The sequence below is a fragment of the Saccoglossus kowalevskii genome, chromosome 2 (genome assembly GCF_978046115.1).
Source record: "Saccoglossus kowalevskii chromosome 2, keSacKowa6.1, whole genome shotgun sequence".
Taxonomy (NCBI): Eukaryota; Metazoa; Hemichordata; class Enteropneusta; family Harrimaniidae; genus Saccoglossus; species Saccoglossus kowalevskii.
Window position 1 is genome coordinate 15,470,720 of NC_140642.1, and position 72,089 is coordinate 15,542,808.

The window sequence follows — 72,089 nt, forward strand, 5'->3', positions numbered from 1 at the left end:
CTGTTCAATTAAAATGTAATTAGTAGACACATTTGGCGTCATTCTTTTGTGTATTGTGTGAGTTGTTGACGCGTTTTCATCGTTTAGAATCCCCTCTATAAATCCGCGCCAGTAAAAAGGCCTGTATCGAAACCCAGGTTGAATCAAAAAGGTTTCCTTTTGGAGGCCATACAAGCGGAAAAATAACAACTTTGTTAAGTCACTTGGGGGCTGCAAAATGAATGGATACTATTTACAAAAAAGTCATCTACTATACGCATATAAATAAACAAATAATGAAACATTACACCTAGTAAAATCGACATTACGTCGGTTTCAAATGTCGATTTTTTACCTTAAAATGCGAAACAAAAAGTTCAGAGGTGATCGGATGGTACGTTAATAACTTTTGTTCATAATCGCTAACTTGGTTTTATTCAAAACTGAACAAATCCCACGTTTTCTGATGATATCCAACGATTTTATGAACGAAAATGGCCAGCAGCCAGAATCAATGGGGATTCGCACAGAATTCTTGGGTAAATCAAGGGAATACTCGCTGTTACGGCAGGACCGATTGTGATTGGCTGAACAAACAAGTGTTGTAAACACGGAAGTTACTCTCGTTTAGTGTGAGTGACGACCAAGGAAATTAATGCAGATCAAGAGACTGCCGTTTATTTAGCAGTATGTGGTAATAGCTTTTTATTAAACGGTGAAGCAGAGAAATTCTGAAAAGTTCAAATGTTCAATTTGCTGTCACTGCCACAACAGGCATCAGTAGCCTGCAATACAGTTTGGATGTCAAATAATCCACAGCTGGTCTGGCCTTGTTGCTGGACAATTCACTAAGGAAAGAGTAGTTAAATACATTGATAAAGATGAAAAATGTGACAGCTGCAGAAAGAGGATAAAATCATGCGAGTGTTTAATATCCAATGAGACGCTATTTGAAGATTTGGAATATGTATGTTGCAAAGTTAGAGATAATACTAGTGATCTGTACTTTGGGGGAAAACAAGTAATAGTAGTTGGTGACTTATTTCAGTTACCACAAGTCTCTGATTTATTAAATGGCGATCATGGCCATTATTACTTCGAAAGTAAAGTCTGGCAGTCTTTTGTTAAACACACAGTTATACAGCAAATTTCAGTTAGGCAAAGGGATGAACACATGGTAATATAAATGATAACATAGATGCTACTGCTCCACTTACACAAAGAGAAAACCTCAAAAGGAATGTGTGTACTAAGTTGGGGCCTTTTCTATTTAACAAGTTTGAGTCTGTTACAGGTCTGATATTAGCACAAAAAACAAGTGTCATTGCGTGTTGCATTTCCTATTACCGTTCACAGATCGTAAGGTTCAAGTTTGGACAATTTTGAAATTAACTATACTCACATGAATCACCCTGGGTAGTTGGCCGTTGTAGTCGGCAGGGCGACAACACTGGCTGGTTTTAGAATCATTGGATATAAACGATCCTTTTGCATTTCAGCACCAATCAGAGTAAAGGAGTTTTATGAGTCACCTGTCCAAAATGATGTATTATCAATACCTGTAAGATTCCAATAAGATCAGGATCTAAACCTGTAAAACCACCACAGCCTTCTGTTAAAAAAACTACACAGTATGAAGAAGTGTTACTTAGTGATCAGATTGATTATGAACCTACTACTCTTACTGAGACCGATGAATTTTATGATCAAGGTCTGATGTCTTTTGATGATGTTGAAGCCCTGGAATTACCATCATCACATGAGAATGTGCTGCCAGAGTACGTCAACACAAATGATATATTATTAAAACTTATTTCTGAAAATCCAATAAGAAAGGATCAAGAATTAGTTGAGTGTCACTAACTATCTACAACTGAATCAAGACCTCTTCCTAGAGTTTTTCACTGATGTTTGAAAATAAAATCACAGATATAAGCAATGCCAACTTGCCTACTCATGGACAAGCAGTACAAAACAGATATCTTGTGAATTTTCACCAATCTTTTTTTTACAAGGAGAGGATGTTTATAGAAATTAGTGCACAGCCCTGTATAAATCTGAAACTTTGTCACCTACATATCTGAGCGTGGCACGAGACATTGTAGCTGAAATAAGGAGGCTTTTGTTTTGCAGGAACACCCCAAACAAGACAAACAGGAAAAAACATTACCAATCACAACATTCCAATCATCAGCCGACCCAAGAGGTCACATTCGTTATGTTGGAGGATTGTGTGTGCAAAAACTAAATACCGATACATGAATCTTGTGAGAGCTCACATGCACAGCACAAAAGAAAACGTGAAGTTGGATTTTACCATAACAGTATCAATATAGTAGAACACCTTGAGAAATCATACACTTTTACAGTCATCTAAGTATAAAGAAACAAATAAAAAAAAAATTAAAGAAGTGGGCTTACCAATATATCAGATGAGTGGTTTTGTAAGCTGGAAAATCACAGATTGGCTTATTAATTTCTTTGAGTGTTTAGGTGTGGGATCAGATGTTAAGGGACACCAGTGATTATATAGCTAAAGCTGAGTCAATTTTAAAGGGCACCAATCCCAATCACTCACACCTAAACACTCAAAGAAAGTAATAAGCCAGCTTACTAAAATGTTATCTACACATTCAATTAGTAAAGACAATTTTGATTTCTTGAAACCAGAGAAACCCAGAACTCCTGTCTTTTATATTCTCCCTAAAATTCATAAAAAATATACCCCGGGAAGATCCATTGTTTCCTGTACCGAGAACATTTCCCATTTTGTTGATCACTACCTCCGAGAACTAGTCGAAGATTTACCATTACACTTGAAGGACACATTAGATTTCCTTGGAAAACTTGAAAAGATACCCCAACCCCTTAATGCTAATACTTTTCTAGTGACTTTAGATGTTTCATCCTTATATTCTAACATCCCCCATAACGAGGGACTACAGGCCATGCTATATTTTCTTAACACCAGAAAACAAAATACGCCACCTACTGAAGACTTAATGAAATTAGCTGAAATCATTTTAACATGTAATAATTTTTCATTCAATAATGTTAATTATCTACAAATCCAGGGGGTTTGCTAATTTGTTTATGTTACATTTAGAAAAGCAATTGTTAGAAAACAGCACGCTTACACCTATTAATTGGAAACGCTTCATAGATGATATTTTCATGATCTGAAAACACGGTGAACATGAATTGACCTAATTTCTTAACTACATCAATATCCATCATCCAACTATCAAATTTACCGCCGAATGGTCAAACAGCAAAGTGACATTTTTAGACACTACAGTTTGTATCAAACGGGGTTACTTGCAAACTGACCTATTTTCCGAACCTGCTGATTTGCATAACTACCTGGAGTATAGCTTTTGCCACCCCATCATATTAAACAGGCTATCCCTTTTAGCCAAACACTTATAGTACGTCGCATCTGCTCTGTTGAAATTTCCCCCATCAAGTTAATAAATGAATGACATTCCGCACAACTACTAAGTAAAGCTGCTACTCGAGCTAAATGTATTCCCAGACAATCCTTATAAGAAACCGACCCCAAATTGAAGAAAACTAGGCAATCTAGTCATAATACCAAACCACTTGTGATAACATATAATCCAGCACTCCCTAATATCTCCAACATACTTTGCAAATATTTCCCTCTGTTACACTCCAATGAGAGACTTAAAAACCTATTCCCCACCCCCTATGGTAGCTTACAGACGGTGCCCTGATTTGGGTGATATCCTTACCAGATCTAAATTCATAGACAAAAGACCCCCAGATTGCTATCCTTGTAATGCCAAACGATGCATTACATTCCACCACATTAAACAGGAGACTACGTTTTCTGGTAACAAGCCCACGACCATCTTTGGCATTAGAGAAAACATAACTTGCAATACTAGTAGTGTTGTTTATCTTATTTAATGTAATATCTGCCACATTAAATACGTTGGGGAAACTGGCAGCACGCTGAAGACCTGCATGTTACAACATTGATCATCTATGTTATGTTATAAATACTATCTACCCATTCCCAAGCACTTCCTGTCCAGTAACCACACCATTGAAAACCTTAAAGTTTCGGGTATCCAATTAGATTTTAGAAACGCACAACACCACAAGATTAGGGAAGCTTTCTGGATTAAACAACTTGGTACTCTCACCTCAAATGGCTTGAATTTAAAAAAATAAAGCTATATAGTTATCCACACCCCCTATGTTATTTGTTTTCTCCCATTTCCCATCATACTTTAGTCCATTGTTATGTTATTTTGAATGTTTTTGTAATTGAATTTTAACTGTCATTCTCTAGTGTACTCTTGTGCACCTACACTATTTCAGGTTAGTCATAGTTGCACATTTATTTGTCATGGTTGTTGTTTCTATTGTATTTCCAGTTTGACAAAGAGGTAATTTCATTACCCCGAAACGTTACTAGAATAAAATTGTTGGACTAAGCCTTTTTTGCTGTGGTGTACTTTTTTTTTTATCTACACACCAATATTATGTATTACACAGCAGTTTTTATATTTACTATCTAAAACTTTTATTTTAAACAGGTATGTGTTACCATAGTAATAAAAAATATCCACTGTTTGAATAACCCTAGCTGAACAAAAAAAATCTGAAATTGGTGTACTCAAAAAATTCCCAAAACCCATGACAATTTAATCATATTTCACATGTGGGGAGCTGGACATATGACAATTACATGCGGAAGAAAAAAATGGTGGTAACCTTACTCGTTTTCAAATTATAGGAGTGAATATTCCTCTTTGTGTGATGTTGAAATAACATACGGACGCCATTTTGTCAGTTTCTGTATAATAACCAGTGAGTTGGGGGGGGGGGTCCAAATTTTATTTAGTAAAAAGTTAATTATATTGTCCAAATACGGTACATCTTAAACGTACCAAATATTAGATTCATATAGACTAATCACCTGATCGAACTATGAGCTAGTGTGTTATGATAGTTAAAAAACTAGACCCCTTAGGTTACTCATTTTATATCTGTAATAAGAATAGGTGTATAGAGTTTGTGAATGGAGGATGACCACACAATGAAAACAATGACCACACCCATTTAGTGAACTTTTTTTAAATTGATACATTGTAATATAAACCATGGTTTATATTAGGATTTTAACGGTACATGTAATTTATCGATATGGGAAATATTAATTTCAATAAACAATATTCTATCCTTTGCAACACCAATAAGATCTAATGATAATGATTACTGGTAGTTGTCTTTGAAACTAGGGGCATAATCAGAGCATGGGTCTTATTTTGGAATTCCTGTCAGAGCAACTGGACAAATCAAGAGGGCAAATTAATAGCTTCTAGGGATAGTATTTCTAGAATAGCGCAAGTTGTTAAAGAAACATAAAACTTTAATTTAAGGACCACTTACTGCAACAAAGCCCTATTCCCCACGAAACCAACCTGATACGAAACCCACTTACTGCAAAGCTACTATTTCAAAATAATAAGAAAAAGTTAAACGGAGCAAGAATCTATGATATAGTTATACAACTTTGAATTAACATATTTCCATTACATTACTGTTTCTGCTTTTTTTCAGGTGCTTTATGAATAGTTGCTGACGAGGACACTAATTGTTACTCTGCCTTTGTTGGCACCTTTGAAATCCTATTATGCATTGCTCGGAGTACGTGAGTGATGTCATCCCCAAGTAATCCATATTGCGACAATTTTCAAAGAGATGTTCTGAATTTATTGTTTTCACCGGTGCTAAAATATTAACAACAAAACAACTAAAAAAATAATTATCAAAGAAAAGAAACCATTCGTTATGACTTGAACAAGAGAGTTCAATCAGCACGGATTTCCACAGCATGTATAACAATATCATGGGCATTAGGACATTAGCTATGTGATTATCATTGTGGAAAACTAAATGCCAAATAAAAAAAAACTCATGATTTGATGTTGGACATTGGGCAAAAAAACAACGCATTTTACGTGAACAAACTGTCTCGCTCAATAGTGATATTAACAATTTGCAGAACGACATTATATCTTCACAGTCTAAGCAAGAACAACTACGTGGACAAAGTTTATCAATTAAATCTTATATCAGCAATACTGAGAGAAATATTGGTATTTCAAGCCACACACTAGAACAGTTACAGCAGCAAAGGCTTGCACTAAGCACTGAAATTCAACATCTGCAGGTGAAATCAGCTAACAGTGAAAAAAAGAACCTAGAAATGACAATGTCAAATTTTCAGCGACAAATATGTAGATTTAGAACTACAGTTAACCATGCCCGTTTGTTAAAGAACAAACTGATCTTAAGGCAGAAACGACATAATGACAGAGTGAGTATTTCTCAAGTGTGCTTACCCCTGTTAATATAAGGTTATTGCGAAGATACCTCTAAGGGTGCACGAAGGATCCGTGGTACATCGTGGCCATTCCAGGATGTAAACTCGTTCTTACAAATAAATAAATACAACATTAGTATATTAGGCCCATTTTATATGATATTTCAATCGTGTGCATGCGACGCAAAACTTAATATATTGCCAAATATTGTGATTTTATATTTGTTTGCATGAGATAGCAAATTTAGTATTTTTTGGCAAATGTTTAATTCATTATCAGTATCAGTGTGTTTAAATTTACGCGAATTAACATTATGGCATTTTACGTCTGTCAAATAACGGCCAAATAAATACATGGAATCATTAATTACTAAGGACCTGGCGTAGAATTGGAAATTACTCCAAATAAACAAATGTCCAATTCGGGAACAGGATAATAGTATATTTGGTTGTTGATGAAATAGTAGGGCGCCACCAGACGGTCTGGCTTAGCAAGTGCGTCGTGTTTCTCTCATGAAGTTGACGCTGATTGTACACAAAGGAAGCCGCTCATCCCGCCATTGGATGGCGGCACATCGTGTATGAGGTGTTTACAAAGGACGTGCAGATGATCCGTGGTTCATCGTGATCAATAATAAAATGATTGGTTGTCCAACTATGGGCGTGTCTTTTATTTCTGTGCTAAATGTGCAACACCAAAGTCCCGCCATTTATTTCTCATGGTTGTTCAACCATAGTCGTCTGCACTAGTATCGCGAGTTCTAAGTTTGGTTTACTAAGTGTTTACTATGTTGGTAAAACCGCGCAAATTCATTTTACCGCCACTTTACAGCGGTTTTCACACAGACACCAGTTAATTCCGTTACCCAATGGCTGAAGCAATTTCACATCGACCAGACACGCCCCAAAACAGATGACGAAACTTGACAGGATCGGCCAACGCGCATGCGTATAAAACAGCTGGTACTAATATCCTAATAACTTAATTTGCACTCGTACAATGCAAAATACATATTTGATTAGGTTGGTTGGCCATCAAGTACCATCCTATGGCACCCAATTCATATATCAACAATACCATAGTTATGCTAACAGCGAGTCACAAATACGATTAATATACTAAATTTGCATTTAATTAATTGTAAGGATGAGATTACATTGTGAAATGGCCATGATGTACCACGGATCACGAAGACAGTATCGACTGACGCGCAGCATAGGTCGATGCGACTGCGTACTGTCTGAGTGCATACTTTGAGGTATTTTCGTAATAACCTTATTATCATCTTTCTCTTCCAAGGATACATCATGGCAATGCAGAAATACAAAAATTTTAGAACAGAATCAGCGAACTTCTTTGTATCGAGTCCGGCCAAACTCTGGTGGCAGCCATGTTTGTTTTTATTATTAGAGGACGCTTACGCGCGTAATCATTTCATATTTGGAATTTGCATTTTCTTATATGGTAGGATGAAAATACCCTATAAAATACCGCAAAATTACGGCACGCTGTAACGTTTGGCGTTACGGTGGCAGATGTATAATAATAAACCTTAATATGAATTAAATAAATAATTAGTCAGGTTCAGACAAATGTACATGTATGTTGTACATGTGATGGACATATGTCACCAATGGCCTTAAGTATGGATATTTTACAATGCTCACATAATTATTGGTTTCGCTGTTTTTTTTTTTTTAGTGTCATCAAATGAATATTTCTCCAACCCAATTATCCAAAAAGATATTAAAACCAAGTATATGTGATCCAGCAAACACCGATCGTTTACTGTTGTCGCGACAGCAAACTGCAAGGCGCCAAAATGTTACCTGTGCTGTCATGAAAAGTATACATGGAACTGATGATAGTTGTGATTCTACATTGCCAAAACCAGTTCGAGATGGTCTTTGGAATACATTTGTAAATAAGTGTTCAGTAAACATTATGAATGACTATTTTTCAAAATCTCACAAGTTATGAAAAAGGTAATCCCACAAATTAAAGCTACGACAAATGATGTTAAGGAAAGTGAGGTAATCACCTCTAGTACATTTGAAAACAATATTTCTATTGCTGGACAATTTACTACTGGGTCACATGTGACACGGCCTGTGTACAGTTTAAGTATAATGTACCAAGGAGGTCTATTGTCAAAGAGAAAATACTGTAGCATACGAAAAAGTGAGTTATTGTATATACGGTCACTAAGATCTGCAAACCCAAATTTAATTTTAGCAAGTGTGCCAATTTTGCCATATAGACAAGTAGTGTCATATATGAAGTCGTTGAAAAAACCATTGATCTCTGAGGTTGGTTTTGGCATTGTTGGTAGAAAACGATCATTAGAAGATCTCCTAGTCAGTCTTGCTGAGCTCTACTTTAATCTCGAGGTATATTCATGGATTCAAATTAAATTGGTTCAAACAAAGCGAGGGCTCTTTCCAAATAGCACTTGGTGCTGATGGTGCATCTTTCGGTAAATATGGGCAGTCCACGTCGTTTCTAGTTTCTGTTTTAAATGCTGGGCATAGAGTAGCAAGTTGTGATCACAACTTTTTACTGCTTGGAGCCGAATGTAAGGAGGATCATCCTCTAATACTAGATTACATGACAACTTTGGTCACAGAAATCGATAATGTTACCCAAAAAACATACAATGTCTCCAATATTCATTTAAATTTTCACTTTTGCCTGTAGATCAGAAATGGCATGCTACTACTACAGCAGGAGAATTAAACAATTCTGCTACCTATCCATCAAGCTATACAACTGTTAAAAAAGATGAATTGTCATTTATTGGTGGTTCTATTGGTACTGCAAATAACAAATGGCAACCGTGGAACTATGAAAACAGGCTCGTAGTTGCAAACAAAGTTAACAAATTTAAAGAAAAATGTAATGACCGTTCAAAAATTACAAAATATATATCTCAACAGCAGTCCAGACAAGAATTTCCTCCACGTTTAGGGAAACTGATACAAAAGGGTAGAGTAGATCCTTTACATATTAAAAACAACTCGTGGCAGCATTTTAATGCTGAACTCCTCAGGGAAGCAATGTTTAAAACTAATGGAAAGCTTTTAGATAAGGTTGCGTGTATTGACAATTTACCAGCTGATAGCATTTTTATGAAATACTACCAATGTTTAAAGAAAACTGCCAGAGCAGGCAAAGTTGCCATAAGAATAAAAAAATGGTTTAATGAGAAACGAAAAAAAACATTAGTCTGGACATGAGATTTACTGGTGAAGATTCACAGAAATTAATTAAAATTAATTTTATGCCTTTAATACTGTCGTTAAGATCAGATAATGATACTGTATTAAATACACTTAAACTTCATGTGCTTTCAGTATTGGATATGTACCTCAGAAACATAAGTGCATTGTCGTCAAAGTATGATATTACACCTGAAGAGTTGGACGATTTACAGAGATACTGTATGTTCTACTTTAATGGATGTGCGTTATTTCTTAGGGCAGGATTGTGCGAGCGGACTACTGGTTATGTTGTTCCTTATCATGCACAAAGTATTTATGAGGAATTTGGCGTGGGTCTTGATATAAATACAACGCAAGGACGGGAAGCTAAGCACCAGAAACTCCAAAATTATGCACAATTTGCAACAACTCAAAATAAATGGGAGAAAGTTTTTGATCATGAGTTTGTTGACACAAGTAACTTGTATTTGTATTGATATAGTATTGATATACACAAAATAACATGAAGTATATTTCAAGATATATTAGTTTGTTATACTTTCTCTATATACATATAAATAAATATTAAAGGTAAATTTCAATTAATGTGTGATTTATATTAGTGTGTTCTTCAGTTAGATGTTGCTTGATATAATAAACATTTTATATTTGCATGGCCAAAACAAATGTTTTTATATAAAAAATAACCATCCATATCCTGTACAATAATTACTCACTTTTTATTGAAATATTCATATATATTTACGATGATTGACTGTTTGACTTTGTAACTCTCACAGTACCATATATTTTTTCTGAAAGTATTCTGGTAAGTCCATCAATGTCACCTCTATCATAAGCCAGCTTCAAGTGAATGTGCCTCAGACCCGACCCTGCAATTTTCTGCGCCATTGACTTACTGATTATTTTGCTGTTGACAAATATAGACAATGTGTTATAGTTAGATGACTTTTTACTATTGTAATCGTGATAACTAAAAGCATATTCAAATGTATAGCTATGTTCTAACATTGTTGGCAAGTCAATTTTGCAACATTCAAGCAATTTCTGCAGTGCAAGTACATTCGCACTAGCATTATGTGCACTATAAACCTGACCAACAAATTCACCAACCAAACTTTTTTGTGCATATGAACCTTTACCAGGATACACATATTTAAACAATGGCACTAAAAACCACTAACAACTGCTGTCATATCAGTAACTGTATTATTAAAAGAACACGCTTGTTATTATGTAATTTTGTATTTATTAATTTATTGTTATAGTATAAATTGATAACAGCCCAGAGGTAGGTTTTATAGCCCAGTAGGTAGCCGCATTTGTCACTGCACGTACAGAAAGTACCTATTATGTGACCTCGAAGTCGCACTTGGACACTGCTGGACGAGTATCTATGTGATGATTGAACAGGTGTCGCGGATCAATTAGCGATTGACACAATTAGCCATGTAATACAGGGTATTTAAAGAATGAGACAGCGTGGTGCTGGGTTGTTGCTTGCTGCTGGAGATCTTGACCAACGATCTACGTTTATTACGACCCCGGAAGCGGCGAGCAGTACCACCACAATCTACCATAGTCGAACCCGGCGTTGAACATCAGTCTGAAGTCTAACCTGGAAGGAAGCCTTGGCGCCGTGGATGAGAAGGGAGAGTTCAAGTCGATAACTACCGTCGCTGGCTTCTTATAATTCACCGGACGACGCCGCCGACTGACACTGTTCGACGCACGTCGGGAAACGTCAGGTACCGAACATTCCTACACACACACTAGTTAGTCTTGGGCTTGAGTTATTATATTATCTTGTTAATTTCTAGAATTGTTATTTTCCTGGCCAGTTTATTTATGTAACATTTTTGGAGTGCTTGGCACTGATATACGTGACTAGTAGGGTACGCCGTTCCTCCCCTGGTCGTAGGGTCGTTGCCGACTTTGCTGTGGTGTCTACAGTGCGACATTTCGTAACGCCCACCTCTTTACCAATAACATAGTTACGTTGGTGCGTGGTGAGGGCCGCGTGTAGTGCTGAACCTCTGCAAGGGCGGGCGACACCGACGGGGAGAACTGTAGCAAGTATATGTTTTGTGTTGTTTTGTGTACCTAATAAACTATGGTTTCACGTAATTCATGTGTAGTGTTGTATGTGTAAGATTGGCCGGTGTGCATTATTGCTGCTTATATGTGCATATAGTCATATTGAACTCTATTGGAGCCCATCAGTCTAAATTATACTTGTGTTACACGAATTGTGTAACTTTATATTGGTTAAGAACTTGCACACGAGGTAGTAAACGTATTGCATACTATTTGGTTTTTTTGGTTAATACTTGACCCTGTGACCTCGTGACAACTGCCATAAACCTATCAGTCAGAGAACTCTCTTTGATTGCAGTTATTAGGTAACGACAATCAAATGCATGGATATTATGCCCAACTAAAATAGAATTCTTGACATCTAAAAGAAAATAAAGAAATTTTGTCAAGCATGTTTTTAAATCCATTGTTCTCACTGGTTGGCCCTGGTAGCACAATTCACCATTTTTTACAATCAGATGAGTTATTCTGGAAACAACTGGACTTATATGTTTTGGCAATATAAATCCTTCAGCAGATCTCTGCATCTGAATCTACAAGGAAAAACAGGAAATGAAACATTGGCTGTAATCTAGTAAACATCGAGTTTATACTGGGGGGAGGGGGACTTCTGAGTTTAATATGCAATAGTGCTTTCTATGGCCGGACTGTACTACCCCAAAGTGAGTTTGTTTGAGTCATTGCTTTTTTTTCTTTTAGCACATTGGGATGTAATTCATCTACCTAAACATCATGTAATTCTAGGGTAATTCATGTAATTGTGCCATAAAATTTGAACAAAAAATCCTCACATAGTGTTGCCCCAGATATGGGTTTTCCATAGGTGGCTGCAGGGAAGCTGGCTAGCTGGTTCCTTTGGTTTTTGGAAACACACTGCTTCTAGAAAACGCATATTATTTTCAAAATTTTGCCCTTTACTCAAAAAAAATTCAAGAAACTCCAGGTACTATGAAATGTATCTGACTGCAAAACTCAAATTTTGGACCCCTATCTTTTGAAAATGTAAAAATTTATCCCCTTCCCACCTTTTAGATTGAATGTTGTATTTTATGTCAAAATAAGAACCCCAGCAATACAATATCATTATTACTATTATTATAGTAAAGCAGCAGACTACCATGAATTTATGTAATAATACTTTATTGACATCATTCTGTTTGAAGAGAACATACAGTGCTAAACTAATAATTAAAAATAAAAAAAAGAAGGAAGAAATTAATATGTAGTTTAAATAAATACATTTTAAATTATGAAATATTGATATATATATTTAAAATGCACCACATTCTCTAATATAGTTCGCAAGTTCCTTATCTACATTGCTCATAATGTATATGAACTTGTCATCTGGTTTCATCAAATTAAAATATGGAGCATTTTTTCCAAACAGCTTACATCTTGCATTTTTATGACTTGGACAATCAATCAGGAAATGGAATTCATCCTCCACTGCATCAGTATCACACTTTTTGCATACCCTTTCTTCAAACTTTATTTTTGGTCTAACATGCCTACCCTTCTCTATCATTAGACCATAGTCACTTATCCTGAATTTACAGATACTTTTTCTATAGTGGGGGTCTTTAATTTGTGTTAAATACTGTTCCATTTTGAATTCATTTTTGAATTTACAATAAGTTCTTAATTTATTATTTTCACCTGATGATTTTTTATGTATGATCTGAAATATAGTTGCTGAGAACTAGTCACTTGATATATTAGAATAATACAGCGTTGTAAACAACGGGGACATCACTTTTGATTCACTGCTTGAGCAGCATTATGCTGAAAATGGTAATTGTGGAGATTTGAATGATTGGATCACTAATGATGAAATTATCAAAGCAGTGAAATCACTGAAAAATGGGAAAGCTACTGGTCCAGACGGAATTCCTGCCGAATTTTTTAAATGTTCTGTAAATCATTTATTACCACTCATGAGTGAATTATTTAACAATGTTTTTGAAACGGAGAAATTTCCTGAAGGGTGGTCACGTGGGGTAATTATTCCACTTTTGAAAAAAGGTTCAAAATCTGATCCCAATAACTATAGGGGAATCACATTATTGGATGTCTTCGGGAAAATATTCTGTAGCATACTAAACAGACTTTATGAATGGGTAGAGGATACTGGGGCCATCTCTGGAGTGCAGGCAGGATTTCGTAAAGGTTTTTGTACTGTTGACAACATATTGGTCTTGTATGCAATCGTTCAAAATTATCTTTAAAAAAAAGAGGAAAATTTTACTGTATATTTGTTGATTTTGCCAGAGCTTTTGACTCTGTTGATCATAGCCGACTTTTTATCAAATTACATAATATTGGTATATCAGGTGAAATGTTAACCATTGTCAAGTCAATGTACAGTGATGTCAAATCGTGCATCAGACTTGATGGTGGGATTTCTGATTACTTTCCTTGTACTATTGGTGTTAGACAGGGCAGTATATTGAGTCCTGTTCTTTTTTCTTTGTTTATAGATGAATTATATAATATGATTGGGAATGTGGGATACAGGGGGGTTCAGCTAACGCAAGAAAGGTTTGATTTATTTGCTTTATTGTATGCCGATGATGTAGTCATATTTGCTGATTCAATTGTGGGATTGCAGCGGCTGATTAATATTTTAGAACGCTTTTGTATTAAATGGAAAATAAAATTGTAGTGTTTCGGAAAGGTGGCCATAACTCAACTAAAGAAAGATGGTTTATGAATGATGAACCAATTGAAACTGTAAATTCCTACAAATATCTTGGGTTATTGCTGTCATGTAGAAACAGCTGGTCTAAAGCTGTTGCAAATTTGGCCGCACAAGCACGCAAAACAATGTTTTCTTTATTTAGTTTTGAGTATAAAGTTGGTATACTTAATTATGATGTTTATTTCAGACTATTCGATGCTTTAATTTTACCAATTCTTTTGTACGGGGCAGAAATTTGGGGGTTTAAGCAATATATTCAGGCTGAAAGAGTACAGTTGAAATTTTGTAAACATTTTCTTGGGATTGGTGACAAAACATGTACTGAAGCCGTACTTGGGGAATGTGGGCGGTTACCCATTTTTGTAAACTCCTTGTTAAAATGTATAAAATACTGGTTACGAGTCACAGAACTTCCTGAAGGGAGGGTTGTAAAGCATGCTTACAGACTAATGTATAAAATGGATGAAAATGGAAGGACATCATGGGCCACTGAAATTAAAAATATACTTCATATGTACGGCTTTGGTATGGTTTGAATATCCCAGGGCGTGGGGGATGTAAACCTGTTCTTGGTACAGTTCAAGCAGCGGGTAATTGATATTCATGGGCAGGATTGGTACAGTGAAATATGTTGCACTGCCAAACTAAGGCCATATTGTAATTTTAAAACCATGCTTGAACCAGAAAGATATCTTTTTGTAGTCACAGAGGCTAAACACAGACATGCTCTAGCACGTATTCGCTGTTCTAGTTATAGATTGCGCATTGAAGAGGGGCGCTATACAGGGTTGGAAATTGATGAAAGAATATGCGAGTTTTGTTTATCTAATGTAGAGGACGAATACCATTTTGTTCTTATTTGCCCATTATTTCATTCTATGCGAAAACAGTTAATTCCTGAGTATTGTTGGCATCTTCCCAATCCAGAAAAATATTACAGTCTAATGCGCTCAAAATCAGCAAAGGTACTACGTAATTTTGGTAAATTTCTACATAAAGCATTCAACCTTAGAAGGGAGTTTTCGTTACTATCGGTATAATAATTTTGTTATATATATATGTATTTTACAATTTCTGTACATTCTCCAGTGCTTGTGTATTCTTTTGTTTTTTTGTTGTGTATAGTCATATGGGCCTGTGGCCTAAAAGACAATAAACAAATTAATTATTTAAAAATAATACATACGTTCAGATGTAGTTTCTATGTCAAAAACCCAAGGCGTGTATACTTCCGAAGCAAGTAAAGAAATTGGAGGTGGTAATACTGGTGTTGGAATCTCTTCTGTCATACCATGGGATACACACAAACCAATTTCTTTCTGATAAGTTACCCCTTCACGCATTTCAGTGGCAGCAGTTTTGTTACATCTCTGCTCTTTCCGTTTCAGTCGTTGTAGTTTTGCTTCTCTTGTTTGGGCTTTTTGTTTTTCTTGTTTGACTTTTTCGTCCAATCTGCTAGCATATAGATGACATGCACTACTGGGTGACAAGTTATTTTTTTGATTGACCTTGGGGAAACATATACGATTACATGATTAAATAGCAAAATATATGGTTCACCATAGTAGTATTCTCTAATGACAACATACAATCAGTTATTTTAATGTGTGTTGAGTTTGGGATATTGCCTATAAAATGATCGGGAGGGGGCACTGTATAACCACAGGGAGCCCAGGAACTATGATCAACTGTACGCACTCCCTATGAGCGGGGGGGGGGGGTATCGGCTGGTATCTAGTGTAAGAAATAGACAAGGGATGAAGGCTCCAGCCAGCTAACATTTTTTAAACTCGATAAAACAGACAAAAAGAATGAAAAATAAAATCTAAAAAAATACCAGGTTGAAGAATATTAGCTGCTCCTTCAAATTTCGCCAAAGCCTTACCGACATTTTACCGATATCTGCAGAATAAATCAAGAAAACTACACAAATTTACTCCATTTAGGAATTCCTAACGGTTTGCCCGAACGCACGACACAGTTGGAGGCGTGGCCTGTTCATCATTTGTCAACAACCAATCACAAGACTGGTTACGAACCACATCGAGGTCACGACTCGGTTAGCCTTGCTCAACTGGTTCGTAACCAGCCGATACCCCCCCCCCCCCCCCCCGCGCGCTCATAGGGAGTGCGTACAGTTGATCATAGTTCCTGGGCTCCCTGTGGTATAACTTATCTTAACAACATTTTTAATAATTATATCTATCAGGTGAGTACAGGGTATATACTCAACATACAATGTATATCTGCACATTCAATGAATTACTGTGCCACAATTTAGTTATACTATGTGTGATTGTACACATTAGTAGTTACTTAACATTTAACTACTCTATGTTGTATCAATATAAATACATGCATTTATAGTCATTTATAGTCATACAATTAGTATGGGTGTATGCCCTATGTTCTTCTGGGCAACAGCTGCTGCAACAAGGACATTAAAGTTATCAGAGCCACTGTAGTGTTTTGCTTTGGATGCCTTAGAAGCTATCACCATATTCATATTTTCATTACCCTGTGTCGAACCCGTCCTAGCTAGGTCATTTGCACTATCTATGTAGGTCTTCATAATCTTATCTAAACTTGCTCTTGATCATCACCACACAAATCCTTTCCATAAGGCAGGCTACTGTGTTTGTAATTAGCAGGGTCAACTAAATATTGACACCAATTCCATCACAATGTGTATGGTCTCCAAATGCATGTGGGATTATAGATTTCAGATTCTTTTGCATGCTACTAACACTGTCACGATTTTGAGAGATTGCATAACTAAAACACTTCTGTAAATAGTTTATGACCTTTGTTGATAACTGCTTGTAATCTTTATCTTCCTTTAACTTATACAGTTTATTAGTAAATCCTTTCTTTGTGTGGTTATTGTCTTTATTTTTTACCATGTCATTTCTTATTTTGTTTGCAACCGAGCTATAGTAGTTGTATCATTATCCATTGTTATGCTGTCTATTTCAACTTTTTGCTCAATTTCTTTTATTGCTTCAACAGCAGTATCTGCCTCCATAGCTTTTGAACTGCCTAACCAGTTCTTATGACAGCTATGACACCGAGTCTCCTTTCCTATCCTTTGTGCAGCTTCACAAATACGACACTGTTTACATCTTGTACTGTATGAAAGCACCTTGCCTGTCTGATAGCATAGAACTGTACCATGACCTAAGTAAAATACATTTTACATTTGTTAATAAAAGACTTGTTATGAATAACAAGTGACTGTAGCCCCCGAGATAATGGGACGGTGAAACATGTCATCTCATTTGAAACCACTCCATGTGTCGTTTATGTTTCTATGGTATGTATTATCTATCGAGAGCGTGGAAAGGTGTTCTTGCTTCATGTCATGTCATTTAATCTGATTTTACGACATTCTTCATTTGCTTTTTCCACTGATACCACCAATAAGCTCCCAACGTTCATTTGATTTAATATTAGTGACACTATCAAACAGCCGTTTAAATATACTATTCATAACCAATTATCTGTTTCATGTTGTGTTAGTAAATGAGTGCGAGTGTACCTAAACGACACTGTGATAGAAATCCGTACCCTGAATCGAAAGAAAAACTGATACGATCCATCAATAGCAAAGTGAACAATTTTAATCACATCACATCACATCACTTAAGGTGCAATTATCATAATATTGGGGGGGGGAAAGTGGAAACAATGCGAACATTGGAACAATTTTCTTCGTAATTGAAGTGATTAATAAAAAGTATGAGAACAGATTGAGAATTTTCAAGTGGGAATTACAGCTTCCAACGCTAACTGATTTATATATTTAAAATATAACAATATATAAATCATATAATTTAAGTATCTGTTTACAAAAATCTCAAGAGGGTTTAATTACATTTAGTGCATAGAACGTTATAATATAATATAATAACACATAACTTTATCCATAGAAGTTCAATCGAATTTATCATTTGATTGGTAAATTTCTACTTCTAGTTTTATTATTTGTTCGTTCTGTTGAAACTTTATTAAGTAAGTTAAGATAATCAACTTTATTATTCTTTGAAGTAATAATATTGTATTTTATCATCGCTTAAATTTCAGCTTTAGCACATAGAAAAAAATAGGAAATGTGGCCATTGGAAAGTATAAATTTAAGCATTAAAGAATTGAATTTTGTTTGTTTGTTTCAATGCTTAAATTTAAACGTCTAAAACATAGTTAATACATCTCAACGCCTGACTATATAGCTATTATGTAGCCTAAACCCAAGCATGGAAAAGCTTAATTAAACATTTTATTTAGTTTCGGAGCCTAGATTTAAATTCATATTTTCAGAAAAAAATGTTCAGTGAGAAGAAAATTCTAGTCTAAGTTGTGTGCATACCTTACCCAAGGCCACTTACAACAAATTTGTCTTTCAGGGTTACCACAAAAAATGAAAAACAGAATTCTCCGATTTTTCCCTGACATTTGTTGTCGTTTTCCTTGATCAGTACATGATTTCTCTGATATTTGGAACAGTACATTCTCCAAACAAAGGATCTTTGCACGCCGTTTAAAATATCACTGCTTACATGTTGCTCATCGTCTTATTGCAAACAATTGATTGATCAGTAAAATGTTTAGTAAAATGAGCAACACTTTTATTCAACAAATTATGAAATCTTGCAGTCAATGAGTGATTGACATTTTGCATGTTAGCATGGTTCTATTGCTGGCCTAGAAAACTGTTTAGTGCTCAATCTCAAATTTCTTAAATGTTCCCTATGCAGGGATTTTTTTTACTTTCCCCCCTAATTTCTCTATTTTTCCATGACTTTTGGGAATCCTGATTTTATCATATTTTTAATTAGCCTTTACCGTCTGCTACAAATATACACTATCTTTTTTGGGGTGGACGTTCAGTATACTAAAGCATTTTTTGTTTATTTGTTGATACATGGTAATATAGTAAACAAAACTGAATTTCAAAAATTGAATACCATTGCAGATTGTGGGACTTTAATTAAACTGTTTAGTGTGGTAACCAAGTGTTCGTCTATCCACTATCGTAATGATCCACACAGGAAAACGGCAATTAACACGTTAAACTCAAGTTTATTTGCGGAACTGTCAACTACAACTTGGCAAGCTTTGCCGTCATTACAAAACTCAAAGTGGTCATGTGACCACTAACAAAAGAACATATATCGTACTAAATATAGATACGAAGTTATCACAATTAGGGTATAAGACACCCCCCTCCTTTTTCATGACATGAAAATTATATTTTTAGCATTAGTGTAACTTGCCTGAATTAACATTTCATCAAACATGATTCCACCACAAAAAAACATCCTCATCTATTCCCAATTTCTCAGCCTCTCTCTGCATCCATTGCAGTACATCAGCCCTCAGGCCTGTGCAACACTGTTTTGTAATAGGTTAACAGACGACCAGTAGGTAGAACCAACAATCCACTTTCTCTCAGATCACAGTATGCCTGTGGGCTACGTGCCCATATTGTTAGACGGAGTCTATAGACTAGTTCAAAAAACAAACAAATATCACTTCATTGTATGCAACAGTTATTTATATTTGTATTTTCTGTACATCTTGTCGAATAAAATACATAACTGTAATGTTGTGATTTATTTCAAATCAGAAAAGATTTTGCAATATTCTAAACAAAGTTTGAAATTGACAGTTTAGGGGAGAACCATTCAAAAATATGGTTGGGGTGTCACTGTAAAATTGGTTTTCAAAACATTATCAAAAAATGACTCGTATCTATTTTCTAGTTAGTATATTTATTTTGGATGCCACCTTTTTCCACGTGGATTGGACTTATCAAGTTTTGATCTTTGGGATTCTAACAATAGCTAAGATTATTATTTGCATCACTCAAATTGCCTAATTGTTTCTGTAGTTTGTCCCAAAACTCATCTATGTCTTTTTCATCTTCATCATCTAGCTGCAATAACTGTCCTTCTGAATCAGCTGTTGCGATGTTATTTGCCCTGGAACCCATTTGTGAGCAGTGCCTACATGCTGTAGATGTTTGTGTCAATGACAATACATCACTGCATATAGCACTTATGTTCTCACCACGCTGGTCGGCGTCGACCGGCGCTCAGATTACGCGACCACTACAGATACGTGGCCAACCAACCACTATCGTCTTTCACGCAAACTTAACCACCCACGCACTTAATTTCTAGTAAAATGCGCAAAAAAACCAAAATTTCGGCCAGCTTTTAAAAGCTTTAATTTGTTTGGAAGCCGAATTTTAAGACTCACGAAAAAAAAAATTTTTTTTAGGGTGGACGAAATATTGGTCGTTTTGGAATAACATGGGAAGCTTTTCGGGGTTTCTTAAAAAGTGGAATAAACAACGATAGTGCGGACAATTGTGTTTGCAATTACGCGCGGTACGAGCCCAGCTAGGGGTCACGACCTACACGACTTAATTTACAAAAGAGTGAAAAAAAACAAGCACGTAACGGCGTATAAATAAAATTTACTAGTAAGTTATAAACCTTAAAAAAGATTACATTTTAGGCGATCAATGAAATTTGTAAATGTCCCTTTTTACAGTAGTCTTACAGTTACTGATAGAGTGCCACTCTCATTACAGTATCTGCAGTTATTGAGTTAATAAATAAATATAACTTTTATTTTTTGTATGAATTCATCATGATGTAAATCATTGAAAAAAATGTCCGTGTCTTGAAAAATCACTGCGGTGAAATTGAAAGATTTCTTGAAAAACACTGTCACTTCCCGCTGTTTGATCACAAGTGTGAAGTTGCCAGTCACTTGCTTATACCTACCGGTTAATGATAATGGTGACCACGAAGACAGTGTAAAACAATGTACGAAGAAAACCCGGTACACAAGTGTTGCCATTTAATACTGTATTGTTTTAATAAAAGAGCTGTTAAAATTAACACAGAAGTTGTTAAACTTGTAGCAAAAACCTATAAAACATAACGAAGAAATCAATCACCTATCACCCTGGTGACACTTTTCTCGTAAGAGCACTGTGCATACTATCGTTCTTGAAATATTACCTTGCGTTGTTACTGCCTCCACGTCTTTGTCAAAGTTCGGTTTCACCGCTACTCCCGGTAAACGTAAGAAACCAACTGTCGCCTCCAAGCACGAAGAAATCCAAATATGATGTTACTTGTAAAAGGAAACAAGCCTCACATTTTTGTTCAGAGTGGATAAAAGGTCGTAAACTGTGGCTTATTACCGATCAGATGAGGGAATGTACTGCAGACTTTGTCACAAATATGACAAACTGCCATATGATCGACAGACATGGAACAAGACTTTGTAGCATAAAGGATCACGAGGGGACAAACGCCCACCAGGACGCGGTAAAACTTGAACTTTTGCAGACAGCTAGTCAAAACATCGCCGAAGTTATTCAGCCAGAAATAAACCAAGATGCAAACACTTCCGCCTTTGTTTGCATATATTTTCTGGCCAAGCGTTGCATATCCCAAGTAATACATTTTGAACCTCTTCTGGATTTACTGACACAACTAGGATTATCAGTGAAAGGCGATCTCAACGTAGCATCGGATCTATTCAAGAAATGTTGACATTTATTTCGTCACAACTTGAAGACGATACTATCAAGCAATTGAAGAACTGCGGACGGCAGTGGAAACATTGTTCATTGGGAAAGGCACAAGACGCAAGGTGGCAGCAGTTGGTCATGCCATAATTCAGGCAGTTCGCACACAAGCTGTCATTGCACCCCTACAATTAGGACTTGCTGTGCAAATTCATCATCTGTATCGTTCGAAGTTCATTGTGGATACTCTTCATGAAATGGGATTCTGTTGCTCATACACAGAAGTGGTCAGATTTGAAAAAAGAATGCAGCGGATTGTGTGGGACCTGATGTCTTAGGTGGTGATGTAGATTTGCTGGAGATGTTGCTGATAATGATGATCACAATATTATCACTATTGACGGCAAAGGGACATTTCATGGAATGGGTGTCATTGCTTCTATCACCCCTGGAAAAAGGACTAACCATATTATTCCACGAAGAGAAATTTCAGAACTGAAAACTGAAAACAAGACAAAAATTCCTATCTTGGAGTACAGGTTTGCAAGGCATGCTTGTCATGAGGTAGTCTTCCAGAACCTGCCGAGATTTCTTGACTGTGACAAGAGGATCGATATTCTGTGGGAAGTTTCCCTCGGCTTCAAAGAGGCAACACCGAATTGGCAGGGGATGATGCATATCTTGCATCAGGGAACCCAGCAGTCGTCAGTCAAATTCTTGTCTATGATCAATATGTACTCTGGAGACAAATCATGCATTGTGTCTACATTAGACTTTCTCTGCAACCTTGCCATGAAGCACAACCTTCCCACCATTGTAACTTTTGACCAGCCCTTGTATTGGAAGGCTGCCGAAATCATCATTGATGCGCCACAAAGTAGTCACCAAAATGGCATTGTACTATTGTTGGGGTGTTTCCATGCACTTATGAACTTGCTGGGGGCCATAGGAACTCTCATGGAAGGAACTGGTCTCAAAAACATACTTGAGACTGTTTTTGGAGAAAATGCAGTTGTGCATATGATGACAGGCAAAGCTATCCAGAGTGCTTTGCAGGGCCATCTTCTTGTTGACAAGTGCCTACATAACCAGTTTATAACGGAAATGGTCAAAGACTATCCCGAGATTCAGACACTGCTGGATCAAGCTGAGGAATTGTACTCCTTCCTTCTCAGCGGAGAGACAACGCTAGGAGATGCTTCTTGTTCTGAGGTTTTGATTCAACTTGAGACAGTAATGGCGAAAAAGAAATCTGAACTTGCTCAGACCTCAAAGACCAGCCAGTTGTGGCTAAATTATCAGCGTATGTTTGGCATGGCAAGAATGTTGATCAAGGCAAATCGTACTGGGGCTTGGTTGATACATTTGCAGGCAGTGTCCAATTGCCTAACTGTCTTTGCTGCAGCTGGGCACTTCAATTACCTGCGATCTGCTCATTATTACCTACAGAAAATGAACAACCTGGAGGAAAAGCACCCAGACGTTTATCAAAAGTTCCTTGCTGGTTTTCACATTGTTCGTAGGAGTAATCACTGCTGGGCAGGGCTTAGTAGTGATCTTGTCATTGAACAAACATTGATGAGGTCTCTAAAGAGCACTGGTAGTCTAACTCGCGGCAGTGGGATGACAGAGGACATGCAAAACCTTTGGACCTTATCTGCACCTGTAACATCCGAGTACAACAGTGCGATGCAGGATTTCACAGACCTGACCTATACTACAAGTCCGCAACACAAAGACTCAACTGAGGCACGCATCAAGCAAAATGCATCTGATCTCGAGAAAATTCTGATAAAGCTTGCAGCCTACTCTGAGAAACATTGTCAACGGGATAGTGTCTGGGCCAGATGTGAATGTACACGCCTTTGAATCGGTTAGGAACAAAATTATTGAAGATATAATTGGAAAGTCAGCATTTACTTACAAATTCAAGTGGAAAGACAGAGCCCAAACCCTTGGGAATATGTCTGCTGTGAAGATTGCTCTTGATCGTACTATTGATCCTGCCCTTCTGTTCCAGCGTTTCCTTGTGGTGTCAAGGTCAGGAGATCTTTCCCTTGAAGAGGTTTTGACATATGAACTGAGCCCCTACCCTCCAGCTTTTTTTGAGGCTTATCACGTGAGGCTGTGTTGAATTTTATTTCTGAAACAGATTGGTATGTGCTTGATGGTGGCTCTTTGCTCCACCGTTTACCTTGGAAAAAAATAGACTCATATAATGCAATAGCCGAGTATTATGCATACTTCACTGTGAGACATTACGGACAAGTGACAGTGGTGTTCGATGGCAATACACATCAAAGACGAGGAAAAAACCTGCACCCTATTGTTAGTTTCACTGCAGAAACAGAGTTTTCAGGCAAAAAGAAGGAATTTTTATCTCGTGACAAAAACAAGAGACATGATTGCGCTCATCAGCACTAACTGAAAGGGGATGCCATGTCATTCAGTCACCAGGAGATGCAGACGTTGATATCGTTAAGGCAACTGTTGAACAATCCCATCATTGCACCACAACGTTGGTCGGTGAGGATACAGATTTGCTGATCTTGCTCCTTCATTACTCCAGAACAGACAATGAGATCATCTACTTCCGTTCTGATGCAAATAAGCAGTCAAAAGAACACAGTGTATAACCTGTTGAAAGAAACTTTAGAAGACGATGTGTGCAATGAGTTGCTCTTTTTACATGCCTACTCAGGCTGTGATTCAACTTCAAGGATTTTCGGCATTGGAAAAAAGTCAGCCTTCCGGAAATCTGATCCTGATCCTGTCATGAAGTGCTGTGCTAGTGCATTCATCCTTCAAAACAAATCTCAGGAAGACATATCAGATCTTGGCACAGCCATGATGGTTAATCTCTTTGTCGGCAATTATAATGATATGCTATCATCACTGCGCCATACCATTTTCACCAAGAAGTGGCAACTGCTGAATCATTTGTCACTCCTGAACGGCTTCCCCCAACATCACCTGCAACAAGATTCCATAACCAACGTGTGTACTTTCAAATTATGGTATGGATGGGGATGACAAATGAAATAAATCCAATCGAATGGGGATGGAAACAGGGACATGATCAGTTAATTCCAATTATGACCCAAAAAATGCTGCGCCTGACAAACTCTTGAAAATTATCCATTGCAACTGTTTGGTGGGATGCAAATCCTCGCGATGCAGCTGCAGACGCTACGGACTCTCCTGCACTGCTGTATGCGGCTCTTGCCAAACTGAAAACTGACAACCCAAACAACACTCAAGACGTTGATACTGAGGAAGAGGATGACACTCAAAACTGAAAATTCTGAATCTTATTCCATGAACAAAGGTGTTTGTGCAATAGGTGATAGTGGACAGCTGAAGGTAATGAATTCAATTTCATAATGATTCAATAGCTCAATTATATCCAGTTCTCTTAATGTGTTCCTTGCCCAAAAAACATGGGGATAGACGTGAAGATTATTAAATTTGAGTCGATAGTTATGGACTATGGTCATTTGGAGGTATTGGCAGCCATTTTTGACGCCATTTTGGATTTGTGTGTTACATAATAGGCCAACATCATTTTTTATGATCTTAATGTGTTCTTTGCCCCAAAAATCTAGGGATATACACCAAGATCATCACATTTGAGTTGATAGTTACAATCATTAAGAAGTTTCGGCGGCCATTTTGAAAAAACACTTTTCCGAGGGTCCTACTTTGGTAAACTTTTAGTATGTTAAAAAGTACACTAACACGTACTAGAATCAGTTGAAAAACCTTTTGTAGCAATTTTTCGGGGGTTAAACTCTATTTTAATCTAACTAATACATTAAATAAAATAAATAAATAACATTTCAAAAATTTTCTGTGGTGCATATTTCCAAAATTCCGAAGAAATTCCATCTTGCTCAGGGGCTTTATTATTTTTTAGTTTCTTTATGCCTTTTTTAATTTTATACTGTGTGATAGGGCAGTCAAGGTCAGTATTGTCAACCTCCGTGTTCTCAATGTCATCAAAATTTAACCTTGTTACATAATCATTTACTGAATCAAAAAAATCCTCCATATCCTCATCCCTTATAAATTTGTTATTAAACAGATTTTAAATTAATTATTAAACATATTTTAAAATAATCATGCCACTCTTTCTGGGTAATAGTTTTAGACACATTTTCGTTTCGTTGCCGAAATTTCTGCCAAAATTGCCGTGAGTTTGATTTAGCAGCTAAGTTTACAAGTTCATTTTGTCTCATTTTTAAATAATTTAACCTTTTCTCCTTAATCAATTTTCTTTATTATTTAAAATTAAAAAAGAAATATTCCAAACTTTTCTCATTTTGGGAATTTCTAAACTCTCTGTTGTCAACACATAGTCAATTACTCTCGTACCAAGTTCTGATATAAAAGTGAAATTGCCACTCCCTCTTTCCTGAAATAATCTCCCATTCACAATTTTTAATCCAGTCACTGAACAAAATTCAAGTAATTCCATTCCATAATGATTTACTACCACATCTTTTGAAATTCGTTTATCAGCCCCTTGTCCCATATTTTCAAACCCCTCCATTGGCAAGTATGTGCAATCCAGATCAATACCATCAGATTTGCAACCTGTTCTACCATTCAAATCGCCTGCAATTATAATATTACACTCGTATTTACTGGTATGAATTAACATTTCAGATTCTAAAGTATTGAAAAAATCTTTGTCAGCAAATTGTGAGCTTTCTGGTGCTCTATATACAATACAAAGTAACAAAATCGGGTGGTTTATCTGTGTTATCAAAGCCCAATTTATATTTTGTGAGTTACTAAAAATAAACTTTATATCAAAATTGTCTTCATTAATTTCTCGAAATAAAATTGAAATCCCACCATAATTCCGTTCAACTACTTGTATGTACCCAAGATTAATTAATTGGTGCTATTCAATATCATTATATTTGAACACACTGTCCACATGCATTGCAGGGGATTCCAGTGCAGTATCCAGTGTCACAGAATCAAAGGTTGATTCACGCATCAGTCAATTGTTGGAACTTGAAGATCCAGATATAGTTTGTGATTTGAGAGAACACAACCCTGGCCGACTATCAATGATCTTCAGCAGGTTATAATTACTTCCTGTACATGGACTATTGACAGTTGTATTACCTCTACATCAAAATGTTTATACTCATATATATAATTTGGTTTACATGTAACGACTGATCATATATGCACTGAATTTTCTTTCCTAGGAAGTTGCAAAACGCTGCCAAGATAATGTACCAATACCCAGCAAACAATGGACGCGTCTACAGTTCTGGCTAACAAATCCATCTAGTGTGTCCTCACTCCAGTATACTGGTCGTCTCCAATTAAAAGTTATGGTTCAGCAAAGACAGCTTCGAAATACTCATCCTGGTGTCCATTATGCATCTGCCTATATTAGATATGCAAAGGAAATGGCAGTGAAATTCAGACAGTACTCTGATATCCCAGGCCAGTAGGTACATTCAGTGATAAGGTAGTCTGCATTGTCATATGTGAAGAGGTCTGATGCGACCATTTCCCATGGTCTATGTGGAAGTTCATGGCTCCTGAGGGTTTCTTTACATTGGCTAGTTTCATATGTTCTATAAGCTTCACAGGATATGTAATTCTTTACATCAGCTGATATCCCAGGCCAGTAGGTACATTCATGTGCTCTTTGCAAGCATCCTTCAATTCCCATGTGTGATGAATGTATTTTGGTCACCATTTCTTTCCTGAGTGTGTGTGGAATTACTACCTTTTCACCTCTGAAGATAAGACCATCTTGGACGGATAATTCATCACGGAAGTTGAAATATGGTGAGACCTGTGTTGGCAGTGCAAGTTTGCTATCTGGCCAACCTTGCAGTATTACGTTTCAGAGGAATTGTAGAGATTCATCATGCTCTGTCTCATTGCGAATTTGTGTTAATCTTTTCACACGTATAGGTAGAAAGCTGGCCATATTGATTCTATCAAATATGGTTTCTTCATTGACTGGAAAATGTGTCTGCGAGGAACATCTCCTTGCCTTTGCAGTATATAATCTGGAGACGGATCAACATTCTTTGCAGTATTTTGGGTGCTTTGTGCAGAGCCTTTTTCTGTAATGCTTGTAGTGGCTTGTGGTCACTGTATACTTTGGTATGACGGCCGTAAGTATATTGAGTAGATGACTGCAAGCATCCCTTTTTCAATCTGTGCATATCTCACTTCTGTAGGAGTAAGGGCTCTACTTGCATAAGCGATTGGACGACCATTTTGTGCCCAAACCGTACTGGCTACTATCATGCTGAATTTCTAAACTGTTATCTGTGTTATAATATACTAGAATTGGAGCTGATGTCAGCAGTGTTTTCAATTTGTCAAGTGCTGAGTCATGCACTTCAGTCCATTCCCATATGGTGTCACCATGTGTGAGCTCTCTGATTGGCTTCATTACATCTGAGAGGTGTGGTAGGAAGCGACTTAGGTAATTTACCATACCGTTTAGTCGTTGCACAGCCTTTGGATTCTCAGGTTTTGGCATTTCTAGAATTGCCTTTACTTTGTTAGGGTCTACTTTCAATCTACTTTTGACATTGCCTTCCATTTTTTTCAAGCTCACTACTATTGAATAGATCTGAATTTTTGTTGATTATGTCAACTTTACTGTTCGTCTGAGCCATGTTTACTACTTTGAAGTTTTCTCCGTTAATTGAGAGTATGTTCATCTGCTCAGTGGCTCGCATGGTCAGGTTTTCCTTTATTATGATGAACTCAACTGAATATTCCTTTCCAGATTTTGGATTGCGAATGTTAAGGCGACACACCCAGTTAGGTTTCACTTATGTCCCATTCCACATCACTAGACTGTTGTGACATGGCTTGATCTCGCGATCACCTACATATCTGGCTGGTAGGACAGGCTTCTTTGTCATTCCCACTGACGGCATGGAGTGGTCAGTTTCATGTATTGTGTGCGCACATCAGCACGGGATTCCTTGCACTTTTGGCTCATCCGGCCTTAAGGCCTGATGAGCCTATGCCATGGCGAGACAAAATCCATGAATAAGGATGCCATTCACTGATTCTAGGTTAGCTATTTATGATATATCTGTATGTGTTTTCAAGAGAATAAAGTTCATTTAGGCAGTCAATGGGTGCATTCTTTATTTCTTGATACATTGATTTAAAACCTTCCCCACACGTTTTCTAATTTATTACCCAGAACGCTTAGCGCAACCACCAGCGCTACACTTGTGCACACACGCAGTTAATATTTCTCCCACAATGCATTCGTTATCACGAAATTTAAAATGGTGGATCATTGCGTTCGCACATGTGAATCTTCTTGCGGTTATTAAGGTAAGCTCACATTTTTCATTAAAAGGTGTCGTTGTTATCCATCAATATTATTGTCGGTTATATGAAATGCAATTTTAAATTCAGCGTTTACGATTTGTTTGAGATGTTTACGATGTCGAACGCAGAACATCACCATCACGACGAGTTGACAGTTCTTTATTTAGCTCCATGACAAGACTCGCTCAGTCTGCAATCGTCGAGGGATTTAGTAAAATTGAATCACCATTTGTTTCGTTTTCGAATGATCTTATAAATCGTTGTTGCTGATCGGTGATATGAAATGCAGTTTTACATTCAGCGTGTAAGAATTTTTTGAGCAGACGTTGAAATCGCATGTTTTTTTGTTTTTTTGGCATTGGGGCGATCAAAGCTCGTTAAAACCATCACGACGACGAGTTATATTGACAAGACTGCAATTGAAGGATTTTGTAAAATCGAATCACCATTCGTTTTCGATCGATCCTATTAAGGCTCCCCAAAATAGTTTAGTTTCCAGCATGGAGCTCTTTTTGCTACTTGTTTCCGGTAACCCAACCGTGTGGAGATATCGTTGAAATGTATAAGAGTATTTTTTTTTTGTAAAATGTGTCAGATTTAACATGGAAAGCGGAAAAGTTTGCCAATCTATGCCAGAATCTGCATGCATTTCAAAACTGCCTGTTTTGGGCCATGTTTCTTTGAGGGGCCGGGGCCAGAAAGAATTTGAATGATTGACACCTGCAAGACGTACATGTAAGCATGTTGCTTATTTTAGTCAACACGCATTTCAAATCTTCTCACTCTTGAATTTCTCATGTACTTTGCTTGCAACTTATGAGGTATTCCTCATTGGAATCAACAATTTATTTACAAGTTTGCCTTTTATTGATGCAAAAAAAAAAAAGATTCCGGAATTTTGAAAACCCGGAGCTGCAGAAGAAAGCTCCCTGAAAAAACAACTCAGCATGGCAGCATGTGTACTTCCTGTGACTTTTGTCCTCAGTATCCATCATGCAGTGTGACAAAATAATTATTTTATTAGTTGTTCATCCATGTAGAAAGATGCTAACTGAGGGGCCGCCCCTAATTTCAAACACTGCACATAAGCTGTCATTTATTTAGTCACTCATGCTTTCTTTCAGAACTCATATTTAAGGATGTGTATATTTTATTTGTCACTGAAGTGTTAATTTCCTTTTTTTCAGGTGGCATTTTCACAAAGTCTCTGATTTTTGTTACCTGGAACTATGGCTTCTGAAAGTAAGTTTTATGCCCGTTTATTAAAATTGAAGTTCATGATGTCATTAGACATAACAATTTTGGAAAGAGTTCCTTACTATTGTCGGATGTCACAGTTTAACTAAACGTTGTTTGTGTAGACGATGTAATAATGAGATTACTATATCTTCAGAGGATACTCGTATTATACACTATGGTCATTGTGATACCAGTTTCCCCAAACGGGCTGGTAAATTTAAAATTACTGCTGTGTTGTTGGTGGAGTGTGAAGGCAATGATAAGTATGTGAATCTTGGTACCAGTCTTCTAGCTAAACTGCTGGAAGTAGATTCTAAAGAGGTTGAAAATTTATCTTTTAGTATGATTGAGGAAAAGGTGGTCTCAATTGAAAGTGAGGTTACATTCTCTTGTAATTACTTGCGTTGTGCATTAGACTTAAATGTACTATAGAGTGTTGTCGTTTTTATACCTGTTCAGGCAAAGTGTCAATTAGACTGTCTGATAAGTTTTCAGTTTATTATTAGATACTGTTTATTCTTGACTGGTATTCAGTGGAACAAACACAAATACCTACCATATTCATTTCAAACATTAGAAGCGATGTTCTATGTAAAAATCCTTCATATGATCCACTGTATCCTAAATTTTGTTGTTTAGTAATCTAACTGACTTATGAGATTATACACATATGACGCATGTTGGGATATGTTGGCTGTTTTTTCTGAATTTCAAAGTTATTTTTTTCTTTAAACTTGCTGGTTCTTGTTTATTAATAGTACTGATTGTATGTTATAAACTTAGAATCTTACTTTTTTTTCTATTTATGCCTCGGTATGCCATGGACTAATGCATTTGCCAGTTGATTTTTCCCTAGGATCTACAGCGAGCTTGATGGCAATTTAGGTACCAATAGTATTAATTTACGTAATGGGCACTGTATGTTACAACAGTAGTTTTAATCAGCATATGAATAACTTTTGTTTTCATGGAAGCTCAATCATAGTAAAACTGCCATGCTTCAACATGCCTGGGGAAAACACTGCTTGCCAGTCATGTGCCTTATGTACCATTTGCTAGACAGTTGTTATTTGTAATGATTATGTTACTTTTATTACGCTATTTGATGTTACATGCATGCATGATATTTCCACTACTATTCCACTTACATCCAGTAAAATTTTGAATGCTATACAACAGATCTCACTACCTGCCACATTGGCATTTTTTTAAGCAAATGTCATTAGCTGTTAAACCATTTGAAATTTTAATATTTGATGTGCACAAGGTACAATCATCTAAAAATGACAGTACTTGCACATAAGTGGAGGGATAACAGAAATCATGCATCTGAAACATTATTGTTGTGATTTATGCTTACCGACATTGACGTATGTCCATATACGTAAATATGTAGTTATTTGTTAATAAAGTTTGTTTACTTCCAGAGCAATTATATTGATTCATTGTATGTTTTGAGGAATTTCAATCTCTAATAGTTTGATATTATCATTCACATTTTACGGCTCAACAATCGCTGTGTCCTGTAATGTATTCTCTTGTTTTTATGCAAATGAGTACACCTGGGTTTCCTGCAAATGCTCAACACAGAACAATAGAACACGGGTGATGACTGTCTACTGAGTACAGCTTTTTTACATGGTCTGACAATCCGTTGCAATCCAACAAATTGGCGACGAGGATGGGAACTCTTTGTTCTTAAAAGGCAAAAGGGATACTTCTACAGTTTGCACAGCCATAGATTTTCGAATTTGTAACCAGACGAACAGTATATTTTCCCTTTTTCTTGATGACTACCATTTACAAGTGACAAGATGGCATCCATTGGCAGCATCGAACCGTTTGATGAAACAACTGGTGATTGGAGCTGTTATGTGGAGCGTATAGATATGTACTTCATTGCAAACAAGGTGAAGCCAGACAATAAGGTAGCAGCATTTTAAAGCCTTATCGGAGGTAAGACCTATGTTTTATTGAGATCATTAGTCAGCCCTGACAAACCGTCAACAAAGACGTGTGAAGAATTAACTGAAGTGTTGGAGAAACATTTGAACCCCACCCCCTTACTCATTGCCGAGAGATTCAGATTCTATAAAAGGAATCAACAAGAGGGAGAGTCACTGTCCCAGTACATTGCTGTGTTAAAGAAATTGACATTACACTGTAACTTTGGTCCCATTTTAGATGATGCTTTACGTGATCGTTTTGTTTGTGGCATGCGTAACGAAACAATACAGAAAAGACTACTCACAGAGCATGATCTCACTTACACGAAGGCAGTTGAACTTGCAATTTCTATGGAAACTGCTGCCAAGGATATACAGGAACTTAGCCATGATGCAAAGGGGGATATCCATAAATTAAAAACAACACGTGTGATTCAAACAACCCCTGTTATCGCTGTGGCAGTACAGACCATAAGCATTGGAATTGTCGTTTTAAAAATGAGATCTGCCATAATTGTAAAAAGAAAGGACATATGAAGCGTGTTTGTCGTTCCAGAGCTCCCCAGTTTACTAAATCTTGGCAAGGTAATGCTCATAAAAAAGGGGTAGAAGTCAAGTATTTGGATAACAATCACTCAATTGAAAGTGACAGCGAAGAAGAGCCATCAATGTCAAACATGTTCACATTAAAAAGTAATGAAGATCGAGAGATATGGTTGAAGCCTAAGGTTAATGGTAAAATCCTGAAAATGGAGCTTGACACTGGTTCAGGTGTTTCTGTGATTTCCTACAGAGAATATCACGAAAAATTTACAAATACACCATTAGAAGATACTTGTATTCTTTTAAAAACATATACTGGTGAGAAGGTTGCCCCTGAGGGTGTAATAAATGTAATGGTAGAGTACCAACAACAACAACACAGACTAAAGTTCTATGTTGTCAAACAAGGTGGACCGCCACTGCTTGGTCGTGACTGGTTGCGAAAAATAAAGCTTGACTGGAAAACTATAAAGTCAATGTCTGTAGCTTCATCTACCATACAGAGTACAGCTTTTTTACATGGTCTGACAATCCGTTGCAATCCAACATGTCCCCTCCAACAAATCAGCCACATTTTGACTCAAAATTGGTTTCTCAATTTTCTGAAATTTAAGCCATAGAGCTTTATGTAATCTTTAAAATGTTGACAAGTTTTGGCAAACTGTTTAAAATGCTAAACTCACTTGCAGGAACACACTGTATAAAAATAGATTCCTGACCTTATCTATGTACTACAAGTGTATTATTATCTTTTCATTCCTATCTACAGATATTAACTGCCCATTTCAAAACACTCAATTGACTGATGGTGCACCCAAAACGCCACTTCAAGCCGGTATGCCACTGTGGATGCAACATTATTTAGATGATACAAAATCTAACTCAAAATAGTTTTCAGAGAAAAAAACTCTACAATAAAACAAAGTGCAAAAAAAAAAAAAAAAAAAAAAACTAAAGGAGTTTATACTGATACGCAGAATGTTCAGAAACCTAAAAATAAGGATATTGAACACCTAAAAGACTATCAGAGAAAAGTTCACAACAAGTGTTCAAGAGAACATCAAAGAAAAAAATATGGATTACAGAGCAGAAAAACGAAGAAAGCTAGGGAATATGGAAGAAAAAAGTCACCATCAAATTAAAAAGAACAAAACTAAGGAACATGACAGACACAATTTTAATGAAAATAGCTTTAGTACAGCAAACTTGAGGGCAAAATCAAACCATTTTTGAAAACTTTTGGTGAAGTCCACATGATACTTGTTGGTGACCTTTATCAACTAAAACCAGTGATGGACCAATGGATCTTCAAGAATTGAATTTGAAGGATGGCTAAAGCCTGCTTGCCACAAATTTATGGAAAGAATATTTCACAATGCATCAGCTGACACAGATTATGCGACAAAAGATGATCAATGTTTTGCAGAACTCCTGAATCGCCTCAGGGAAAGCAAACACACTGATGAAGATCTTGAATGTCTGAAAACAAGAATTGTTCATGAAGATCCATCAACGCCCCAGTACCCCCAGTCACTATCTCATCTGTTTCCATCAAATGAACTTGTCAGAATGCACAATGAAAAAGTCTTCACAGAGGCAGCAACTAAAAAAATAACAATCGAGGCTTTAGACTGCGTAATCGAAGATTTTTGACTAAATGTAAAGCAAAAGATCATATCATCTTTACCAAAAGACTGCAGGGCTCTTCCATGAGCTTCAAGTGGCTGTTGGCATGAGGTACGAGACTGTTGCAAACATTTCTGTTGAAGATGGTATCACTAATGGGTCAGGATGTATTGTGAAAAAAATTCTGCTCAGTACAGATTGTATGCATATACAACTCACCAAGCTGCACTCTTTGCTTTTTAGACTTTTTCTTGAAACACAATCACTTTGTTTGTATACCCTGCATAGATTTTGTTCATTAACCTCTATTTACATTTATCCACTGTAAGAGTCATTCAATAACCTTTTCAATAATCATGATAGCATCACCAAGCTCTATGGAGACAGCGAAGCTATTGTGACCGTCATGTCGTTTGTTTTAATAAGGGTTCATTTGATTTGACAACCTTTATTTCACCTACTTTGCCCCTAAATGGTCAAAGTTTCTGGGCACAACCTATATTTACACTTTACCGTAGAAGGTCTTCTTACTACACTTTAACTCGTACAGATGCTAACTACACATAATGAAGACTACGCAGCACCATTGGTTTTTCCAATATGTCAATTTAAGACTAACAGGAAAATAAAAAAAACAAAAGCAGCTGAAAGTTTCTTCTCTCATATCCAAATTCCGGATGAGCATCTACGTCATTGAGTTCTGGTTTGGCAAAGTGGTTTCTGCCTTTGCATGATGAACATGTTTATATCCACAGTATCTACAGTCAATACTTTTTTGTTTCGCTCCAGGCTTCACCCACTTTTTATCTGTTTTCTTCTTACAGGAAGGGTTGGGTTTTGTTCTCACTTTGTTGACCTCTTGTTGACTTCCCATCGCTTTCATTTGTGATGCAGTGGCTTCTGCTCCACGACATGTGTTGATGCAGTGGTTTAGAGTCATTTTGCGTTCTTGCAAGAGACGTTTTCTAACTGCATTATCTCTAACACCAATGATAATTTGATCTCGAATGAGGGAGTCATGTAGACATTGACAGAAGTTACATGTCTTCACCAGGTTCTTGCATACGTTTGTTGAACAAGTATCGTTCATGTCTCATTAACTTCACCAAATTTCTTAATCACAGTTGCCAACAGTGTTTTGTCTTCAGTGTCAGCATAAGCAAAGCTAATATATATTGCTAAGGCTTCGGGACCAATTGCATGCAGAAAAAGACCAAGTTGATATTCTGCCGTTTGCTTGTTGAGCTGAGTAATTACACTAGTTACTCCATACCTGTTTCTATGTTTTCCATTTCTCGACTGAACTGGAGCTGTCTCTAAAATCGAGATGAGCTGGTAGTGGGATTTGAGCAGCAGTAGGTGCTGATGATGCGCTCGCTTCAGGCGGAGGCATTTTGTCATTCAAGGCAATGCTGCAGGCAGTACCAATATCATACGTGTTTCAAGACATCCCAGTGATGGGGGCGCCCTATCTGCCACACGTAAAAACATAGAAAAACTGTTCCGTTTGAATCCAAAACTTGTTAAAACCTGCTTATCATTTGTAGCGGTCATTCCGAATAAACTATCTGCGCAGTCTACTATTGACAACTGGAATTTGGAGAGGGGGATTTTATCCCAAAAGCAATTACAGGATGTTTTTGCTAAGAAGCCTGCTACAACCCTCCACACCGATGAGGCTTCCAAATACGGCGAGAAGTATGGGGTGAACACAGCCAGGGATGGAGAATGTGTTCATTGTGTGCTAGGTCTACAGGACCTAGCTACCAAGTCAGCCGAACACACATTGAATACCTTCAAGGAAATATTACAAGATATTGATGATGTCAGCAGCCAAGCTAACAAATCAGGAAAAAGATTATTATGTAACATCCAAAATACAATGAGTGATCGTGCAGCCACAGAAATCAAGTTTAACACCCTTGTTGAAGATACCGAAAAGAGATCCTCCCATTGGTTAAGGATTACTATCTCACACTTGATGAAGAATGCAATGGATCATCTCAACAACTTTTTATGTGGTCTGCACTCACTGGTGCATATTGCTGAGACAGCACAGAAGACATTGGTGGAAGTAGAGTGTAATTTTTTTCTGGTAATGTCCCTGGAACAGAGAAGCAGTCAGCAAATTCAAGCGAGCCAGGAACCATTTGACTAATTTGAACTGCATGTAAAGCTCTAGCTAGAAGAGGTGACCAGAAGAGAGGATGCCATGGGCCATTTTCCACTTTTATTAAACCTTTTTTACTGGAGTACAAGTTGAACAGTCTTCCTTTGTTGCCATTTAAAGGGAATCGTTTTTGTAAATGCTGGCTCAATTTTTTTTCTTGCCCCACAGATTACTTCTTTTCTCAACAAATATGTTTCAGCTTCCACCAATCGTTTACTTAAATCTGTTTTGAGCGATACGCAGACACCCTTCTTTCTGGCTGGTTGTAAAGCACTGGGATTGGTTTCAAAGATCATCACCACCCCTTTGTGGAATATCATTGAAAGTGCTGATGTTAGCATCACAGGGATAACTAGTACTATCTACAGCACGTAATGTGGAAGAATTCATGGAAGGCAAAATCCTGTTCGCTGAAGACATCCCTGTGAAAGCTGGTCCAGTGACTGATAAGCTGGTTATACCATCCGAGCATGACACTCACTGCCAGGTTATTCTTAGTATCCTGTTGCCAGCTCTAGCCAAACTTCTCAGACGGGAATTCAGGGATTATTTACCTGGGGGCCGATATGAGGAAGTTTCACTTCGGAAATCGTATTCTATCGACTCTGGCAGTCTGGAGACCAAATTGATAGTATGTTACAGACAATGAAATCCAAGTCTGAAAAAGAGCGGGCACTGAAATCCCAGCTATGCTTCAGAAAGAATGTGCTGCTTCAAGAGGGAAATTTGCATCATTTTGCGTTTTCCCAAAAAAAACAAGATAAGGTAAGAGGCTGAATTGACAGCGAATCTTAAGAAGTTGGTGAATGATTGTTTGTCTTTGCCACCTGCCAGTGAGAATGTGTTTCTTGTTGGAAAACGTGTCACACACCAATTTGATGATAGTACCACTGGGGAATCTAAGTGGTACACTGGGAAAGTAATCTCACAGGTAATACCAAGGCTGATTTCTCTTTAAGCACCAGCAAAAATAGCACTTTACCATTCATGTCACTAACAGTGTAATTAATTATGATAATTGTACTGTCTAATTGCTGATTAGCAATGCCACTAGATTAACTTTGGTTAAATACTAGAGTAACATCACACACATTCAGCACTGTAATAATCTGTCACATAAATTGCAAAATGTCCACATTGTACACTGTACTTTGGGTGTATGCAAGAATCAGTAGGATGTTGTTGTGTAGTGGTGCTTGATAGATACAATATTTAAAAAAAAAAGTTTGTTTAATGATGCTGTTTGATAGTGTTGTGGAATTCTTTGCACTCTGATTAATCATAACCTGAAAGTATTAGCGGTATTCTTTTAGCACATTTTAGCTGATTATTTTTATAATTTTGAATTATGTATTTCATAATACACAAGCACAGTAAAAATAACTGCACATACATAGTATTGTTTTACAAATTTCAAATAATGAATACTCGAAGTGACTGAAGTGTGCTGCCAGAGCAACATTTTTAGTTTAGGATCAATTGTGAGCCATTTTAATCTCAACATGCTATATCAAACAAAGATATTGCAATAACACATATTTTCGGCCATATTGTATCAATTAAGCAAAATCATTTCATATTTTAGTCTGCACATATTAATGATCAAATATTAGCCATTACTCACTACATGTAGGTACCAGGCTACCATGAATGGTACAACATAACATACGACGACGAGCAGACAGATGACGGTCTACCAGTTGTATATACTTACCAATTAATGTGTGATTATAGAAAACAAACCTTGAAGCTAATAGTATAAAGTTTTGTTGATGAGTAGAAATACATTTATGTTCTGCTTTGTGATGTAGCCACATGGGTAGTAGTGTATGTGCACATTGGGTAGTCAACTGACTTGTTTTACTTGGAGGTTGAACTTATGCAAACTATTTGAATTATACAAAAAGCATTTAAGTACAACATGTTGTTCTGGATATATTGTGGAACAAACATATATACACACATGTCACATACACTCAGATAATCGCAAAGATTTTCATTGCAAAATAATGGAGTTCAAAACGAGCTTAAGTTACGCACATGTTGTCTGAACATTTGAGCGAGGAAATTATGGTTTAACTTTCGTAAGTTGTGATGTGATAAAATAGTGCTTTTGGCCTTTTTTTTACTTTTTCACTGAGAACATGGAGATAAAATTAGGGTCACACTAGTAAAATGCTATTTTAAACACTGGAAATACTTGCATTGCTGTTATTTTGATAGTATTAAACAAGACAAATGTTGTCAATGACAACCAGGTGTTTTCAAATTCTATACAAAATTACCATAACAAAGGGCGGCCATATTGGTGTGCTGGCAGGCTCCAATTTTCAGTTTTGCAGAGTTCAAACCCTTTTTGCGCCTTAATGAGTTTTTTCAGCAAATTTTTTTCACAGTCAGAGACTATAGTATAAGTGCTTCATGTTAGGTACTGCATTTTTTTCACAGACTGCAAGAAAAAGATTTTCATTGGAACCACTACTAATACAGTGGAGTACACTCAAAGTTATTCTGCGTCAAAATTTTCGCAGTTTCGCAGATCTTGGGTTGCTTTTCTTGACTTACAGAAACGTGGGAATCAAGCTGCACCACTGTCACCATGTTTTGAGTGTTGTTTTCATATAATGAGAGTGCGATCAGCCATTGTTTCAACAGTAGTGATTTAATCACATTGGTGGCAGACATCTTGGATTACAACAACATGCACAGAGAATGACCTCAGGTCATAGCCTCATTCTGGCTCTATGTTAATTCAAATATAACATGTTAAAACAAATGAGCATCAGTAATGACATATTGTAACATACTCCACCTTTGTATGTATGGATGACAAGCACAAAATAAAAGTGAGAGAACCAGGCTGTCCTTTGGCAGCACTTGAGAGAGGCAAGCAGGTAGTTGGTTTGAACATGGAGCTAGAAAAGGAAAAAGAGAGGACGCTATTGTTTCTGCTTGTTCCATGATGATAGTTATAGTTTATTTACTCATTAGAAAGTATCGAAGAAGAAGTGCTATTTAACAATGAATTATTTTGTATTTGTGGTGGCGACGAGACTGAGGTTATGATCACATGCGATGAAAGTCACTGCAAAATCGAATGGTACCACTAGGCCTGCATCCGTTTGACAGTCCAGACAATAAACCTAAACACTCAGTTCTCAGGGCTTTCATTAAGTTTAAGAGTAGAAGGTAAATGTAATATAGTAGGAGACACATAAGGAAATTTATTATTTTGTCCGCATTGCACGACGGACAGGGAGGGAGGGTTCTTTTTAGCAAAAATGTCATTATTAGTGATGGTTAGATCAATTTTCAAGCTATGAATACATAGCTTTTGCTTCTCCAAACTGATTTGTCCATTCATAATGGACCCTTTTCAAAGAATATTAATGTGTATATTAATACTGATTAATATAATATTAAAATACACACATACCAGTTCGCTATCACACAACATAAGCAGAAAACATTAATTACAATTAACATAATCATTTTAATATTAGTTATTTAAACCATACATGTATGTAAAATCAGATTAACCATAGGCATCATCTTCAGACAGACTGAGATCCAACTCCCTCAAAGCTCTCCGAGTTTCACATCTAATTTCATAAGTACATCTACATGTACAGGATTCACTTGTAACGTACATATCTAAAAACTACAAACTAAACTAATGGACTAAAGTCCCCAAAGATCCAAGACATCGTAGTGAGAGTAGTTGTTACGTAGAAGGTAGTCTGGCTATGAATTGGTGCATTGTTTGGCGCCTCAGAGGAAGGGATGGATGCAGATATTTTCTGAAGGAGTCGCTCTGCCAGTTCCCCAGGAGTTTGATTAACTCAGTGGGTATACCTGAGTACAACGCCCATGAAGCACCACCCCGGCGAAAACTGTGGGTTGAATACTGATCAGCATTATGCACCAATGGAGCCAAAAGAGAGGCCAGACGTTTGGAGGGAGGACTGGCTGGGAGGGAAGGAGTATAAAGGCTGGTCCTTCAAGAGGAGAGGGGGTATTCCTGAAGGCAGCAATAACAGCTGAAACGGGACAAAGAGGGTGATTGGGGAGGATTGGGAGGGGTAAAAGCAGTTCACAACATTTTGTTTGGATGGTTTTCGACCACCTAATTACCATACCTATACCCCATGGAAACACCCGGAAGTCACCACGTGACAAATGTTTAGCAGGATCAAAAAGCCGGATGGATGGAGGGGGGGGGAGAACATTTGATTTTCGCAGGAGACCAAAAAACATAACCAAACATATAGCCCAAAACACTATATCTGTTACATGTGAGTGATCAAGCTGAGCATGAATACCAAGGAGAAGCTGTGGCGTTATAGGTAGCTTACGAGTAACAGAGGTACCCTTAACCAGGGCGATCCCTTTCATCAGAGAATTGAGGGTGAAATTCTCTGTGAGTGGGTTAGAGGATCCACATTCAGAATGCAAAAGTCTGATGACATTTAGATATTGGCGAATTGAGCTCGGCTTGAGACGCCTTGCCAAGTGGGCCACATATCTATATAGAACCGCCGGGCTAACGGACTGGGCTGTAACCAAATTCTCAGCAGAATTCCAAAAAGGATTTCCTATGAACCTTGTATGTTCGTTTTGTGGAGTCTGCGAAGGTGCGGCTTCTATAGAAGGCGATCTCAGCATCCAGTTCTGACTCCATTTGTCGGAGTCAAGTACCTGCTGGAGAAAGCGCACGATGAGTCATATGATATGGTAATGACAGAATGAAGTTTCTGGGTTCCCAGTGGGTGTCACTGTGAAGTAAGGAGTAAAGGCGCTGTGCTTGACCAGGTTGGTGTAACCTAGATATAGCATCCGGAATGTCATTTTGGTTTCCTGTGATGTGTATGGCATGTATATTAAAATTGTAAGAAACTGAAAGCCAAAATAACTCCCGAAGAGCAGACATTACTAGCGGGTTGCGAGATGTACCATGATTGATATTGGCCATTGCGACTGTGCTATCAGTAAATACATGCACTGTACAGTCTCGCCATCTAGGGCCCCATCTCCTAGCTGCTAAAATAATGGAAAGAACTTCTTTATGATTGATATGAAGGGATTTTGCGGCAGGCCTATCAAGACCCCAAAAAGTGTACTGCCAATCCCCTCTATGGAATATACCTGATGCCTGCGTGGAGGCATCCATAAGTATGTCTGTGATAGGGTGAGGGTCAATAAATTTGGTTGAGCCATTAAAATGAGGGAGGCAGTTTAACCACCATTGAATGTCGGCAGCAAATTCAGTAGATAAAATGATCTTATGCGATGGGCAGCGCAATTTGTTTAGCTGGTCTAGAATGCAGCGGAGGAAAGTTCTACCTCCCTTTATGACTCTGCATGCCCATGCAAGTTTACCCTCAAGGGACTCCAGCTGGCGGCGATTAGCACGTTTTCTCTTAGAAAACTTGAGCAGCAGCTCTTGCAATTCACTCAGTTTTTGCGTCAACAGGCGCAAAGTTAGCGTGGTGGTATTTATTTCAATACCAAGAAACGTAAGTTTTTGAGTGGGTCCCATAACCTTACGCCAAGCAATGCGGAAACCTAATCGGCGAAGTAGGCTGATGAGTGTGTTTAGGGCAATCCTGCATGTGGCGTAGCTTTCAGCAATGATGAGAAAGTCATCGAGGTAGACTACCATGGCCTCATAACCACGGCGAGCCATCATACGTCTCACACTTTGGGTTAGCCTATGGAAGATAATGGGAGGCGTGTATCATAAAGGTAGGTTGGTTGGCTGTCCCCCACAAACGTCCATTCAATACCTGTGGCTTGGTAGTTAGAGGGATGGATTTTTACGGAACGGTAGGCTGACTTTAGGTCAACCTTAGCTAGGTAGTTGCCATGTGAAATTAATTTTGTTGCATCATCAATTGTTTGGTATCGGAAATGTTCATGAGAGGCATAATCATTGACTGCACTGCCTATTGGTTGACTGCAGTCATGTATTAGCCTAACATCTTCAGAGTTAGGTTTAGGGATAGCACCTAGTGCGCTAACTATGGTAGGTCTATATGGGGTTGGTAAGTAGTAACCCTCTGCAATTTCTGCCATTCCTGTAGCAGAGCGATAATTTTTTGTATATGCAGGGCGATATGCAACACCCTCAGTGGTTATGTGAAACCCATTTTGTATGCCTGCGAGGAGAAATTCAGCGTCGGGGTCATTTTGCAGTTCATTTTGCCATATTTTGTAATTGAGAGCGTAATCTGGTGGGACTGGTTTAGGGGTGGGTGGCGACTCCGTAATTAGTTTTTTGAAACCAGGGTAGGTGTGGCATGGGTAGTTTTAGGATGTGCCTTGCGACAAGTAGACTCTAGGCACACATGTGCATAGGTGCATGAAGTACCAAATTTGCAATTACCTCTATTGAATCCCAGACATATCGGTCTACCTGATTGACTGTCAACGGGAGCTGGTGTACGATTTACCAAGTGGGAGTGAGTAGTATTACCAGATTTGAATTTTTCACTTGCATTGTCCATAGTTTTGTTAGAATGTGGGGCAAATGGCACTTTTTCCTTTAAACTGACAGTAGCAATATGTGGGATATCACTACCCCAAGGGAAGTTATGTATAGCCTGGAGTTGTCTATACTGACGATCATATAAAAGCACCGAGCTCCATGTGAACGATGCGCAAGTTGGGAAATTTTGTCAGTATATGCCATATAATTTAGCAACGAATTTGAGTGGAGAGAACACTCTTGGACTAACTCATACATTATACGCACATTAGCCCCAAACCATTGATAAGCGGTGACAGATTCGAGACGAGGTTTCTTATTTTCGGAAGATAGAATTAATTGCGTGCCATTTTCACCCGTGCTAAGTACTTGTTGGTCGCGGACATTGTCCGTATTTGATAAAAAATCACAGATGTCCAAGTATTTACGTTTCTCACCTTTGTTACAAGTTTGCATGTACACTAATGGTTGGAGGTCTGCCCTTAAATTGTTTGCAGAATTGTTTATCTGAGGGGTTGACTGTGGTCGAGTATTCAGCAGTTGGTGTAGCGGTAGTGAATTTTGGTCGTGGGAGTCTGAAAGCAGTTGATGCAGGAAATCTTCCGTCCTTGAGGGAGCGGCCATGTTGTTGTCATCTGCGGAGCCGTTGGTGGCGCTGACATCCGGTGTGCTGACCACTGAAGTCTGTGCTTGTTGACATCTTGGATTAACAGGAAATGCACCACGCCGTGCTTGTTTGATGTCTTTAATGGCGTTGATCAAGATGCGACGCTGTGCCTGCTGTTCAATTCCCATCGCATCAATATCGTCGAGCTCGATAAGCCTGACAGATTTCATGTTAATAAATCCACCAGTGGCTAGTTTTGCAAGAGTGAAGGAGGTGATGTCGTTGTTCACTGCCCATTGCTGTACTTCGAGAGTTACATCAGAGTTGCCTTCGGGTTCCATTGTTCTCGGTGGTGTAAGGTCTATGTCGCTGGAGAACATGTCCGATTGTGTCAAGCTATCCATAGCTAGTAATATTGATCAATTGTTTGTAGATGAGTAAAACTGTTTGAGTATGTCGTTTTCGTGTTCTGGTCGTGGCTCAGTGTGTTGACAAAAATAACACAGTCTTTCTCCGCAAGCGACGCTACAGTCTAGTATTCTGGCGAGTAGTGGATCCGATTCAAACAAAATGTAGTTAACGTACCTACGGATTTCGTCTCTGGTACGTAATAGGTATCGGGAACACACTGCGGATTGTGATTTCAACGTAGCTGGTTGACATTTAGCAATAAAAAAAGTACAGATGGTGAAGAAAAACGCAAGCAGAGAAAAACACTACGTCTGTGGCTGGCTTGGCAATGCGAACTGAGTACTAAATTAAAAATTGCCGGCAAACGGATGGTTTATTTATTTATGCTAATAGGGCAGCATAGTCCATATGATTAGTCACAATTGAAATATATGCAGATGTGACCTTTAAATCACTAACCTCCCAAAGGGCCCACTAACTCCCCTGTATTTAAAACTCGTTAACATATTAACTTTGCCCTTACTTGCCCTGAGCTACAGTGGTCTCATTAATGGACTTATAGTTTGCATCCAAAGTGTGTGCAGTAATTAACTTCATTAAAAAAGTTTGAAAACATTCATCATATTTTACATGCTAATATTAAATATATATCCAAATTTTATTTAAGCAATTTTGCTTTATGACTAGATGGAGACTTATTTTTTGGAATAATGAACATTTAGATATTTTAAATTGTCCAGGTAAACTTTGGAGTCATTCATGAGAATCCATCGACATTGAATGGTGTGATTTCAATACTGGAGAATTTACATAAGTATGTACCTACTAGAGTAGATGGTGATTTCCTTACCCTAATGTGCCATGGTGATGGGTTATCAATAGAAAGACATGTTGATTCACATAGGGCGAGGGCTGGATGTACTACACCAGCAGGCAGACTTGAAGGGCTTACACCAATACCTCAAGAATTCCATAAGAGAGGAATTATTTTGCAGGTAATACAGTACTGTATAACTTCCATTGTCTCTTTATAAAAAAAACCTAGAAATCAATGTCATATTTCTCATCATTACTAAACAATTTTATAAACTGTGTATAATATTGTGATAAGAGCTGGGGGCAGATTATGCGTTTCAGACCAATAGCCCATTTCTATAACCCCTGAAGGTCACACATCCTAGTATTTTTGCAGCACCTACATAAACTAAGCCAGTAACACATTCCTTGTATACAAATTTCTCTTTTTTTTAATGTTTTTTTTTGTTCCTTTACTTTTTATGTAGTTATTTTTCTTTTACTAATATCTGATTTGTAACCCTTTTCATCCCCTCCGGGGGATGTTGTCTGTTATTAAATAAATAGATAAGGTATGGGAAACAAGAATATATTTATTTTTCTTGATTTTTTTTTGTATTTTTGAGTCACAAAATGAACTAAAAGGTATTTGTTTTAGTTAGTAGAGTTAAATATTTTGCTTGGAACAAAAACAAACATTACATTAAACATTTTCATTTGTGATGATTATACAGCAACAAAAATACCAGGATGTGTGACCTTTAGGGGTCATGAAAAGAGCCTATTTACTTTTATAGAGCCCCTTAGGCTAGTAATTTAGTAAACTTACATTGCCCCAGCAACCAAGGATCAAGTTCCAATATAAGCTGACTATACACTAGAAACGTTTAGACTTTTGTTATCTTCTCTTTTGTCATGCTTGTTTTAAGAATACTGGGGCCATTACATGGGTGAATTTACACAAGTCTCAATGCAAACAGTGATGGGGCAGGAAATTGTGCAAAAATCAAATCAGTTATGCCACAGTGTTTCTAATGCAAACTTGTTGGTACTTTCTGTTTCAGTAAATCTATTGAGTAATTGTCTACCCAGAACATTTAATTTAGTAAATAGTTTTCTCTGCATTTTGTGTTAGGATATAATGAATGAATTTTACTCTGAAAAGAGTGCAGCTGACAGAGAAACCATTGCACACATCAAGAATGCCTATAATCACAAGAATGTGAAAACAAATGTCATGCAGTGCTTTAACCACATGACTGTATTTCTCAAATTCACCACTGAAGGTTTAGTGTGCCTACTTGCAATGAAGAAGTTGGGCCTTTCAGATATATGCCATAAACCAAGAAATTCTATCTACCAAGAATCACTGGAAAATAGGCAGCAGTATTTGCAGGGTGTATGTGAAGATATTGTCAGTGAGATTTGGCATCAGATCAATATTGCGCAGCTACAACATGTAATTGTTGAGAGTATGGATAGTGTTAATGAGGAAGACGAAGCTGAAGAAAACTACCCTTACTGTTTTTGTGGTGAAGGTATGTACATGTAATCTTGAAGCTATGAAAATTGAACAATTGTGTTTTTCTCTCTGATAATATATCACTCGTCTTATAATCAATAGGATATATTATCTGTCACTTTTCTGTGCTGATTGTTAAGAATTTAAGGTCAATAATTTGTTCACATCATAATAATGGATACTGGAACCAATAAAACACCCATGACATAATTTTAGGATTATTCCATTGTGCATATGACAGATACCATATTGATGACCAACCAAGATAGTTTGTATATTTACCTGGTTGCTATGGGGACAATCTACCAAATGGTGATTGGTTTCATATTGTGTGCACTGATATGCAGGAGGAAAATGTGCCAGAAGAGGATGAACCCTGGTTTTGCTCTAATGAATGCACAGGTATGAGCAACTCTCGTGTGATCCACCAAATTCAGATATAGTTTTTTGTTTGCATGACTTGACACTGGAAATCATTGGATGGATTATACGAACAAAACATTGTGTCCACATTTATAACATCATCTGCGGGAGGCAAGGCAAACTATGAAAATGATGTTAAAAAGTTTGTCAACGACTTAAAAGATGACAAGGCTTACTAGTGAAAAAGCTTATTAAATACAGTAAAGCCCTTGACACTGCACGTGATCTGCTTCCCGAAATTGGTATGTACAATTTTTGTTATGGACATGTTTCTTCTATTCATTGATAGGTGTAATCGAGTATTCACATGAGAAATGGGTCATAGAATTTCTATTTAAAACTTCATAAAATGTTTATAGAAATTCTATAGAACAAGAGGCCGAAACTCCTCTCTAGAATTTTCTATTTAAAATCTACAGGCAGTGTCCTGGAGTCACAGAGAGGTCATGGGCTGATTATGGAGCTCCTCTCAGTCAGAGTGTGTCCACCAGCCACCTCTGTATAATTACCTCAACAGTACTTGGTTAATAGTTTCCAAGTACTTGGGGTGTTCAAGTTGGATCCAGGTTACTTGTGGTGAATATCCTTCAGGAAGTTACAGGATTGGGTGAATGGTACAGGTGTTGTCAGCAAATGGATTTGTCACAATTCACTGAAAGTTCTCTCTTCCAGAACTACGAATCAAAGTTGGTCGGAGGATCAATTCTGACTGACTAAAGGTCAAACATCCTGGTATTTTTGTTGGTAGATAATCATCACAAATCAAATTTTTAATGTTTGTTTTAGTTAATTTTGTGACAAGAAAATGCAAAAAACAGGACAAAATTAAATATATTCTTGTTTTTCATACCAACAAAAGTAACTGGATGTGTGACCTTCAGGGGTCACGAAAATGGCCTATTAAAACTGTCACCCATACACACGGTATTCCCTGCTCCATTCTTCCCTCGCCTCAATCAGAGCACTTTAACGTTTACAAACAATATTTTACAACTTTGCATACACAACTTTGCATACCCACACTACTTGTAATTTATTGTGCAACTCTTTTACCTGAAGAAGCTTCTTCTAATTTTTGTGTTTATTCTGATCATTTACTGAAAGCATTTCAATTGAATAAATACAGTAGATCCAGTAACATTTACCATAAAAGAAACCACTAGAAGGAACATTTTTCAAATAGCATGTCACACCTCCAATGGAATTAAATTGTTCATGAATATTTTGCTTCTCATAGGATCAGTAGTGTATATTTAGATGCATTTGCATTTTTGTCTGCAATTACTACAGCAGTAGTAAAATGCACAAGTGCAATCATCATCCTCTTTCACACCTTTACATTCATCTCTAAATGCGTCCGTGCGTCCGTGATCACCTGTATCTCGAACATGCATGGACCGATTAAGTTCAAACTTCACTCATACATCACACATTATATGGGACATATGCACATGCATTTTTTTCATGATCCGATTAACGATAGCCGAATAGCGGCCATTTTAAGGCCGAAAATGCATCAAAATCGCACATTTTCACGATTCCGGACCCGGATCTCAGTTATGCATGGACGGATTTTGTTCAAATTTGGTACATACATTAAACATAATAGGACCTTGATGCACGTCATTTTTTTTTTTGGATCGGGTTCGAAATGGCCGACTGGTGGCCATTTTGTTTTAAAGAATTCAGTTCTGGATCCGTATCTGAGACATGCTTGGATTGATCGAGTTCAAACTTCACACACACAAGGTACATCATGTCACAAATATGTATGTGCATTTGTTTCATGATCTCATTAACGATAGCCAAATGGCGGCCGCTTTAAGGCCGAAAATGCATTGAAATCGCACATTTTCACCATTCCGGACCCGGATCTCAGTTATGCATGGACGGATTTCATTCAAATTTGGTACATACATTAAACATAATAGGACCTTGATGCACGTCATTTTTTTTTTCGGATCAAGTTCGAAATAGCCGACTGGCGGCCATTTTGTTTTAAAGAATTCAGTTCTGGATCCGTATCCGAGACATGTCTGGATTGATCAAGTTCAAACTTCACACACACAAGGTACATCATGTCACAAATATGTATGTGCATTTGTTTCATGATCTCATTAACGATAGCCAAATGGGGGCCGCTTTAAGGCCGAAAATGCATTGAAATCGCACATTTTCACCATTCCGGACCCGTATCTCAGTTATGCATGGATGGATTTTGTTCAAATTTGGTACATACATTAAACATAATAGGACCTTGATGCACGTCTTTTTTTTTTTTCGGATCAAGTTCGAAATGGCCGACTGGCGGCCATTTTGTTAAAGAATTCAGTTCTGGATTCGTATCCAAGACATGTCTGGATTGATCAAGTTCAAACTTCACACACACATGGTACATCATGTCACAAATAGATATGTGCATTTGTTTCATGATCTGCTTAACAATAGCGGAATGATGGCCATTTTAAGGCCGAAAATGCATCAAAATCACGTATTTTCACAATTCCAGAACCGGATCTCAGTCATGCATGGATGGATTTTGTTCAGATTTAGCACAATGTGTTGTACATATGCAGGTGCATTTCGGTCATGATCTGCTTTGAATGTATATGTCACTCAAATATGAACGGAACGGGGACGTGTCATTGACAATGACTTGTTGAACATTGATCGCTATGGTTCTAAATTAATTGCTTCAGGTGAAGAAAATACAGCTGTGAACTCTCCGTCATGAATTTCTGGAATTTTTGAATACATTCAACATGGTTAAAACAAAACGGTTGTTCGAATTTATACAATACAATACAAATTATACAATGCAGAATTGTATTTTATGTGTAAACATTGCTTCAACAGTATATTTTGCTGCAGATATACAGATTGTCTTGGAAATTATCAACTGAACATTTTATTTAATTTGATCAGGATGTAATAATATTTGATTAAAAATGAAAAAGTCCTTACTTTTTTTATTTTCAGAATTCATTTCTGAGTTGCGTAGTATACATGCTGCAGAAATGCTGGCCTCCTGTCATCGACTTACTTGATTTATCATTAAACTTCGTAGGGGCGAGATTATCACCCCTATATGTTTTATTGGTGAATACTTCTAAAAAAGATATATACAAATCAGTGTTGAGTCACTAATAGCTAAAGTGCAATGTGTAACTGAAACTACTACAACAATATTCGATATATGCTGCATTCACAGTGATATGTTTAACATTCATTGCACAACTATATTGAGTGTGTTTTCTGTGTTCAAATTCAGGCAATTATCCATTGACTATAGGAGCAAATAAAATTAACATACCTCATCCAGAATTAGCTGAGGTAAAATAAAACAAACACTTTACCATATCCTGTAGGAAGGATGGCGTAAGTATGTCTTCCTTCTAAAACAGAATGAATTATTTCCACTTGCTCTCTCTTCAAAGAGTAAGGAAAATTATATTCAGTTTTAATGCGAGCCTCATATATTTGAGACATCTGTAGCAGCTATAACCTCCATCATTAAGATTTAGTATACTTTTCTGTCAAACATGATGGATAACAAAATAATTCATTACTTTTTAAAATTAAAGTATTTTTTCTTGAGAATAACTGAAAATTTAAACATTTTAGTCAAAAACCACAGCAATTATTTGTTAAAACAAGTTTATATTGATTTTCCTCATAGAAAACACGTTTTCGTCATTCAACTCTGACGTCATAGTAAAAAGTGTTATCACGTGACCAATCTCGCGTCTCTGTTTATATACTTAAGTACCGTGTATACGCATTTTGGGCAATAAATAGTCTGTTTTAACATCCAAAACTCCCCTACAGTACATCAATTCAACAACCGAGTGTTCATTACAGTATGTTAAGGTGATCGACGCTGCTTTTGGTGCAAAGAGGTACGAATTCGTCCCGAAATGAAACATTTTGTATGACATGTGTAGTGTTTTTGAAAATGCCTATGGTCGTTCACAGGGCTGTGTATTGGAGCGCAGAGAAGGTCCCGGTGAATAGGTGCGCCTCCACATTAACAGACCTGTACACAGAGCTAGGACAAGACCATACGACCTCCATGGTACTCAGTCTTTTACCAACAGATGCAAACTGTACCTTATCAGAATCATACTTGCCCCGTCGTTTCAATGTTGATGAAACCATTTTGTATTTTCGTGCAGCAGTGTTAAATGCCATGATCTTGTAACTTTAACGACATTGTTTGATGTTGCTAGGATTTGTGAAGGTGGCACAGTTAAAAACATCGGCAAACGGAATTGTGTCAGGAACGGTTAGTTCAGTCATTGCAATCACATCATATTTTTTTTGTACATGTATTTGGAAGTTTTTTCTTTGCATCTGACACGGTTTCACGAAACTTCAATGATGGAATAGCAGGAACTTGTTTTATACCCTCATCTCTTGGCTATTTTCGCCGAATTTTCTTCGCCGATATGATTTACATTTTGATTCTCCGGATGTCTCTAATGAATAATGTATCTAACATTTAGACTGTATTATCACAAAATTGGTCATTTTTAGCATCAACGTTTTTTTTCGCTCGGAAACGCAGGCGATAAGAATCAATTTGAAGGATTCTCTGTTTCATTTGTTTTGAGTCTGTTATATAGCAAAGCTGTTTTTTTGATGAATATAGAATATGTTCTGTTCTAATGAATGATTTTGATATGCCAATCAAATATTTTAACAATTCCTTATTAGAATATCTACTACCATATCCTAGTCCTCAACTATCCAGAATTCAACAATGGTACTAGCCTGGACTGGCAAAATCAGGACTTCTTTTTTGTTTTACAAAAACAAATATATAACTAATTGTCAATTTGGCCTTTTTAGCTTGATCGCGAAAACTAGCGTGACCGCGAAAGAAATCCTGACTGGACGTATTTTACTGCTATTAATTATTCATGATGTCATTGATTATTTATGAGGGTAGGTGAATAGTTGGGTCACATTTGAAATGACGGACTAGTCGTATCTTGTAATATAGAACAAATGTAGCTGACACGGGATAAACTGTTGTAATCTAGTGTAGATTAGATTAGAATTGTGGTGGTAGTGGTGCTGGGGTTTAGTTATTCCACTCATAAAAATGACAACGGATTTGACCGCAACAACACTGAGAAAGAAAATTAGTAAGGTAGTTTTATCGCCACAGACAAGCAGCAAGGCACGTGTAATTTGCAACAAATCCGTAGACGACGTAAACATCATGAGGAAGCTATTCGACTAGTTTAACAAGAAAATTGCCTTCTTATAGAATCCGTTCTTGGTGTAGAAATTGAACATTTAAATACCGAGAGAGTCTGTCGCTGCTGTTGCTCGAAAGTACGCGATGTACATAACTTCAAGAACATGCTTAAAGCACAGTTATGATAATAATAATAATAACTTTATTGCCTCCGTGTAAAAAGATTTACATAGGATAAGTACAGCAAAAAAGAGTTTTAAAATAATAACAAGATATGTGTAAGAATTGTACAAAAAACAATACAAAAGGACTTAACTAGTATTTAAATGTTAAATAAATCTTTTTGTTGTGTGAATATAATTGGCAAGTTCTATAATTATGTCAGGATCTTTGCTTGAGAGTATATATGTGAACTGTATATTTTTGTTGTTGGATGAAAGTAGTGTCATAATTTTTTGGATGAAATTTTCCCTGTGTGTGTTATATTTTGGGCAATTCAAAAGAAAATGTTCTTCATCTTCAATTGAATTTGTGCCACAGTTATTGCACATTCTTTTATTTATAGGTTTCTTAGGAAATGAATATCTGCCTTCCTATATTGCCAAGTTATGGTTACTAATTCTAAATTTTGTCAACATTTTCCTTTTATGAGTGTCAAGTTCATTCAAATATTTCTCAAAGATGTATTCTGTTTTTAATTTAGCATATGTTCTCAGTTTGCTATTTTCTTTGGAAATCATTTCTTTCCAGAAACTGGTATATATATTTTCAAGGGAAGTTTTTAAAATTTGATTAATTTGATTTTTTTGTTTGATAGTGAATGTTTTTTTCTTTTATGAAGTTTAGTGAATTGTCTTTCAATATTGTATGTATTGCATTTAGCCATTTGTATTGTATAGTATTGTGTTGTGTTTGTTCTAGGTATGCCTGTTTTGTAAGATTATCATCTGGGAGTTCCTTTATATGCAACCAGTAATTAAAGGGGAGCAGAGGTGTGGCTTTTGACACTCTGTACATGGAATTTGAGATCTATGAATGAATTCTGTCGATAAAAACAACTTGTATGTGCTGCGAAATGCCCTAAATATCGGGTATAAAACGGGCTGTGAAGCAGACGACAAACTTCCGCGTTTTCTGGTGTCATTTCGCCTCTAGAGGGCCAGTCAAATGACGTCATCAGTGAACACTGATACTAGTAATTGAACCCATTCATGCTAGTACGTCAATCCCATAGAAATGCTACTATGAAAGACCTTGTTAACTGACTACTTAAATGTTGAAACATGGCGAAATGTTGTGCGCATGAACGCCAATGTTAAGTTCCTCGAAATCCCAAATAAAAAATCACGTTGTTGGTTGCGAGAAATCGGCAGAAGAACTAACCTGAAAATGAAGACACGTACAGCACTCTAGCTATAATAAACAGTGAGTAAATAAATATTGTTTGAGTTAAAAAATAAATTAGAAATACGCTAATATCATTTCGCCCAACTTCCCACTTTTAATCGACCGCTTATCGCTTAATTTCCGACCGCACTGTATTTTCCGACCGGAAAACGACCCATTTTTATTGTAATTTTTCTCTCAACGACCCATTGAAAACACCGACCGGTCGCCCAAACACTGGTCACTGGCACAGGAGTGATCGAAATAGTGGTTTTGAGTGATACAGTTTGGGGATACAACGGGTACTAACTATTATTAAATTCCAAACTACTCTTCAAATCTATACCACATTGTATCGTTCGCGGACGAAACTTCACCTGTATCCAATATTAAATAACTGACTTTGCGTAATTATTATGAAATCGATATATTACAATGTTGAAATGTTTAGAGCCGGTACAACATTGTAAACAAATTTGCGTAATTAGAAAAGCAGCGCACTAAGTAAACGACCTCAAAATATATAAGTTTGCGTACAGCACCGTCAGAACTACTAACAATTTTACAAGATCGACGCGCGGTGCGTGACAGAAAAAGATTGCTAAGGTAAGGATTGCTGTTCAGTGTGTGACTTGGGGGTCAAACTTCGGTCAACACACACTTGATGTCAGCATCGCCACGCAGTAAGTTACGCAATGAAGTACTTAAAATTCAATTGCATCCCAAAATGATGTCGCTGATCACTCAGTCTTTTGCAAAATATTATAACTAGTTTCCAAGCTTTTGATGCAGCCAGATTTATTAAACTTTGTGGAAATATAACCTTTTTATGTTCTCAGTCCTTTCTGGGCGACCTGCGGCTGTTTGATTTCCTTCTCGCTCCTAAACTAGCGATTGGTGAGAATGGTTATTAATATATTACCCAATGCACTTGTAAATCGGACAGTCATACCGCAATTGTGTTGAAACATTTTTGGGGCAGTAAGTAACGTCAGAATATTGTTTAAAATAAAATATTTCATCCCAATCAAATCTAGGTCAAAGGGTCAAAGTGCGTGCATATAATTATAGATAGTTAAAAACTAAATATATTTGAATGTTTGACGGCTATTCAACGTTTGTGCAAACCAGAATAAAAAAGGTAGTGTATACAATAGGGATATGACTGAGATATCATGGCATTTATTTACAATATTGTACCCGCTCTAGTATTTGACACAGATGAAGTTGTTCGCGAACGACACAGAGTGGTATAGATTTGAAGAGCCGTTCAGAATTTATAATAGTTAACACTTGTTGTATATCCCCAAACATTTTGACTACTCCTGTGCCGGTGACCAGTGTTTGGGCGAGCGGTCGGTGTTTTCAATAAGCGAGCGAGAGAAAACAAACGGTAAAAATGTGGTCGTTTTCCGGTCGGAAAATACAGTGCGGTCGGAAATTAAGCGATCGTTTAAAAAGTGGGAAGTTGGGCAAAATGAGTACTGTGGTTCAAGTGATATTAGCATATTTCTCATTTAGTTTTAACTCGTACAATATTTATTCACTCACTGTTTACTATAGCCAGAACGCTGTACTGTCTTCACTTTCAGGTTAGTTCTTCCGCCGATTTCTCGCAACCAACAACATGTTTTTTTATTTGGGATTTCGAGAAACATAACATGAATCGTTACGGCATTCATAACACAACACCTCGCCATGTTTCAACTTTTAAGTAGTCAGTTAACAAGGTCTTTCATGGTAGCATTTCTATGGGATTGACGTACTAGCATGAATGGGTTCAATTATCAGTGTTCACTGATGACGTCATTGACTGGCCCTCTAGAGGCGAAATGACACCAGGAAAAGTGGTAGTTTGTCGTCTGCTTCACAGCCCGTTTTATACCCGATATTTAGGGCATTTTGCAGCACATATAAGTTATTTGTATCGACAGAATTCATTCATAGATCTCAGATTTCATGTACAGAGTGTCAAAAGCCACACCTCTGCTCCCCTTTAATAGCTTGAACTTTTGCACTGAGCAGTAGTGGATAATGACCCACCTCTGCTCTTGATGCTAAGTTACAGGATTTTTTATTTACTTGTAATATTGATTTTTTCAATTGATGTTTTGTCCCATTCAGCATTGTCCTGAATGTCCTGCAAGTCTAGGGCCCATAATTCGGAGCCATAAAGCAAAATTGGTTTTATGTAAATGTTAAATAGTTTCATTTTTAGTTTTATGTCTAGATTTCCTAAAAGTACTTTGTTCATGATGTAAATTGATTTTCCAGCTTTACCTGCTAAATTTGACATGGCATCAGCAAAACTCCCATTTGATTTTATTGTGATTCCTAGATATGTATAACTGTTTGTTATTTGAATGTTATCATTTCCAAAATTGAATTGGTATTTTTTTCTCAATGTTGATGAACCGAAGATAACAACTTGGGTTTTTGAAAGGTTCACACTCAATTTCCACTTAATGCAAATGAATATTCATTTAGTGTATATAATGATGTCTGTAGACCAGCCTGGGTAGTGGAAATAAGGGCTAAATCATCTGCATATAAAATAGAGTTAACAGTGTTATTATTCAGGAGTGGTGGTTCAGTATTAGCATTATCCAAACTATCCTTTAAATCGTTAATAAAAATGTTGAGTTGAGTTGGGCTAATTATACATCCCTGTTTTATTCCTCTATTAATAGTGAATTCTTTGGTTATATAATTATTTATATTAATGCAAGCTTTTGCTTTTAGAGTTTTTGTTTATTTTTAATGTGTTTTTGAATTAGAGTTTTTAATACAAAAATTTGATCAGTTGTTCTGTGTTTTTTTCTGAAGCCGGCCTGGTTGTTTTTGAGTATTTTATTTTCTTCAATGAAACAGTTTATGAAGACACCACATGATATATAAGATCAGTAAAACAAGTTGAATCCTATAAATGTTGTTCACGTAATAACAACCCAAGAAAGAGAGTGTTATTTCAGTTGACAACTGTGCAATATCCTGCTGCTGCAGTCCAAAGTACAAACGCTATTCAAAACGATGATCAATCTGGGACACAGGCAAGCGCAAGTGAGCTCAACAATAAATCAGATCTGGGCGACGAAAATGTTACTGTATTGGTAAGTATTTTTCTTCTCAATTAACGTCTCTTGCGTCAACCTAAATTTTCAGACCCTCTTGAGTGAACTGCGTGCAAGAGGCATCCTAGTTACCATGGCACTGATATACATTAGCACTTGTACAAGGAATCAAACGATCATCAATTTTTGTTTTAGATTAGGGAAGGAGGGAGTCAAATTCACGTAATCCTCAATTTAATGATGTTGATTTCATAGTCATAATTTTGTTCGAAACTCCAGATATTATTGTATATAATATATTTTTGGTAATATATCCCATTTTAATTATCTAAATGTGTTTCACTGTATACAGTAAATCTTGTTTATTTATTTAATATGCAAATTAGCCGCAACCACGAGAGAATTTTCTGGGTTGAACACTGCAATCCAGTTCAAAGGAAATTTGACATACACCTACAACCTCTGCTTATTAGATTATATTCTATTAATTGTATTTTTCTCAAAAGCAATTTTGGATATCTGTAGATATCTTGGCACCCATTTGGTTCAGTTCAAGTGAAATTGTCTGCATATCCCTGGTCAGATTTTAATGACATTGAAAACGCAAGTACTTTTTTTGTCCAGAATACCGTGCATATTAATTTGACAACTGTGGAGTGGAAACAGCCTGGGGAATTAGTTCATTCTAGACTTTAGTAGAACATGTGTAAACTGCAATTTCTTTCTGGCTGGTATAAATATATTAAATTTAATTAAAAACAATATTTGTGTAAAGTCAATGTTAGCACATATGCTACAACCTCTGCTTACTTTTGACTAAAGGTTTTTTTTTTGCTGGTGCAGAGCCAGAATTTTATTCTCATAAAGCAAAGCCACTGGAACTGCATATATTACAAAAGTCAAATGAGAAGTACTCTTGACCTTATTGAAGATATTGAAACTAATCAAGGACTACAAACTACAAGTAGTTTTTCTTGTATGACAAACAGTATCATTGCCCTGGTACTGTCTAAAATATTAGGTTTCTTACTGGAACAGTTCGGTGATCGACAGTGTTGTATAAGGAAGTTTATCCGAACAGACACAACACTGACTCTTCTACATATTTGCAGATCTGATTTGCAGAATTCTGAATGTAGTGGTGGAAAAAAAAATTAAAAGGAATTTGACTGGGTGGTATAGGTAGATGTAGATTGATTCCTCAAATTAGTATGAAGTGAAATTGTATTTTTGATTGATTGCCAAACTGATTTAGATTTTTGATTGATTGCCCTTTGAGCGCCATTGTCAACTTTAGTCATCATTCGCAAAATATTTCTTCATAGTCCAAATTATAGTCCATAGTCCTCCTTCCCAAATGAAATCTTGTTAAAAATTGTTAGACCTTTTGATCAAAATCTAAAAGTAATGTCTGATACTGTCTGAATTTCATCATAATTTGCAGGCCATGCAGAGAGAACTTTGCAAAATGCATAAAAATTAGCACAGGACTTTTTTGCGTTAAGTTTGGCATGTAGATGTCTCGGAGGTACAGATAATTATTAATTAGTAGTGGAGGAAAAACTATTTTTAGTTGTGTATTTGTTGACGTTATAATCTCGAACTTTTCAAAATTTATGTCTATACAGTATCATGCAGATGATTTTGTTGAAGACTCTTCAAGTGATTCTGAAAACCATAATTATTTTGATGATTATGATAAGGACTCAAGTGGCTCTGATTTTGATGAAGATGATGGAGATACTAGCAATGGCATCAGAGAAAGTCTTCCTGTTGAACAATGCTAGTAAAAAAGAGACAAATTGTATTGTTATGATAGTAAAAAGTACATCCCGGAATGAAAATAGAAGAAGATGTCGCAATAAAGGTAATTTTTGCTTTCATTGTGAAGTAAAACAGACACATATTGGACGTCACTTAGTGGTAAAACATAAAGAAGAAATAGATGTAGTGCACGCTTTTTCATATCCCAAAAACTCCAAGCAACGAAAACTTGAGTTACGCAAGATAAGAAACAAAGTATTGAAGGCAGATACTTGTGAACTTGTCCCAAGAAGACAACCGATGAAAAACGAATCAGCTGATGTTTTGTGAATGGTGTAAGGGATTGTTTCTGAGAACAGTACTCTCGCCATATACATACATATGATTTCCGGGATGAGTCAGAACCAGTGAGAGGAAGGTAGGCTCAGAGGGGTGCGTTAAATCTTATGACAATTCCTGATGGTGTATTGCCAGAATTCTGGTCCATAGTCAATGGTATGTCTACAGAAGCAGTAACTTTGTTAGTCAAGAAGAATCCGCTGATCTAGAAATTAGGACAAAGACTCTTGGGGAAGTGAGCACTTTAGAATCTGGCAAAATTGTATACGACACTGCCAATATTGAGTTAATCAGACAGAGAATGCGTCAATGTGATCACGGTCTGGAAAGAATGGAAGATTTCTTGCTACCAAAGAATTTCCCACAAGTGCTTGCTGCAACTCGGATCCTTTGTGGATGGAATGGTGTTAAAATATACAATTTCGTCCTTGGTCATGAAGACTGGACACAACCTAATTGCCATGTATGATGCTACAGTTGGACAAAATAAGGAGAAAATGCATGACTTAAAATGTGAGAAATTAATTTGCAAAGAAATCATGACGTATATCTCATAACAATTCTCCCGAATCGTTACGTTTGTTTGATTCAAAGCGATAACATTTCTGCGTTTTCTGTGTGTCATGAGAGTTATATTTCAAACATTAAGTTGTCCCTTTTTATTTTGAAACTTGGACATTGCAAAATAAAATGTTCGAGAGTTTCTTTGTCTTTTTCACATGGACACATTATTTTCCCATTTTCTTTTTTCATATGCTAACCCAAGAGTACATGATCTTGCTCTGAATTTTTAGCTGTGCTCCTTGAAAGTTATTTATTGACTGACAATATTTCTCACTTTTCAAGCTAGTTTTGAATTTTCTTCTCTCCACTTGGATTCATCATGGTTCAGAATCAATGTTTTTTTTATCAGTTAAGTTTGTAAACTCTTTTGTTTATTTTGAGATATTTTATTATATCATCTGTATATTTTTTTAGCCAGTTCCAAAATATGTAACCTCTATGTTGTTTCTTGGTTTAGCTCATTTAATTTGGTAAAAATAACTTTTGTCCACCTGGATTCATTCATTTCATTTAGTCTCCCTATAATATTTTAACTTCATTATATCTAATCTACTTTTCATTGTATTCAACCCAAGATCACCAAGCAAGAACAGCTTCATTTGCAGTGTTTCGCTGACTTTTCAGTATAAATTTTCCAACTGTTCTTTGTAGTTTTTCCAAACTCTCCATATCAGATAAACTAGGCGTTACTATTTCACCAGCATATTCTAATGAAGGGCGTATTACATTATTCCATAGTGATAACCCCTAATCTACCCCATTAATGTTTTCATGATTTCCAAGGGTTGCTTTCATTACTGGGAATAGTTTGTTGAATTTTTCACTTAGTTTTACACAGTGAGTATGGTCAGACAGGTTTCTGGTGAACCAGTAGCCTAAATATTTGTATTCGTTAGATCACATCTGTGATCAGAAAATTCAGAATAATCATATCAATGTATTGCATCCTCAGCAATCCATAATCTTTCAGTGCATAGCAACACAAATATATTCAGAATGATTTAGTCATTCAAACACACTGACCATGGTGCTCATTTATTCTAGCATCCAAACAACGCCAGTCACTTTCTCCAAAATGTGACAAGTGTCCATGGGCACTGTTACCTATTTTTTTATATTGAAAGATAAATAAAAATATGAGAAAATAATAACATTTGTGATGTCTTGGTACATTGATCCTTATTGTAAAAAATAGGTGTAAATGCTAAGCATGCAACAGCGATTTGAACACTGCTCTCTTACCTGTATTGGACACTCACTTGTGTTGAGGTCTTTCTGAAGCGGTTTAATGTATGCCACTGCTTGTTGTAGGGGCGACTCATCTCTAAGATAAGGCACAGTGTATCCACATTTCCTGGCATGGCAATCAAACTCGATCTATATAAAAGAAATCCTCTACCTTTTTTAATCTTTGGGAGAGAATTTTCGATGATAGCCTTGACATGGGGAAACTGTAGCTTTTTCGTGCCAAGTCCGATCAATCTGAGCTCGTCTTTTTCAATTGCTGTGGGTGCTGCCATTGTATCTTTATCTGACAAACAACAGAATTTATGTGACCAAGTAGGTGACATGTCTTTAGTGAAACAATTTATTCAGAAGTTTTTTGACGCCCAGGTGCAAATAGCTCGTGATGTTGATTTTGTTTGCTGCTCCGGGGAAGACTAAACAGTGTTTGTAGTTTAAGAGTTGTATATCCGAACGTTGCGTCGACAATTCATCTGCATTGGATGACGTAGAGGGAATTGGGGATGCTCGAGCAGTCAAGGCATCATTACTCGAGCTGGCAGTGTCTATCAAATTCTGTGCAATAGACAGAAGTCGCGCTGCACGATGGATTTTCTGTAGATTTTTTTCATCAGACCCAGAACACACGTTCTGCCCATCCGCCATTTTGTTTTTAGGTATCCAACTTCCGGCGTTTCGAATACCCTTTAGTTATGTGCACAAAGAGTTCATAAAATGGCAATTGTAAGTTGTCCATTTAAGTGCATGATGGCGCACTCATAAGTTTGAAATTCAATTGCCGGACTTCAATATCTAAACATACAAACTTAAAATCTTAGCTTACAAACTTCAAGTCATAATGTTGGCATTAATTAACACCTCTCCAGCCAGTGTAACATTAAATTATTTTCCGTTTTCTTTGATAAACCATAGCTTTATAAGTATATGGATAAACAGAACATCTAGTGAAAGTTGTGAAGGCAAAGGAAGTGTCTGAATGCAACTATGTAATGTACCAGTTAATGTCTATTGATTCTTAATAATACGAGTGCTTACTTTGTTAGCAGGTCAAGTTCAAAAAAATACCATGGTCGATGGAAGAGAATGATGCTATAGACAGACATTTTATGAACCACATAAAGAAAAATATTCCAGTCAAAATAGCAGAAGCTGAGCAATGTCTTTCTAAAGATTGAGCTCTTTGCAAAAGGAATTGGTTGCAAATGAAGTGGCATGTAAACAAATCGAGCTGTTGCATTTAACCGGTTGCCCCCCCATGACAGTTCTGTCTTCAGATTGGTAAATGGCACAAGCATTGTGAAGAATAAATTGAGGCCTTGAGGGGGAGGTATAATGTGGTTATATAGTTAGTGCTGAGAGTGAAGGTCTAAAGCTGTGAATAGAATGATTGTGCGATGTGATGTAGTTTTGATCAGGGTTTTGTTCAAGTGCGGTATATATGGGAAGGGGGACAAGTCTATTGAGGGAGGGGCTAGAACTAGGCAATATTTGTCCAGCGGTTTGTATTCAGAAAGCTTTGCAGAAAATAACCGCTTATTCTATCTTGCTACTCGAATCATTAGTTTCATGTAAGATATGTTGTATATCGGTAGATGTCAGATCATCTATAATTAGCAGAAAAGAGTATTTTTGATTAAAAGTGTGTATTTCCCTATTAGTGTTTGATACATTAACAAGTAGTATTATATTATAACCAGTTTCTTGTTTTCTTGTTTTGCTACTGATTCAGACCAAACTATTGTTTGTATACTGATTTTTGGCCTAAAATTTGCCATTTCCTGAACTGTTTCAAAAGGAATGAATTTAGTATGATAATCAGTTCCATACATATTTCATATTTGTCTTTTTGATTGTCTGTACACTATTAGTTTAAATTGTTTATGGGTATATATATATCATATTTTCTCTATTTAAACCACATTCACTTACATACCGCCAGATGTGACTGCAGTAAAACTGTACTGGGAATATCCATCAGATGATAGTATTTAACTGTTTCCAGACAAGCCAAAGAAAGAAATACGTACACACTAATGCAGTCTAAAAAAATTAACCCGAGAGCAGTTATTTGATTTGCTACTGTCATGGAGAGTATATATTGAAACACAAAGTTGCATATTGTGTGTCTGTCGATAACATAACCACAATGTACCCGGTGGTTGCTTAACCACAATACACCCAATGATTACATAACCACAATGCTGTTGAGAAGTAGATTGTGTTGGTATGCTGATATTTTTTTCATGACATGGTGGGGTGAGTAACACAATCTCCCATTTATCTTGCGACGAAAGACGTTATGTAGAGCAGATATATGGTCAGCATCGAAAAGATTTAATATAAACTTGTCCTCCGTGAAATAAAAAAGCTGATAGTAAATGCTCAACCCCCCTTCAAACACATCTCTTCACAACCTTTCTATGCGTTGATTATGCACGCTCTTTCGCGTGATAACACTGCCTCTGTTTGTCCCCCTTTTCATTAGCATGAATTCTGCTATCTCTACGTTTTCTCTTCCTATGTCACATCTGACACCGCTTGGAGTACCATAATTCCCAACACCAGTCTGGAAAGACTGCAATAACGTTGAAGCTTTGTTTTTGTTCCTAACGTCGGGCAAATGACCATCTGCGCTCAAACCCTATTTGGGCAGTAATATATAATATAGTACTGTTCCATAAATTGTAAGTGAAAAGTAGAGTCCTTGCTGTGTGAATGAAAATCGCACATGTTTGGACACTTTGCAACAACCCATTGCACATATTTATTTTTAAGACTTACAGATACAGTCACTGGATTGTGTTGTCAGCAGAATTTGAGATACATACATACTGTCTCCCTGTGGCAAAATGGTATGTCTCTGACAGTGGCATGGTGATTGTGAAATACCTTGGAATGTACTGAGCCTAGTGTTGTTGACAATGAAAATATATATGACATCATTGACTTGAGTCTCCTACTTTAAATTGGTAGAGCTTGGATAAAAAGTGGTCTAATCCACTACCAAAATGAGCATTCTTGATACACTAATTGGTCCGTTATTTCGAGATAGCCACTCATTTCGTTAGATGCATTTTATTATTTGCATGGTCATAAATTAGCTGGAGTATTTATGTTGAGTCAAGTGTGAAAATCTTTAGTCAGGAAGGTGACCTGACTTGATCCTGTAACATCATGTGATGCTGATTCCTGACTCCAGTGAGCTGTACCCTATACAGAGGTACATATGCAGACGTGCTGTGCATTAATCCTTGCTAATCAACGGGAACCACTGAAGCTCACTGCCTGAACTACTCCCGTTGTACCAGTGCTACCAGTAGCAGAATATAGCAGTGCAGTTGCCGATACTCCCTGGACACAGAGCACGTGTAAACAAAATAAAGGAGCGAACAGTCACACGAAAAACAAAAATGTAATGTTCATCAGTGCCTAGTTGTTCTTCAGCAGGACCTGCATCTTTTGTCTCTACTTTATTTTCATTTTCACCTATAGCATCCAGTTTATTTTTACTCTTACTTTTTATCTTCTTCACTTTCACATTTTTTCATTGATACAACGTTGAAGTTGTCTACTGTGAACTTACAGATTATGACATCTAACAACATTTCATCTGAATTTGTGACATCTTGATTGGGAAAATATGATTGTAATACCATTTGTGTTACTGCCAGCTTCTGCAATTTTCCAGTTTCTGTTTTGATTGTGATATCTACTTTCACAACTGGTTTTACGTTGGTTTTTTTGTTGTCGCATTCTGCAGTTTGTGCATTTAACAGAAGATGCCTCAGTGTTGAAGTTGTGCAGCTGTTTGTGGCAAATGCAAAATTATTTTCACGAGACATCAGCATACTGGACGGAACCTGTTACAATGGCGGATGCATCTGAGTCATCTGCAATATTTACAGTGTGGTCAAGTTGATATTCTGTGGTGTTGTTGTTGTTAAAGATTTTCGTGAGATGTACGAACGAACAGTGATTTCATTAAATTTGTATGTACTGTTTATTAATATCTGAGGAATCTTGTCACCTCATACTGCAATTTTAATTTGTGAAGTTTCATCGGCGATTGCAAACTCTTGTTTGGTCATCATTTGTCCGGAGGACAGCATATGATCTTGGACATCTCCTATACCGAGTACTTTAGCAACTGTAGTCACCTGTATTGAGACATATAAGAAACGGCAATTGTCAAATTGGTGGCGTCACATAACAAGTAATTGCATTACATAGTCAACAATAGTTATCAATTTTGTTCATATCGCACTCGCTCGATTTAGTGTTCATGTTAGACCTAGAGCACAACCCTGCCTTTTTAGGTGATTTTTACTTGTGAGTACAAATTCGACGATGTCTACCCCTTTCAAAGCACTAAAAATGTTATTAAGTAATTTTTGAATAATAAATATGTAATCATTAGTGAGCATTGACTATAGTGAATATGATGTGAATGAGTAAATTATGATTAAACAAAGGCTCGTAGATGACCATAGAAGGTGTTAAATACATTTTCCTCACTCAGTTTACCTTTATAAATTGCTAATCAACAGTTTTGAAAACAGATGAGATCAACAGATTGTATTTGACATCAGCAAATCAGTTTGCATTGTAGCGTTAAAGAATGCAAACGCCGACAGTGCATAGTTGGAAGAAGACTGAACCAAAATTACTTATTAGGAACATAATAAATTGTAATCACTATAACCTTTGCCCTTTATTATTATTATGTGCAAGGAAAGAAAATGCCCGCCTGTCGGCCTTAAAATCATTGGAAAAGCTCCAGGCGTGTTTGAATATCAGGACAGCCAATCTTGTGTGCCTGTGGACAAATTTTTGCTTGTATCATGAAATAATATGTTGTGCCTATGTATGTCAATATGTATTGTTTTATTGAAGAATCACAGGGAGCCCAGGAACTATGATTAAATGTACGCACTCCTTATGAGTGGGAGGTGGGTATCGGCTGGTATCTAGTGTACGAAATAGACAAGGGATGAAGACTCAAACTTGTTAAACTCGAACATACAGTAAAAAAGAATGAAAAATGTGTTCAAATGTGAGCGGTATATCATGTATAAACAGCATTTCCAAAAACAACATTTTGAATCTGTTCTGAACATACAGATGGACATCAAAACACACCTTCCTGATTTGCACCATGCCTAGCAGTAACAAAAGTAAAGATGTCTGATAACACTGTCTGATAACAAGTATAATTATATTTTCAAGTACAGGGATATAATGAAATTAGAGTTACACTGTATGTTGAAGTGACCCGTGACTAAACTGAAAATAAACATAGTAAAAAAAATAATTATTGATACTAGTAATTTTGAAGAAGTCGAATGAAAATATAAAAAATAAAATAATTAAACTTACCAAGACCTTCACCATCAGACACCAACTTCGTGATTGTAGGAGTCTAAAACAATATAAAATAAAATACGCAGGTATTTTAAATATTGTTATCGATGATTTTAAACTGTCAACAGTCATGTACATCAAAGTTCGACATTGACTGGGCAAATCAATACTTGCATCCTATATATTGTATGACTGAAGAACTCTACAGTTTGTATTTAAATACTATTGCTTATCATATGAACATAAACTAAAAGTTGCATCTATGCCAGATCAATAACATATCACCTATTTTTACCACTGACACATCTTACATACAAAACTTTTTGTTTACCAAAAATCAAAATGAAGACACACTAAATATGAAAGCAATTCAAATAGTAGTTTTGATTAGTCATTTATGAAGAGTTTTGCTCTACGACAGCGAGCATCGAGTTGAGCTAAAATAATTACTAAATCTACTACACAGTAATTATCGGCACCAATATGTCCAGAAACATCCTAATTTAACAAGTTCTCTACGACCTGGTCTTCTTTTGGCTAAATTGTTGTTTCATTGCAATATCTTCCCATGTTTCTAAAATAATAAAAACATTTAATTATTACACACAAATCATTCTTGACTATCGATAATTAAACAAAATACCCTCCTCCCTCCTCAGTAGATGAACAACAACATAAATATTAATGTATTGTGTGTTACATACAAAACAGTAGTATACATGCTGGTGTAATTTCTACTATAAATTAACAAGTCTGGTCATGTCATGAGTCCTCGGCAGATAAGTAATGAAAACAAAAACTGAATTGAGTCGGCCATTTTGAATCACAATATTATCACATTATGTTCAATCCATGTACTAAATAAATCAATCCGTAAACGACCGGCTGTATTAATTCTTACTTGACCATTGTTTGGCCCACTACAATTTTCTTGTGACGGATTTTTGTCACATGCAGGAAACAGCAAAGGCAGCAATGTACATCAGAGTGCTTTTATCATGCTTATGTTGTTGCTATTGTAGGTAAATGGCCTTAGCACTAATGTACGCAATTGACATTTGTTAGGCAGACACTGATAGGAGCCAATTTCTTGTGCTGATGTCTACATACACATGTACATCAGTGAAAGTTTTGCTGTCACCGATCAGCAGTTCATGCCACTCACCTCAACCTTAATGACATGTTGTCATTTTTTATTAAGACCAAATTTTATTTTTATGGAAATGAGTTACCTTTTTCTGAAATGAACAAAAGTTGATGTCAATACCATCATATAAAAAAAAAAACAATTGTTTAAAATGATTGTATTTAATATAGACATGTTGGGGAAAAAAATAATCTAAAATAATAAAATCCCTGCCTAACTACCCAATATTTTTACCCTAATACTGGAAACACCAAATTTGTTTTACATTGGCCTCACAATGGTTTGAGATCTTTTTAACATGGTCCACATAAATAATGAGGGATGAATTGGTATTCTGTACAAAAAAGTCCATGCATTTACATTCTCTGTTTCTGGTTTAATGTTGACTCATGTCATTGTAGATACCAGGATTTTACTTCCTATAGCATATGTGTGGGCTGTCTTATGCAAACCAACAATGTTGTCTTTGCACATGGTCAATTCACTCCGGTTATATGTCAGATGGCACATTGCCATTGCCATGCGATAAATTCATTACTTTTACGGGTTCTATTAGTCTTATGAGATTGATATCAATGATATTTCTATGAAGTACAAAAAAAAAATTAATTTCCTATTCATTCTGAATGGACAGTTGGATGAACATACAATAGCCTAAAAGTAAGGGAGGTTTATTTGTATGACATCCTGTAACTTTGCATGATATGGGTCTATAATACTGTCTTGTACAATGTTGCAAACAGTTAACTACTAGTTTTGTACAGTGTATTGTACATATACTTATTGAAAACAACAAGATGACTACTACCAAATTGGTTGTCGGTGGTGATACCTATCATTTGGGTTATGCGCTTTTTGCACTATGAGTCGTTTCATGCACATCATACCAGATTGAATCTCTGTTGACAACACTAATTTACCTCATTATAATGTAAATGTGCATAACCTGTGTTTATTTTCATTGAGACGACGCTTAAAAGCATGGTAGCGCATTCAGCATCCTCTCACCAGTTATTTACAATGTGCCTCAAGATTTTTCATGGAAAGTCCAATCATTTCCAAAGCATTATCTATTTCAACGATGTTGAACATCCTTACTACTTACTTATTTTTTTTCTTTCTTCCAAGCGAGATAATTCAACCATCAGCTGTATCTCCTATTGGGTAAACTTTTTACTTTATTCTTACTCTAATGTTATTTGTAAACTTGTTTATTTTTGGTTAAGATGAAAATATTTTCTTGTTCATTACAGACGATTATTTCATTCACACTATTTTTACATGGTTGTCTTCCAACTAGTCATGCTAGTGATGTCTAATAACAGCTGGCCAAATTACAATTGAGTGGTGGGTGGGTCACAGTCAAGTACAAATAAGCCATTCACTGCCAAAGAACAAATATAATCATTCTTTCCGATCAAGTACTTCTTGATTCAAATGACATAATCAAAAGACTTAAGACATCACATACTTCCTATAACACACAACACCATATTCAAATAATTGTTCATACATCGTCACAGCAAAATCAATTCCATGAATTTACCAATGGCTCAAGCAATGCATTTGCCCATATTAACTATACCCCAGTGTAGGAAATTTGTCCAGATTACATACCAAAAGTTTCAAAAGTTACAAGCCCTGCTAAAATGTTACCAGTCCCGCACATTTTTTCAATTATTTTCGCACACACACACACAAATAAACACAAGTTGTATACAATATACTATGCACGGTTTATTTTAACAACAAAGTAGAGAACATGCATATTCAGAACATGATATATCAGACGTCTGTGTCACTGTTGCTCTCGGCTAGATCAGAAAAATCTGTACCATAGTCAGAATCTAATCCAGCTACCAAATGAGCATCATCATCACCATCTGTTTCAGCTTCTGCAACTTCCTCCTCATCAAGTGCTTCAGCAGCTCGAGTGCTTCATCTACTGCCTGTATAGCACTCAACTTCTTTCTCCTCTGTCCTTCCATAAAACTTGGTTTTTTAAAAAAATTAGTATTTATTGATTTTCAGCCCCCAAGTGACTGTGGGTGGAGCATTCTTTGCGTCGAATATCGATTTGGCTTGTTTATGCCCAATTGACATTTCATGGCATGTGAGGGCATCATGTCTTAAATTGGTACAGCCGGTTACAAACGATCCCTTTCCGTACTTACGGAGTTTGTCTGGTATTTTGCGGTTTGATAACGGCCCGTAAATAGCCCGGCAGATACGGCAATACACCGTATGATTACCGGTGTCATCGGTGACCAGCCATTCTTTGAACTCCGTCTTCCAGCTTGGAATGATTTTGCGAGTACGTTTTGACTGGTCATACTCCTTATTTGCCGCAATTCTATCGATGCTCGACTTCTGTTTCTTTGTTGGAGGGTCTATCCCCAAAAAACGATACATGTTGTACGCGAAATGAAAACTTTGTAAACAAACTACTCAACGATAGAACTGGTCAGGGGTCACCGGAAGTGTCACTGCACCATGGGAGATAGGACCTGACCCGAGGTCACTTACCTATTATTATGTTAATAAGTCAATGGATTCCGTGTTGTGGGTTGAGAATGCGTGTCGGCAAGTCGCGATCTGCGACGGCAATGCAATATTTTCATAGTTTTGGCTGATCACATTTCTGTTTAAAATGTTTAGAGCACATATAAAGAATGGTAGCTTGTTTTTATTTTAATTTCGGCGGAAGAATGTGGTAACATGTTACCCGACCACCGGACAGGGAAGTTTGAAATTCAACCAGTCCAATACGAAAGTTACCCGTCTCGGGCGTGCGGACGGGCAGGAATTTCCTACACTGCTATACCCTCTTTTGTAATCCAGCTAGTACTTTCGTCTTGTGTTTCAATTACGTAACGTTAGTCCAAAAATTTCAGCTTCTATTATTTGAACACTTATTTTTTTTGTAGACATGCATATTTAATTGGGTCTATGACCATACATGTTAGAAGTGTATGTCAAGTGTGTGCAATGTAGTTTGGGAACTCTCTTTTACCACGATCGATGCATTGGTGACTTTTTTAAGGATATACGAAAGGTATTCATCAATCTTCTCCGAAAGCACTGGTGCCGTGTTTATATATGCAATGATTCTGAAGATGTCAATTTTGTGCGTCTTGTAAGCAGGGACCTTCTTTTATTTTAAATTACAGAGCTCAACAATTCATATTGGCCGACGCCCGTGACAAGCAAATGTTCAGTCAGGACAAGTCTGAATACAAATGTGGTTGCCCGTCAGACAACTCAAATAAATACCGATAACGGCTATTGTCTTTGTGGTTTACCCCAGCCACATAAAATTTGCTTTCTCAACGTGCACAATTGTAAAGGAAAATAGTTGATACAAATCATTGCATAGATAATTGCGTACAAGGTATAGTATGCTACCGCTACAACAAAAGTTTTATTACACAGAATTAAATCTTAAAAATGCTCAAAATAAAGATAATATTGTCAGAAAGTAAGAACACTTTTACATTAAGTAGGTTCAGTGACTTGTAATAACAAATGCTTGAAAAATTGCGATGTAAATATCACGTATCGACAAAACGAAATGGCTGCCTTTTAACACACTGAAAGTAGTTCTAAAATTGTAGGCCACAATAAGAGCGTATTTCGTTTTAATTTTCAATCAAAGATATTGATTTCATGCAATTATTCAGGGTAATCCAATTTTACAAATATAAACGAAATCTTAAACTAAAGCATATGTTGTATTTTCTACAAAATAATGTTTAGTTGGACGGATACAGCAGCTGGGAAGTGAGCGATAGGTGACAGTTAACCTGATGGGGTTCACTTTCACTTTGATGTTACAGCCATTGAAGAGAATGGTGATATCTGTAATACAAAAACTGACATGGAGTCACTAGGCTTATGTACTGATAGATACATCTGGGATAATAACATGGGTATAAACTTGTTGAATTATGTAAAAGTTTGGATATGTATATGGGTTCTACTAATTACTGCCCGGGGACTGTCCGGGCAGAAATACAAACTTATTTACTTCCTTGAAGCGTTTTGTGATTGCTATGAGTGTTATTTATTGCTACTAACCCGTATGATGTTCGTACAAACAAAACTCCCGATACACAACAGCGACTTCGCATATATTGTTTTACTAAATATTATAGTGCCGCAAATATTTTACAGTGTTCATGGAGTATTAGACCGCATATAAGACCAGTAATAACCGAAAGACAGTAACAATATTGTCATGCTACCATTGCTTTCCTGCAACTTTTGGTTCACGTTGCTTCGCAAAGTCCGCCATTTTGGAATATTCTATTTTACATAAAGGGTGATATCAAAATCATCGAACTTAGGGAGCAATTGAGTAAATTAAGACTCGGCAATCGCTGTCTCCTGGTCGAAAAAGGTAGACAAAAAAAACAAAACAAACTCCAATTGACAAACGAATCTGTGGGTCATGCACCAGTAGGGAAATCGAAGACGAGGCCCATTTCAAAAAAATATTTGTGTAGTTTTATTAGTCTTGTTCCTTTGATTTCTTGTAGTATATTGACTTACCTTACTGTTGTACATTTATGAATCAGTGTTGTGTCAATAATAATTATTATTATTGACATGTCCCCTGTTTCTAACATATACACACGTTACAATTGCGCTTTAAAAAGCTGATTATTATTGTGCAATAGTTATATCTCCCTACGTGTGACACGAGTATTATAATAACCCGTACTACAGTACTCATTTCGCCCAACCTCCCGCCCGCTTCCGGATTTTGATCGCTTTTTTTTCGCTCGCTTTGTTCAATTCGACCGCGAAATTTCCGCTTTTTTTCGGCCACGCAAATCCGGAAGTATCCGCTCGCGCAATCGCTGGCTCGCTCGCTCGCTCGCCTGACAGCGCAACCGCCCGCATTTAATAATAATAATACGTTTATTCTCCTTATTATAACCAATACAATAATAGAATCAAAAAACTAAATACAATGCAAGAA

At 36.7% G+C, this 72,089-nt stretch overlaps 2 pseudogenes; one reads left to right on the forward strand and one right to left on the reverse strand.

The window, feature by feature from the left end:
* The first annotated feature begins 8,470 nt into the window (after positions 1–8,470).
* LOC144357805 (uncharacterized) lies at positions 8,471–10,038 on the forward strand (annotated as a pseudogene).
* A 5,491-nt stretch (positions 10,039–15,529) lies between these two features.
* LOC144357806 (uncharacterized) lies at positions 15,530–17,385 on the reverse strand (annotated as a pseudogene).
* Between the last annotated feature and the right edge of the window lie 54,704 nt (positions 17,386–72,089).